Consider the following 72,089-nt stretch of genomic DNA (forward strand, 5'->3'; position numbering starts at 1 on the left):
CGTATGAACATGAGTGGCAATCTCAAAATTGTGAAAGACTCTCTACAAGGAGAAACCAAAAACTCAGAGTTTTACCCGCAGGCCGAGAGTTGTAATAGAGGAGATTGTGACCTGGAAAGCAGAATGGGAGGCAACCTTAACAGGAATGAACCGTCAGGTTGTGAGCACTGGAAGAGTGAAAGAAAGGTGTGGAGAAGGCTCCACCGACACGGTTTCACAGATTATATGGAGAAGCTCCATGGTAGTAGAAACTCTGTTTCTCATTGGTTTGCAAAAAGCTGGAGCAATAACAGGGCTACCCTGTTTGGGGAAATCTGGCACATTGATGAAAGTTTGATCTTGGAGGTAACGGGACTCAAGATGGAGGGGACCAAATTCTATAGGGATAGAAAGTACGCCACTGAGGCCTTCAAAAATTTCCCTAAGACGGAGGATGAGAAGGGCAACCTGGCGAAGAAGGACAATATATCATACTTCACCCCCCAACAGGTAAAACCTTTCTGGCAAAAAATTCTTAGGGCTTTAATGGAATATCTAACTATGGATGGTAGGTTTACAAAAATTTACAATTATCACTTTGCCATCCTAAACCACTTCCGCCATGGGGCGAAAATATCTTTGCCCTTTTATTTAGCCTCTTCTCTTAACGAGAGCTTGGCCGACCATATTAAAAAACCCAGTTCCTACCCTCTAGCGCACTAGGGCCTCATTCTGCTAATTTATGAATATATGAAGGATAAGACTAGGGCTACCGAGGATGACCCTTTAATCCTCAATGCTCAGATTTTTGAGAAATGCATAGAATCTGATTCGACTGGGGAGACCAACACCCCTACCCATTAAAAAAGGAAGGTTGATATTGTGCAGGAAGAAAAGGATGTGCTTTGTGAGCAAGAAGAGGGAAATAATAAGGAAGAAATTTTTGAAATGGAGATTAACAAGGAGGAGAATTATGGGGAAGGAGAGGAAAGGGGCAATTCTGAGAATTGTCAACCTAATCTTGAAGGCTCGGAAACTGAGAAAGAGGCTCTGAAGCCTAAGGAAGCTGAAAACCCTAATGCGGAGGAGATAGAATAGAGCAAGGATTCTACGAACACCATTCTGGATACCGCCCGCAATTGCACCCTTGAATTCTTCAATTTTCAGAAGTGGGTGGTGGAAAACATTACCAACATGCAGGGTAAACAAAGGGAGTTGGAAGTTAAGATCAACAACCTAATCAACATGTTCGACTCTGGGAAGCAGCACAAGGAGATGGAGAATAGTGAAGCGGAGGAAGAAATGGAAATGGAAGACTAGCTGGAGAAAGACTTGATAAAAGGCGACTTGAAACATCTGGAGGACGTCATCAAAATACTAAAGGAATAGGTGGAGGAGGATAAGGACAATGTCAATGCTCGGATGGCTAGAAATGAGAAAGCCTTGAAAAGCCTTATGGACCATAGCCTCCAGGTTCTAAAAGTCTCCTCCCAGAACATGAACGCGCTAGTGAATCATCTGGAAAAGAAAAACCAGGAGAAGAACCTGGTTGTTATTGAAGATGCTCCTACTTCCAGCCTAAGCCACCAGACCCCTAGGCGCAGAACCAGGCAGACTGCGGCGAAGAAGGATATGAAGATGAAAGAAAGTCAGACTGCTCAGGAAAATACCGACTTGAGGGAAGCAGTCAAAGCAATGATTCTTTTGGTGCAGGATGTAGAAGAAACAATGAAGAATTTCTAATTTTATGCTTTTGTTGGGCTTGGGGCCAATTTCTTATTGGCCTCTTGCTGTCCTTTCCTTTGTTGCTGGTCTTTTTGCTGGTTTTTTGCCGCTGTTGTATTTTGTTTCTATCCTAAATATCTTTCATATGTAACTGGGTTTCGGGTCCCTTAAAACTTGTTTTTAATTAATCAAAAACAAAGGGGGAACACTATACACGACTTAGAGACCCATTACTTAAGTGAATAAAGTAGTGCAGAAATAGAAGCTAGAGGGTTTTTTATCAGACATTTGAGCGATTAAAAACTAAACCCTTAACCCTTAAAAACCTAGAACAAATTTGAAGCAATTAAAAGCTTACCTGACCCAAAATTTTTAAAACTTAGCCAATCATGGGAAAAGAAAACCCATTTCTTAAACAATGATAGCAGGGGTATTTGAACAAAATATTCAATGAACACCAATTCTAATAGAGTAAATATTTGAATGATACCTTATCAAATATACTAAAAAGAGATCAAGGTAATTCAAATATTTGATTGACTATTATCCCACTAGTTTCATGAAAAAGATCAAGTACATGCTTACAAATGGATGCAACAGATATTACAATAAAAAAGTACTAAATGAATAAGTATTTAAATGTTCAACATATGATTCAAAATGTTCTAACGCACAATTCAAAAAAATATGAAATTGGTATTCTTGTCAAGAAAGAATAAATATTACACAAATACGAGTTCTCTTTCTTGCTTTAATTCAATATATACATAAAAAACTACACAAATTTGCATTCCTAAACTAAACAAAAGTAAAGATATTACTTTTTCTCAATCCATATTAGTTCTTGTTATTGATTCTAGATTAGATTGTGTGTTTATTTGCATCAATGTTTCGAATCACACTCTTTTTAAACCTAATAGATGTGCAACTATCTTATTCTTTCTGTTAAATGAGCTATTCTATCATCTTGATGATGGATCACATAGTGTGATCTAAAGAATTGATGCAAATTATCACAAGTAGTCTAATCTTAAAGCAATAATAAGAACTAAACAAAAGTACCTATATTCAACACACAATTCAAAAAAAAAAAACTTGGTAAGGGTATTCTTGTCAAGAAAGAATAAAAAGCACACAAATATGATGTTTGTAATTTTTAATTACTATATTCAACACACAATTGAAAAAAATAAATGAACTTGGTAATGGTATTGTTGTCAAGAAAAAATAAAAAACCACACAAATATGATGTTGTAATCTTTATTAGTTTGTAATTCTCTTTCTTTATTCAATTCAATATATAATAAGAAAATCACACAAATATGGATTCCTAAACCAAATAAAATTACCTATATTCAACACACAATTCAAAAAAAAAAATGAACTTGACATTTTTTTTTGAACTTGGTATTAATGTTAAGAAAGAATAAATACCACAAAAAATATATATTTCTATCAAACAAAATCTAATAATCAAGACGAAAAAAAAAGAACTTGGTATTATTATCAAACAAAACAAAAACTACATTCATAAACCAAACACAAATATTTCTTATAGAAGACACATTTGTGAGAAGGACAACCATAAATGAAAATTTAAGACCTTGCATTGTAAGCTCATATGACCTTGATATAAATGCATGTTTTACTTTACCGGATAGTTGTCCTCTCGGGATTATTGCTATGGAATTAAAATGAATATGATATTTGGGGTTGACCCCATAGTGCAATGGTAGTTGCAAGGGCACTGTTGATACTGCTTCCTTGGTTTGAATCCCTTTCGAACCAACTTGGTGGTGTAAAGATGAAGATGAAGGACAAAGGTTGGAGGATAGATGACGGTTAACGATAGATGGAGACATCTTGAAAACAATAAGAGAAGTGGTGTGTGCTCTTAACGATTTTGTCAGATTTGGAAGTGCCAGATTATAGTTAACAATGGATGAACACAACTTGGAGATGACATGAGAAGTTGTGTGTGCTTCAACGGTTATTGCCTAATTGTAGAGTGTCAGTGTGATTAGAAGTCTTGTATGCGACTACGGACAAAGGAGGACGACACAATGGAGGAAGGAAATGTGATGGAGGCATAGAAGTCATGGCTAGGGTGGAAGTGGTTGAAGGGAGAGGACGATGTGTATAAAAGATGAGTGGAGGAGGTGATTATGTGGAGAGTAGGATGGTGACTGCTAAAAGTTAGTTGGGGGAGGTGTTATTGCCTTGACTCATTCTTGGGGATGGGTCCCTCGCTATGATCCCACTAGTTCATAGCTCCAGTCAAAATCGTTCATCGATCATAAAAAAAGAAGAAAGGAATATGATCCCCTAGAATATTAGAAATTCATCATTTTTGTAAGTTGATACACTATGCTCAACATATCATATCAAATTATTAAATTGTAATTTATATTTATAGCTTCTATTACTTTTTACTCTAAATTTTACTTTGATACATGTTTATTGCAACTTGCTGACACAACCATGAACATTCCTATTTGATTCATGCACCTTTCTTGTTTTTAAGACCTTTTACTTGCATTTTTGTTTTTTTACTTTCCATCATTTAAGATGATGGAAAGAAATGCAAGTGTTTGAATGACACCTCATTTATGCTGATGAAAAAACATAGACCTTTCCTTTAAGTTTCAAAATGCCTTAATTGCTATGACTTTCCTTCCATTTTTATATTTAACCCTAGTCTTAATTATGGGATATTCTTTCCCTCCTCCCACCACATTAAGGATTGAACAGACCCAATATGTTGTTGGACGCTTGATGTGGGTGTAGGAAATACTTTTTTGTATAAAGACTATCATGTGCAAGGCACTATTTGCCTTAGTTTCAAAATGAGCCCCCATGACTTTCTCTTGCTTTGGGATGTGGTCAAGTGTGGTTGTGACGAATGTTAGTAATGAAGGGTGTGTTGGCATTTTTGATGATTAATGCTATGATTGTCATTGATGGACACACACTTGATTTGAGATCACTTTTTGTATGTATAAGTTAAAGCTCAACTGGTATTTGTTCCAACCGGTATGATGTATTATAGTCTTTAGACTATCGATGTTTTGCAGAAAGTGTTTACCGATTTGAAGCGGTATGAAGACCCCAAGCAGTTCGAGGATCTCAAGCAGTACGAAGGAACGAAGCGACACAACTCATATTTCCCAATCTTCATTTTGTCAAACCGGCAACTGATATTTTGCTTAAATCGGTATTTTGTATGAACCGATAATACTCTGTGATGAGTTACCAACTGGCATTTTGTGATGAGTTACCATCCACTGATTGTTTGGCAGTGCTGACACTTTGGCGGTGCTTTTTGTGTCGTGTTACAGAATATGTCTAGATGCATTGAACCTAGGAAATTGTATTGTAATCCTATTGGACCGACATGAAATCAGATTCCTATATAAGGACATCATGTCTAGGGTTTTAAGTTGTTGCTAGGGTTTAAGGTGGTTGATGAGTTTTTGTAAGAGAGAACACATAAGACAAGTTCAAGTCTGTGGAAGATAGATAGAGTGTGAATGTGTTGAAGACTGAAGCAATGATGGAATGCATTAGGAATGAGCTATCAAGGATCTAACCAAGCAATCTGTGCTATTTGCTAGATCACTCACTTGTTGATTACTCACATCTTCGACAAGTCTGAAGCCCTTAACCGGGTAGGCCCAAAAGCCTTTTGTAAATCCTCTAACAAGGTGGTTCACATCTGTGGATCTAAAATCCTCTAGCAAGGTAGTCTTTAATCGGACTTATCTCCTAACAGAGTTTGAGATTCCTAACAAGATCTGTTCTGGTAAAGAACATTGTATGACCTTAACCAGTCTGGTTCCTATTCTGCAGATAGTTACTTGTGAGTTCCATCTCATCGTGGTTCTTCCCATTCAGGTTTCCACATCAAAATCTCTTGTGTTATGGTGTTTGTGCTTCTATGGGTGAATGCATTATTTGCTATTTGGTTTGCATGTGTGCTAACTGGTTTGTTTGCTAAATTGTTTTACCGGTTTACTGGTAGTCTAGTAAAGTGTTTAAGTATAGTGATTTTTGGCATACTAATTCAACCCCCCTCTTAGTATTCATCAGGGTGCTCACTATTTTTGTTTCCAAGTTTCACCATGGCACTCGAAAGCATTTATTTAAAAAGCCAAAACTATGGAATTCTTAGGTTGCATATTATGAAGGCATAAGTACGTTGCTTAGTGGCATTATTAAATAGTTTAATGGCTCAACATATTGTGAGGGAATTTTAAAACATTTTGGTTGAGCACCAAATGAATTTACCCTCATTTTTATTCACCCTAATTTGTCATAAATGCAAGGGATCTCACTCAATTATTCTAATTATCTCCTCAGTGAGATCTTCATTCTAGACATTCATTTATGACAAAATACATATAAACCATTGATTTCATGTTGCTACAATATAAACCATTGATTCCATGTTGCTACAATTCCATTTTTAAGGTTAGCAACCAATATGAATAAGGTTTGGATAGTGCAAATATAGAGGCAAATAAAGAAGAGAACTTAGAACTAGTTTGAAGGGAAAATACTGGTCTACAATGTAGTTACAAGGAAATAGAGATTATATATTGTTGCATGTGAGTATAAGATCACGATGATTAAATAATACTTCTAATTGACAATGGAAATGTTAATTTTTTTCTAAGAAACTTCAAAATAAAAAATTGAATAATTTGAAAAATATGTAGGAATAAAATTTGTAGAAAGTTGAAAATAGTTTCTGAGCTACCATTTAAAAAAAAATAGAAAATTATTTAGTGAAAATTGAAAATTTCAATAAAGTACTACTAAAACATTTGGAAAAACAAAAAAGTTGGTGTCATTCTGACCAATCTAAGTATGAGTAAAAAAAAACAACAAATCTTTAAATATAAGTAGATAATGCACGTTTGGATGTGACACATATTTATAAATAACAAATTAGTTATGATTTTTTTACAATGGCTTTTTTAAAATATTAAAATAAAGTTTTTTGACCAAATTTAATTTGGCAAAAAAAATAAGTTCAAATTTATTTATTTAAACTTGTTGCTAGTGAAGTGAGAGTGACATATCTTTCACATTTGAAGAAGATGAAACAATTTGAAAGTTATTGATGTTTTTCAATCTGTTTGTCAATTACAACTTTAGACATACTATATGTAGAAAATTACTAATAATTACCTATTAAATTTGTAATCAAATATATCTTATATTTTTATAATGTTGATATTTTATTGAATAAATCCTTTCTATTTCATCAAATTCAGATTAATAGGTCATCAACGCAAAGGGTGAAGTCATGAACAAAAGATGAAGCCTTTGAACAAATTGAAACAATTGAGAAGTTGGGCTTAACATTCCCAAGCCTAAGCCCAATGTATTCTTGAGACAAAAAAGGAGGGAAGAACTTTTTCCCCAAAATAGTGGATATCTATTTCTAGATAACAAATATTTGTTACCTAGAAGTGCATTTTTGTGCTTTAATAAATGGATATTCATTTTAGAGAAATGGATATGTATTACATAAAAGCCCAAGGAAATTTTAAGAACTACAAAACTAATATCCATTTTGTTATAAAAATATCCATTAGTAATAGATATCCATCTGGTTTCGTAATACCAAAACAAAAATCACCTTTTCATTTGACTCATACAAAAATTCAAATATCCATTTCAAAATTTTAGGCAAGTAAAGATTTTTTTTTTTTGTCTATTGCCACCATTTAACTCATCTGATCTGGACTAACCCTTACTATAGAAATTTTATAATGCATACTTTTTATTCAGTTTATTTCTCCGTTGGTGTATGAGATTTAAAAAAAAAAAGCCATCACTTTTGTGATATTTTCTTCAACCCACTTTTTGTTGTGACTTGTTGGTTAATAGATTTGTCACCTAACTCTATATTTTCATGCCCACGAAGATGACAAATGTAACCACAGTTGAACCAGCCTAACAAACTATTTACTAATTGATTCTCTGCTTATTTTACAAGGTGGAAGTTACCTTCTAATGATTTTCAATGAATAAATAAATAACTCATATGCTTTTAACTAGAAAGCAAATAAGGAAAAGCTTTTAACCAAAAAGCTTTGCAAAGGCATTCACAACAATAACTACTATTTTTGGGAAATTTTCAGATTCTCAAATAAAGTTACTACGAAACACCTCACTTATAATATTTCATAGTAACTGAAATTTCAAACCATCCATCACTTCAATATAAATTCACCGACATCCATTTCAAGAATAGAAAAGCATTCACACACCATAATTCAAAGATTGCGAATATATTAAAGCCACCAATAGTTCTTCTATATTAAAAATAGAAAATACAAGATGCATAAAAGTTTTTTCTCTTATGAGAAAAACAAAATTTGCCCAAAAGATCTCTTGAAGTTAACTAACCTGCTTATTTATAACTACTAACCCTCTGTCTATTTGATTTTCAAGAAATATTCACTAAAGATAACAGTCTTGAACATCACCGTTTCAAGACAAAAATTCCATAGAGTAACATAAAAAATATAAACTGCTTCATAACATATAATGCTATAAGGTCACCAGGCTTAGGCTCTATCATCAGGTATCGGGTTTTTCTCTACTATCCGTCTATCAATCTCATTTGCCTTCTCTTCTTCTTCAATCAATGTTAATAAGATATCTTCAAATTCTTTCCAATAAAAAATAGTAACTCGGAAAAAGTCAGACATGTTCAAAAGAATATGTCCCTGCACTGGCTCAACATCTGGTTGCGCCACGAGACCTTTCCTAGCTTGGAGCACCATCTCACTGAAGATAATTATTTGGGTTTCTTCCTGCTACTAGCTCATCTTGCAAATGTTGTTCGTGGTTTTCAGCTTGTTTTGCAATCTTATCTAATATGGTGACGACTTTCCTATATTCACTGAAATCAGTTCGTGCTTTCCATGCAAAAGATCGTAACTGTCGGACTATATCCTCCTACTCTTTCTCTGGCCGATTCAAATCTGGGTTATGAAACGACAATTCACCGTCATGAGGCAAGACCATTCTGATACTTGTAAAAATAACGACAATTTGTTTTAGCTATCTTTAATGTTTTCTGCAAAAATGACAACATAATGTATGTTGCCACCCTTTTTCTCATCCTAATTGCTTAACTACCATTAATGACGGTACTTTATAAATCTTCCCTTGATTTGTTCCTTGAAAACAATGCATGACGTGGCAATCGACGAGGCCAAAGGAGAGACGACAAGAAGCCATTATTCTTATTGATCTAACAGTCTCATTTAATTCCGTCGACACCCAAGCAATACCTATCTGTACCATCACTCGTGCTGCCACCCCAAGGTACTGAAACAACTTGAAATTACCTCACCAAATATCCTTACTTGGAATCAATGACGATCTTTAAAATATCAAGGGAGCTGAACATCCACCACAACATGAGGAATGTTGGAAAGTCGGGAGATCGAGCAAGTTCACAACCATCAAACTCCTTTCGAAAGAAATTGTAAGTCCGACTTCCTAAGGGTGTCGACTTTATGTAGACCTCCCTAAGTTGGTTGGAGGATCGGGTGGTATTAAAAGCTAAGAATCCCATGACAGAAATTAGGAAATTTAGGAAGGCCGTGCCAAGAACGAATGAGATAAATAGTGGAGGGAAGCGGCTTATCAAAAGTTCAAAATTTTTATAGGTAACATGACTCTAAGCATCACTTGATTAATATGACAAAATTTTAAACTTGTTACAAATTCTTGTAATAGATCATCGCATGTTTGCATATGAATTTGTTCATCCCATTGGTGGATAAGTATGTGAATTTGGTAACATTGTATTTTTGATGTATTTAGATGCTAGATCAATTTGTGATTGTTATTATCTCTTTTCATTTTCCCTTGTCAGTTGTGACTTTATAGCCCCTTTAAATGACACTAGTCTAACTTGTATGTGTTCCAATGATACAAAATCAATCAAATCAAAGAATAAACTAGTATTTTTAAAATACTTTTAGTTCCATTGAAACTCACATTTCCACAAAAAAATATGCTATAAACTCTTATGAATTGTTTGAGCATTAGCTTACCCTGTGGATTATATGTCTTTTTGTATCATGTATTCATTAAATTGGTGTTCAAATTAACTATAGAAGTATTTAAAGCAACAAATTATTGTTGGTTTGATGATAATATTTGGGATCAAGACAATAGATTGAGTTTAGCTATCACCATTTTTAGTTGTTCATTTTGTTTACTTAAACCTTTGGAAATGCCCTCTCAAGTCTAAGTTGAGCTCAAAGAGGAGATAAAATGATTTCTTATCATATATACCTTCAACCCTTGATATCCTATGGATGAGCAACTTTCACCTTAAGATGACAACCCTATCCTTGAAATTGAAAGATTTATTTTAGGAAGTGAAGCAGTGATTTTGGGACCTAACAATGTGTCCCACTCTTGGGCCAAAAGAAATATATATATTAAGCTCATTGTAAATGGAATTCTTAATGTGTATATTTGTGTCATTTAAACAACCTTTGATGTACCATTTTTCTTATTAGTTAAAATTTACCACATCAGAATACATATTATTGGGTTAGATAATGTCATAAGTATATTTAAATTATATGCAAATATCCTTCAATTTTATCTTTCTAAAACTATATTTATTATATGTTTTATAAAATTTAATGATATTTTTCCAATATATATAATTTTTTATAGAAAATATTGGCATATACTCAAGACATTGGAATAAGCAAGTGATGGTATTTCAAAAAAAATAGTATTGCGCTCCACTTCAATGTCATTATTTCAATATTTTTTTAATAACAATGTATATATAAAAAGTTACAAGTTATAGTCACTTAATATGTTTGAATTATAAATATTGTCAATTATAAAATTAACTTAATTAATATTCAATAAATTAATAAAATATGAAAGTATTAGATGTCAATCTTAAGGATTTATGTTTACTACATTATCAAAAAAATTTATGGTTGGATTCATTATATTTTTCAGTTAGTAAGCTAAATTATAAAAATTATAAATTAGAATAAAAACTTTATCAAAAAGTAATCAAATAGAACAAATATATATGATATACAAAGAAAGTGTCTCTATTTATGCTAGATTTGGATGCTATAATATTGTAAATCCTAAGGGATTCAACCACTAAAACCGTAGACCTACAAAGAAATCCAACATAACATCAATGAAGAACCATAAACATGTAAACAACAAATTAAACTAGATTATACCATTCACATGCTCCATGGGTTTGATCTCCATTGTACTCCTATCTCCATGGATCTTGCTTGATATTATTGCTCTCATATTTTATGTGTGCAATAAGAGCTCAATAGAGAATGGATTTGGTTGTAGTATGCAATTTGACAAAGTTTGGGTATTCTTGCACATGATTGATTAAAAAGAGAGAGGAAGGAGCCTCTTTTATAGAGAACACCCTAAAAATAGAGGGCTAAGATTAAGAGATGCAAGAATAATGGTGGGCTAGGATTGAAAGTTAGGTATAGGAAATAGTAAAATATTAGAGAGGTGGTTTTAAGGTGGATTAAGAGATGAATGACACTTGTCATGGGAGGAGAAAGCTAATGAATTAATTAAATAAATAAAGATTTATTTAATTAATAGAAGAGGTGAGGCCAATTAAATAAATAAAATACTTATTTAATTTAAGGAAAGGATAATTTAAATAAATTAAAATATTTATTTAAATGGGGAAAGACTTAGAAAAGGCTTGATGAATTAATTAAATAAATAAAATATTTATTTAATTAGGCTAGGACAATTTTAGATGTCTACATTTTGTCCCTCTTTGAGACAATGCAATTTATCATGTTGTTTCAAAGAAAATTAATTCACTGATATGACAGGCTGCCTCTAGTAAGGATGATTGTATGCCCCCTCAAGGGATTGGGTGATTTTTTTGCAAAAATTAAGATAATCTCTTGATAAGGAAAAAAGATCTGATAGGCTAAGTAGGAGGATATGTGGGTGAAAAAAGCAAAGGACGAGGCAAAAGGAAAGCTTCAGGGATCACGAGGACAATATGAGGTCACCAAGGGAAATTAGGGTTACCACACTTATGAAAAGGACCACCTCATTTTCATCCATCACTTTCATTGACCAAGGCGCAATGTGAAGGAGAGAGACAAGCAAACTAGTAGAGTTATGGCAAAGCGATTTCATAGATTTGAGCAAGTGTGGATGTATGAGCGACTAGAGGAGTACAAAGAGATGGTAAGTACATTCTTGCATTTTTGATTTCATGCATTTATGGCATCATTAATAGAGTCAAAAGCTCGGTTGCAAAAATGCGGCAGTAGGTAATTTGCCGAAAATGCATATATGTTAGCTTTTAGCAAGTCTATGTTAGGTCTTAGTGCATTTTTGTTGATCACATTTATGCACTATAAAACTACATCTATGTCAAGTAAAAGTGTATATATGTTAAAAACACGTATATGGTCCATAAAAGTGCGTATGTGTCAAGAAGCAATGCGTATGCGTTAAAACTATGTATATGTCATTTCAAACTACATTTATGAATTTGAAGCGCATATATGGTCAAACTAGGGGCAAAATAGTTAGTTAATGTGATAAACAAAGGCGACTAAAAGGATATGTAGTCGGATTGATAGAATCTGACAAATACCCTAGTAGATAGGCTATGCAACAACTGATGAAAATGCTAAAGTTGATGAAGTCAGTAGGTAGGATAAAGCTGGAAAAAATTGATATGATAGAAGTTGATAAAGCTTGACACTGATGCAATTACGTTTGTGATTGCAAGCTGATTTGGCACCCTTAGATTCACGAGAGAGATTCTCTCATACACAAAGGTTGAGGCAAAAACCATAAAAGTGTGTATGTGTCAAGAAGCAATGCGCATGTGTTAAAACTATGTATATGTCATGCCAAACTGCATTTATGAATTTTTAGTGCATATATGGTCAAACTAGGGGAAAAACAATCAGTTAATGTGAAAAATAAAGGTGACCAAAAGGATATGTAGTCTGATTGATAGAATCCGACACATGCCTTGGTAGATAGGCTATGCAACAACTAATGAAGATTCTAAAGTTGATGAATTCAACAGGTAGGCTAAAGCTAGAAAAATTTGATACGATAGAAGTTGATAAAGAATGACACTGATAAAATTGTGTTTGTGATGCAGATTGATTTGGCACCATTAGATTCATATTATGGCATGCTACCTTCAAGCTAGACATTAAGGCTAATCTTGGATTACATTCTTCATTGGCTAAGAGAAGGTATATAGCGAGCATTGAACTTTCCATCTGTTGACATGAGAGATGTCAGTCACACTTGAGGATACGTACCAAAATCTACAAATTTTGATCCATGGAGAGCTGGTGGTCTATTGCAAATAGGGTGGAGATGTGGATGCTCTGCACATGGTCTTTAAGTATGAGGACTTGGAGATCTGGGGTAGCCACATTAGTTGGGATGAGATGTATGAGTGTTGAGTATCAAGAGCATTCATCATAGGAGGGGTGATCAACAATTATATCTTCCTAGACAAGAATATTCATGGGGTGCCTATCTAATAGGGTAGAGTGTTGGAGATGATGATGACCTAGGGGACATAGTTTGCATGAGGACCTTGCCTTTTATCTCATTTGTACCATGATTTATACTAGTTTGTCTATTTAGGTAGGTATGGATTACCGACAAGAGTGACACTTCTATAGATGTGGGCATCTGAGCATGTTTTAGTCACTAGGCCAATATGTTATAGAGGATACAACACATACTAGCCATATATATACATATATAGTATGATTATTGCCCACCCACAACTAGGGAAACTGGTGTATTGGTACTATGTGATTGACGATTAGCCTTAGTCATCTAGAGGCCCTACTTGGATTGTGAGGTTTGGGAGGAGGATGATACAAAGCTTCCCTATTGCTACTAGACTCACTGTTTGATAGGGAGGACAACATTCATCATTGAGTGTCACTTGCCAAATGGGGTTTGTAGGTAGTTTGGTAGAGTTTAGGGTTAGCCAATTAGATCAATAGAGTTCACTAGGATATGACGAGAGATACCATGGTGGGTGCCATGCTTATCATATGAGGCGTGACAGAGTTTCAGGTCTTAGTGTCAATGTTGTGGGACCTTAGATGCGACACAACAAATGTTGATATGAATGTGAAGTACAAGGCTTGGTTTAGAGTCCATCGATTTCAAATGATGATAGGGGTAGGAGAGCCAGTGTCATGAATTGAGGATAATATCGATGGAGAAGGCTACCCCAAAGGAGGAGGAGAACAAGATGAGGGAGAGGAGATGGAGCCGAGGGGGATGATGAGGGGGATGTCAAGAGAGGGGGTGACCACTTACGCCACTTGAGAGAGAGGTGGTTATGGAAGATTGAGGCATAGGTATATATTTAGGTATAGGCAGAGGCATAGCCACAAGATCAACCAGAAGGACCCTCATAGGTCTAGACACAAGATATATAGGGATGGGGTTTGGAGGAGCAGGGATGGGGAGGATAGGATCCCATCAAGCATGGATAGGTATGTGGATGGGAGGAGCTAAATGAAGTGGGGATCTTGAGATATCGAATACAAATTTTAGATGGGTCCAAACAGAGGCTGCATAGATAGTAGGCTTGAGAGAGTAAGTTTGGACTATGACCGTAGAGCGAGATAGCACCATTGAATGCTATGGTAGAATTGAGGGGGATATAGAGTAGGCTAGGGCCATAGGAAGGGATATGTATCATCAAGCATGGATTACATATTTAGAGCCACACAAGAGATCACCTATTGGTGATGATCTTATGAGGAGGCAGTGCCAACTAGCGAGTGTACATTTTTGTGATGATGTCCCAGAGAAAGAGTAGGGGTAGGAGGTAGAGATTAGAGAGTGGGGGTTTCATGGGACATCCTAAGGCACGGAGTATTATAGGATTAGGAGGGGCCAAACCATCTGGTGGTCAAAGGGTGTCTAGACCATTAGGGTTTGAGGCTACTAGCTCATCATAGCCATGATCTATTTTACATCAATTTAATTTTTGTATGATGATGTAGACACTTGAGGGTGATTTTGTAGCCATTATGATTTTGGACATCATTCTATTATGACACTTTATTTTTATGATATATATGAGATGAGACCTATTCATTGGGATGACTATATGCATGTGTTGCTATGTGATGTTTTATGATGATCTATATGATGTGATGAGTTTACTATGCTTGTGATGATTATGTGATGCAGTTTATTTATGATGTTTATGTAATGATGTTATTATTTCTATATTCTTCATGATGAGATGCATTGGACTATGATGATTCTATGTAATGTTATGTGATGATGCATAGCTTATTTTATGATTTTTGTGTGATGTCATTATGATGTTATGTGATGAATGTATGTACCTATTATGACTATTATTATGTGTAATACCCTAAAAATGGTCATCTAAACCATGAGCCCCTAATCTCGACAACATCACCAAGGCCCTAACCAAAGGCAATTAAATAAATCTTGAGCACAAAATTAATTCTTTAATCATCAAATGTCACATGGCAAAATCAATCACTCAATATTAATTAAATATTTATTTAATTAATTAAATCATTCCAAGTAAATCATTTTAAACAATTATCTTATTTATTTTAATTAAATATATTTTACATATTTAATTAAATAAATCAATTTGCCATTAAATCATCAAAAAGAAGAATTTAATTAAATAAATCAATTGAGTACAAATCTTCAAAAATGGAAATAAATCAGAAAAAGGAATTAATTGACCAAGAAAGAATTAAAAATTTGAGAAAAGAAATCAATTGGAGATAATCTTGAAAAACAAATTAAAAATTGATAAATAATCCTAGAGAAAGAAATTAAAACAATTAAATATTAAAATTGAATGAAATAGAGAATAAATCAGTTTTTTCTTGATTTTATCTTAATTTTAGTTCAATTTCCTTTAAAACTGAGAAAAGCATCCAATCACATCAATTCACCTAGATTGTGCTTCCTCTTGGAAAATCTTGACCGCTCATCATCATTTGATTTCAACTGTTGGTTTCTTTTTGAATTTTCTATAAATTCAGGCTCTCATCTCTTAAAAAAAAGATCCTGGAGGCTGGAGAATATATTGTTATTATACTTTTTTTGCTCTAGGTTAATTGAGAATATTGCATGCATATTTAGATCATTTAGCTTAATATTGCAAATATCTTGTTAGATTAATATTGCATCCATCTAGCTAATATCACACTCATATAGATTAAATCCTTCGTCTTGGTGTTGTCTAGTCACTGGTATTGCTAAATAATCTGAGAGCAATCTTATACTCGCATCTTTTAGAAGGCAATGGGTCGATTTGTTATGGTTTTCATATTCACGCTTATATCTATCTAACCATGCATGTAATGACTTGATTGAAGTGTTGTGCTTACAGATACAGGTCCACTTTTCACACACACATTTCTGGTGCCCACTATGGGGCGGAAAATTACTTTTTCGGCCTCAAAATCATTTTTTTTATCCTGTAGGTTTCGTCCGTACAGTCTCTGCAAAATATCATACAAGCAGTTTCACTGCATCATACGACATTATATTGACGCCTGCAGTTTATCGTACGAAACAAGATTATATCCTTTAAATTGTCGTACGAATCAGAATATGGACTCGTATGACATACTGATTCTATTATATTCTATCATTCTATATTGATTTATGACTCATACGACATACTGCTTGTGCTATCTTCTGTCATTTTGTATTGATTTCTAACCCATACAATAAAAGTGTTCTGTTGTTCCATTTTATGACGATTGTTGTACGATTCTGTTTTATGATAGATTAATAAAAAATAGATTACTTTTCAGGGTTTTTCTTGAATTAAATTTTGATTATGCTAACGCTGACCCTGAATTGTCTTCTGTCTGCCTGCGATTTTCACAGCCTAACCAATTTCTTGCAGGATGCTTGTCAAAGAATTTATCAATCAAACATATGTCTGTCAAAGAATAAAAACAACATGACTACTGATGCATTGTTTTTGTAGGTTGCCTAAAGAGAAAATCGACCAAATATTGTGTATTATTTAAATTCATTTTTAGGCACTTAAATTGCTATCTGGTTAAAGAACAAATCTATCTTTTGTGTTTTTCAGAAAAATCTAAGAGGTAGGAGAGTATGCTCTTGTCTTTTATAGACAATCAGAAATCTAGACCCTCGAAGCTTTTTCCAAGTTTTGAGATTTGTGTACCTTTAGCGGGCTTGTCACAGTGGGAAAAAGTAATCACCCTGTGAGAACGACCCAAGTGAGTATAGTTGGACCTAAGCATTCCAACTCACTATAATAAATAGGTCTTTGGTGATTAAAGTCTCAGAGGATGGGATTATTTGAGTTTTCTCTTTGAGATCTCTCATATCGAGCTTTTTGTAGGGCCTCACAGTCTCAATCACGTTTACGTGACTACAACTTGTTTCGGTACCTTGTCGGGCTATAGGCCTCAATCATGCTTGTGTGAATTCAAGGGGTAATTTCAAATGAAATTCCTGACTAAGAACTAGAAATTAGAAGCTACCCGATTCACCTCTGAAAGGTTGATAATCTTTGTGCAAGAGAGATAGTAACTCTCCCAAGACACTTGCCATATCGTGCCCCCATTAGCATTTGGAGTCGACTAATACGGTGTTGAGAATCCATTGCACGAGACTCAACGGTCGTATTCTGATTAGCTATTGAGTGTGTACCTAAGTTAGCAAGAAAAGGTTTTCTTCTCTAAGCCAACTTCCATAGGGTTAGTGTGCTGTGATTGAATTATTATATATCTTGCGTGTTTTCTATGTTTTCATCCCTCAAACTAAAACTGGAATATTAAAACTGGAGAAAACAAATCAACAAACTCAGTGATCAAAAATCTATCCATGTCATGATCTAGTCCATCCTGGTAAAAAATCAGTCCATCTCAGAACTGGTCATACTCAGTTGTCATACCTAGCCATTGAAAAACTCAAAATTTTTGTCTCTGTCCTTTTAACAGTCGTATGAGCCTGTTCATTTATTGTCCTGCACCATATTCTGTGTCGTATGAGTCTGCTGATTTGTCACACGAAGATAATCCTCTATCATATGAGATCCAAAAGTTTGTCGTTCTAAGTTAAATCCTGTGTCGTATGAGATAGAACTACACAGAATCATTTGTCATTCGAGACCTACCCATTTGTCGTACGGTACTAGGCAGCAACTCGTATGAAACAAAACTGTTGTCATCCTAGAGCTATTATACTGTCGTACGGTCTCATAAATTCTGTCGTACGAGTCTCTGATTTCACCAGTCCAGAATAGTCAAACCTGTCCAAAACAGTCTACAACAAGCCTAAAACTGGTTATCATCTTTTTGAGCATAAACAACCTTGATAGTGTACCCCTGCCATTGTGTTGCACGATTTTGTCGATCATCTCTGAGCTAGTTCAAACAACATCTTATCAAACCTAAGTTAACTTAGATAACGTCTTACATAGGATAGATCATTCCTGAAACCAGACCAGATCTTAGTTACTTCACTCAATCACTACGTTAAACGAACTACTAGCTAACATTTGATCTTGACTTCTGCAACACATCTAGCTCTTGGTCTTGTCGGTTACAAATGCCTGTTCAAACCAGAAATTCTCGTAGCAAAAGGGACAAAGAAAACGAAATGCCCTTTGTGTCAAAAGACAATCCATTCTTTGTGGAAGACCCCTTTTACAATAAACTGTCCTCGCCATAGATACCAGTTTATGACATACCAACATTTAGCTCCTGGTCCTGTCGGTTGTAAATGCCTGTTCAAACCAAAAGCTCTTCTAATTTTTTTGACAAAAGTAAGAATCTCATGGATACCTTAGCTCCAATTCCCATGGCTACCTTTGCTCAAATATTTCAAGATATCAAGAAAGAAATTTATGACATGGAAATCCAACAAAATAAATCAATGACTCCATTTGAAAAACAAATGCATGATATCAAGAGTGAGAAACTTCAAGGAATGCTAAAATAATTATATGATTTGACAATCAAATACCAACAAATAATTGACAATCAAAGACCAAATCTCAAACAAGCTCACAAGACACCTTCACCAAGACATAAAGACATTTCCTCCAAATATTCCCTAGATAGACAGTTTACACCTTTGGGGCAATCTATTGAGTCAGCTTTGGAAGAGCTTCTTAAGAACAATCTTATCATATTACCTAAAAAGACCACATGGGGATTGGAATTTTTGAGTAAGTATTGTGCATATCATAGACAAAATGAACATAAGACTTTGCATTGCATAGAATTAAAACATAAGATTCAAGATCTCATTGATAATGGTGTCATTGAAATTGAAGATCCTAATGACTCACCTAAAGAAAAAGAAGGAACTATTTCTAAGCATGATCAAAATCGTGAACCTATGTCTAGCAAGGCTCCATATGTAACCTCCATCCCTTCCATGATGAATCCATCTCCTAAAACTTCTTAGCAACAATCCATACCATCTCCTTCAAACAATGAAACTTCTCATGTTGACCCTCAAGGGCTATCTCTTATGGAAATCCAAGTTAATGCCAATATTGATACAAGTTCCTCTAAAGATTTAAAAATCCCAGATCTTATGCCATCATGCACTCCAATTCCAAATGTACCCACTCTAGAGAGTCCCACTCAAAATGCTTCCCCATCATGCCAAAATATGAAGACCTTCCAAGAATCCCCTAGGCCTATGAAAAATCCTAATCCTTCCGTAGAAGTGACTCCATGTCAAGAGGATAATCTGAAAAATGAAGAAACAAGTCCTATCATAAATCAAGATCAAGACACCAAAACTCTCCAATCCCATCCAGTGATTGAAAAAGATCCTACCTCCCTAAAATCCCATGATGATCCCCTTATACCTTTTCATTTCTTCCAAGATCACCCCCTTCCATCTCAAGACAAAACCATCCTTCCATATCCCATTCCTAATCCACTTCCTAAGCAAGATCATGATGCCTCTTCCACCTTTTCAAATGATCCTATTCAAAATGAAGAGTCAAACACCCTTCCTGCTCTATCCAATGGTCCTCTTCCATGTCAAGATCAAAGTATCCCTTCATCTCCTTCTCATATTCCTCCATGTTCACCTCAAAAGTCCATCATTCCCATAAAGCCTTCTCACAATCCTATCATTCCTTGCAAGACACCTGCACCTCAAAATGAACTTGCCTCTAGCATCAAAAGTAAGAAGAAACCATTTGTTAAAAAGATCTTTCAAAGCATGCATTATCAAAGAAAAGGGTTAGACATTCATGAAAAGGGTATATTAGAACCCCCTTCTATAAAAGAAAATCTTGATTATATTGGCTACATTTCTCACTCTCAAGATGTTGGTATCTCTCATAAATCCTACATTTCTCCAGTTAAATCCAAATATACGCTTTCTCCTTCGCCTCTTCCATCTATTCTAGGTCCCTATATCCCTCCATCCCTTATGCGGGATCAACAAAGGCACACATCTTCGAGTACCTTCCATCCATCTAAAATACCTCCATATAATTCCTATCCATTCTTTTCCTTCTCCAAGCAATTTGGATGCCAAGCATAAAAGTCATAAATCATGCAATCCACAGGTATTCAAGGATCAACATGTCCCATCTAATCAACATGTCGAAACAAAGAAAAATATGATCCAAAAAGAAAAAGAAAAATACAAAATGCCACAAAGGCCCACAAAGAAAGAAGAAAAGTCAAAAGTTATATGGGTTCCTTAGGCACTTGTACAAGCAATGCACTCTAAGGAACTACAAAAGCATGAAAAATAAAAAACCATGTGGATCCCTAAGCGGCTGCTTGAAGCACAACATTCTAAAGAAAAATTTAAATTGGCATCCAAAATTGTTGTTCCTCCATCCAAACCTTCCAAGTCTATTCCTCCATCACCTCCTTCATCAATTTTGGGTTCTTATGCCCCAAAATTTTTAACCTTTCCTCCATCCAAATCTCAAAATATGAGATTCACTTCTCCTCCATATGTCCACCACCCCTCAAGGCGTGTGCCAATGTTGATCTTCCCAACATTTCCATCTATCCATACACAATTCTTCCAACATGCCATCCATTATCCAACACCTCTTTTCCACCCTTCCATCCCTCTTATCCAACCCTTTTCATAAATCCTTGCCCTAGTTTCATTTCATTATCTTGCCAACATCTTTGAGCATACCTTCATAGCCATGGTCTATTACAACTCATATTCTAAGGGTACCATCCAAAGTAGCGAGACATTGGGGTCCTTCTTCCATCCCCTACCATGCCTCCATTATCTTTCAAAAAAATAAAAAATAAAAATAAAAATAAAATAAAATCAGAGAAAAAAGTAAAGAGAAATAAATTCATCCTTGTGTGAAAACCACTTCATGTGGCACCTTGGGCAAGTACCATGATGAAAACCTGGCAAACAGACGTCATGTGTAATCCATTATCCTTTTGCACTTTACACTGGGGGCAATTTTCATCCATTTACATCCATCTATTATCCTTCACCCTCCATTATCCCTCATTCGCTCTATCTACGTTCATATCCCTTTTCCACATTTGATCTTGACAAGGTTAAGGATATTTGTAGGCTTCATGTGGCCTATCTATTACACTTGATCTAGACCCTTTAGCTCCTATCCATTGCTCACTTACATCTTTCATTACCACCTTTGATTTTGATTATCCTATTTGTCTCCTATCCAGATCTTGATCAACACTATGGACAAAATGCAAAAACATGTTTTCCACAAACCTCTTGACATGGCCACTTATTTGGAACATATGGCTTTGTTACACTATATCCTTGATTCTTTTTACTATATCCTTGATTTACATCGCTAAAATCCTTGGTTTACATCTCTAAAATCCTTAGTTTACATTGCTATATCTAGACCCTGTGCTTGGATTAACGTTCTGAGATAGTCCTTGAAAGCGTCCACCATCATTTGCTTATCCATTCATGTACTCAAAATCCCTTTTACCTTGCTAGACACTAGGGGCAAAGATTAAAAAATCCTAAAAATCCTAAAAAGTCGTGAACAAACTCCTAAAAATCATAAAATGTCCTGAACAAAATCCTAAAAATCAGAAAATGTCCTGAAGAAATTCAAAAAAAAAAAAAAAAGAAAAAAAAAAAGAAAAAGAAAAAAAAAAGGAAAAGGAGAGAAAATGCCCTGGTGAAAACCTGGTAAACAGGCACCTTGGTAAAAAAAAATAAAAATATGCATCTCTGCCAAGCAGGTGAAAACCTGGCAAACAGGCGCCTCTTGTACTCAAGCGCTCCATCTATCAACACAACGTTGGCATTCCCACTTTCATACATTCTTTGATTTCATTTGTAAATAACTTTCAGTCACTTTTGTGACATCTTGGTTCGTTAGAACCCTCATGGCTTGAAACTGATCAATGTCCTAGTCTTAGGTAATCAACAGAGCACATTACATGTCCTAAGCAGTATCAATCAAGTCAACCTTACGTGAGTGAAACCTGGTCGTCCACTCTGAGTCAGTTACTTGTCTCTTGACTACTGAAGAGTTTTATCATTGAGTAAACAAGCAAAACAACATAATGGAAAACAATCACTAAACAGTTTGAGCTATGAATGAAAATTTTCTTTGTGTGCTGTCTTTTGTATTGGTTTTCGATTATTATCCCTCTGAGTAACTCGAGGAAGTCTATCTTGACTAAGAGGAGCAAGGATTGGGGGCATAATATCTTCTTTGTTTTCTGCTTGAAGGAATGATCCCAATGATCTGGAAACATCTAAATTAGCTGGGTGTCTGTGATAAGAGCCTTCACATCAAGGTGAAATCGCCTCACATACCTCGACTTCACTTATTTGAATGCTACAGGGAGGTTCCCATCATTTCTTTGTTTGTTTTGAGGGAATTTCTTTATTGTGCAATTCGGGTCCATGCGTATTCTATCCAAGGATATGAACAAAAAAAGGGTCATTGCGGACAAGATAACTAATATTGCACATGAACAACAAGGAACTTTAATCTGCCTGCTATAATTGTAAAATGCTCAATGATGACAATTAAGCTTTTTAAAATTCAGTGAGTAGGTTTAGGTTGCATTTTGCATATCATCTTGCATTTCATTCTTGCATCTTGTGAATTTAGAGTGATTTTAGCATAATAACAATAATCTCTGTATCTTCTAAATGAGAGTTGGAGCTTCATCATTTCTTCGCTAAGTAGTCTCTTTTCATCATTTCTCCGATCGAGTACTTGTGTTTTGAGATGTTAGCTGCATACATGAGCATCTTATATAGATTCATACATTCATTATCACTTATTTGCATTCATCTTATTGCACAGAAAAATGAAAAATTTTCAATACTCATTACTCATTTCTCATACTCATTCATTTATGTGCATATGAAAAGAAAGAAAAATAGACATCCATATTCCATTTGCATTACATACATTCATGTTGAAAAGAAATGCATACATATAGAATAGAGCATATAAAAGACATCTCATAAGCGAATCAACACAAGTACGGTGAAGTCAAATCGGATCTCGTATATATATATATATATATATATATATATATATATATATATATATATATGTCAAGTATAAGAGTACAAAATGATGTCGAATGACATATACAAACTCCCATCGGAGCAAGAATCATATAGGCTACAAAAAATATCCGAGCTACAAAAAGAAATAATCTAGCTCGCACCCTCTCCCTCATCGCCTGGTGGAGGAGGAGGAGTCTAATGCCCAGGATCCTGTCGAGGTGCCTGAGCTCCCTTTGACTGTGCCATATACTGTGAGTAGGGTATCACCTGCTGAGCAACAGGAACTGTGACACTATATGCAACCATGTAATAAGCTGCCCTACTACTCTGGTGGAGGACCTCCTGTCGTAGGGGCTCTATCTCTACTCTCATCTCTGCTCTCAGGGCTGCGATCTGGCGATCACACTCGGTCCTCACCTCAGCAAGCTGGCGATCCCGCTCAGCCCTCACCTCAGCCAGCTGCCGGTCCTGATCCACCAATTGAGTCTGAGCCACTATCAACTGTGACTGTAGCTCTGCAAGACGTGCCCTTATCGACCATCCAGCGTCTGTCCCCTTCTCTCTTGTAGGATCCTCACCTCCACCTCCACCTCCACCTCCACCTCCACCTCCACCTCCACCTCCAACTCCACCTTGCTCATCCCTCCGCCACCGAACCTATCTCAGAGCTGCTTGCTCCTCCTCAGTCCCATCTAATCTCACACCCATTCACCCTAGGGATCCGCCCTCACCCCGCTGCTTTCCACCCTCAGCTGGCACCCTGCTGCTGCTAGCACCAGGATCACCACCTGTCCGCCTCAGAGCCTCGACTCTCTATCCTTACCTGTGGCTCTGTCCCTGTCCCTGTGCTGGTGTAGGGGCATCATCCTCAACATCCTCAATACGAGGAGCCTACTCACTCGGATCTGTGAATCGTGGGAATGGATGCTGCTGAAAATAATCTCTATACTGGGGCAATACCCCCGCATCCGCTATGTCATCCATGTAATCCCACCTCAGGTGGTGTAAACCAGTCAGCTCCTGCATCACCAATGCATAAGACAACCGCAAAGACCATCCCTGTCTTTCCTCATCTACATACCGCGCATAAGCTGTGTACTCCTATGAGATCCCCTGAGGCCGACCATACTGCCTCATCACTCAAGAAATGATGAATCACTCCACAATGGTCTATGACTTCTCGATCAGTGGGCATGTAACAAATAGGTCCCTACGGACTAGCTGCCAATCATCCCATGGCTCCAAGCCTTTGTACGGTCTCCATACAATGGCTATGAAGTCATCGAGCTACTGTCTCCAAAAATTTGTCTTTCCCAGATGGGGCTGTGTAATATATCTGACATACCTATATATGATCGGCTGCCCAAGCTATCTACTGTCATCTACTATGGGCTGACAAATGGGAAGGTGCTCCCAAGCCCACACCTGCAAAATATATACACCAGCGGCCATGCTCCACCCATCTCTATACATGATCTCATGCATCTCTCGATACATGTGGACTAATAAACACAAACCCTAGCTAAGTCTCTATCAATCTCTCTAACATCCGACCCCATCCGCACTGGAAGCCCTGCTGCCCTCTGTCTGGCATCAGAAAACAACTTATAAACCCTGCTAGAACACATGCTAGAGGAAACTCCTCGCTGTACCTGCTCATAAGTATGTCCCAACTCATGGAATGAGTCAAAATGTCAGGATCACCGAAGACATGCCTCACTGCCTGTAATCCTAGAAGGTGCCCTAAATCATAATCCACCTTATCCCCAACAAAAGGGATACGGAGGATCCTATATACATCCTTAGGAGTGATACTCAACTCCCCCACCGGTAGATGAAACATGTTATGCTCCGAATGAAAACACTCTACCAATGCCGTGAGCATCAAGTGATTCACACGGATATCAAGTAATCTCAACAGATGAGTCAAGTCACACAAGACAATATGAGCCTGCTCAACTTCAGATAAATGTCACACTAATGCCATAGTAGGAGGATAAACACATTTGAACAACACAGGAGGTAATCGAACCTACAAAAACCCAACAACGAAGCATCAGAAAACATTCCAAATGAGCCTACAAGAGAAGCAAAACATCACACAAATCCAACTAAGTCAAATACAAAATCAAAATTTCACGTTTACACCATCAAAAATGCTCACTGTCTCTCAAACGACAAAACACAGATAAGCAGCATCTTGTATGAGCCAGGATTAGCTCTCGCACGACAAAACAACCTCAAATGACAAACTTTTAGACCGCGCATGACAAAATGGTCTTTTTATAGACCTGTTGTACGACACACGGGTGTCCCTAGAATGACAAATCTAATGGGTTCAAACGACAAAATAAATTTTACCAGTTAGTCGTACGAGATAGGATCCTATCTCGCATGATAAACCGTGACGCCCAACCCCAAACATGCAAAAAACTTGCAAAATGAACAAAAAAATTCAAAATTGAAAACGTAAATAGGCTTAAGATCAATCACTTACCGCTGGCTCGTAGTTTCGGGGTCGATTATGTCTTCTCTAGCGCTTGAATCGATGCTGACGAGTAGGGACCACCATTTTCTTCGCAGAAGGCTTTTGAATTGTCAAACTTGGAGGGTTAAAATGAATTGAAAATGACACTTGTGTCCCATATATAGCCAAAAACTTAATTTTTCAACTTGCTCCGATGGACACAAAAATTGTACCCTTAGCTAATTTGACCGTTCTGATTCCATTTTCGGGATCGAAATTGAAATTCGAGATCATTTTGCCAGTCAATTTCAAAATTTGGACCACTTAGTGCTTTTTATCAAATGCTCATTCTTTCTTCAACTTTGCGCTCAATTTCTCGTTAATCAATGCTGCATCTGAATTTAATTTCTACAAATCAACTTTGCACTCAATTTCTTGCAAAAAATTTCAATTTTTTTTTTCCTCTGAATCAATTTGTGCTCAAATCATTATCATCGCTCAAAATTGCCTATCATCATGTACCCTCACTATCTTTCAATTTCTCTACCGAGGGGCATGCTCGTGACCTTATGACCTCACATCATCAAATGTCGAGAAATTTTTTAAATCTTCATCAAAAGTCGACCAAAAAAAATCTTTTTCAACTAAAGAAAACCAATCAAATAAGACCTCATCGCTAGGGGCATCTCAACTTCATCGCTTCATATCAAGTTGAGATTTCTCAATCATCTGAATCAAATCAATCTCTAGGGGCATATCAGTTTCTTCGCTTCATATCAAGCTGATATTTGTCTTCGTCTGAATCAATCTCTTAATGGTAATCAGTTTCATCGCTTTTCATCAAGTCGATTATTCGTTTAAACTCAATCAAGGGTTTAAAGAGTTTCTTTGATCACATTCAATCTAAGCATGTGTTCAATATTCGTTGCTTTGGATCAAGTTGGACAGTTTATCTTTGCTCATCGTATCTTGATCAATCAAGTTCAAGATTGATTTTTTATCATCACTCACTGTGTCTAGTTCAATCAAGTTCTAGATTAGTAAGATCCGCTTCTTGATCAATCAAGTTCAAGTTCGGTATCTTTTGTTTTTTATCATTCCTAGTTCAATCAAGTTTGGGATCGGTATCGCTTTAATCAGTCTTCATTCAGCTTCGTCGCTTCGAATCAAGCTAAACACCTCGCTTTTCATCTAGTTCATGATCAATCAAGTTCAGAACTGGTATCTCCTAGACATCAAATTTTCTTTGAACCAACGTGCTGCTCGCACATTAATTCAAAGAGGGGCAAATGTAATAACCTAAAAATGGTCATCTAAACCATGAGCCCCTAATCTCGACAACATCACCAAGGTCCTAACCAAAGGCAATTAAATAAATCTTGAGCACACAATTAATTCTTTAATCATCAAATGTCACATGGCAAAATCAATCACTCAATATTAATTAAATATTTATTTAAATAATTAAATCATTCCAAGTAAATCATTTTAAACAATTATCTTATTTATTTTAATTAAATATCTTTTGCATATTTAACTAAATAAATCAATTTGCCATTAAATCATCAAAAAGAGGAATTTAATTAAATAAATCAATTGAGCACAAATCTTCAAAAATGGAAATAAATCAGAAAAAGGAATTAATTGACCAAGAAAGAATTAAAAATTTGAGAAAAGAAATCAATTGGAGATAATCTTGAAAAATAAATTAAAAATTGATAAATAATCTCAGAGAAAGAAATTAAAACAATTAAATATTAAAATTGAATGAAATAGAGAATAAATTAGTTTTTTCTTGATTTTATCTTAATTTTAGTTCAATTTCCTTTAAAATTGAGAAAAGCATCCAATCACATCAATTCACTTGGATTGTGCTTCCTCTTGGAAAATCTTGACCATTCATCATCATTTGATCTCAGTCGTTGGTTTCTTTCTGAATTTTCTATAAATTCAGGCTCTCATCTCTCAAAAAAAAGATCCTGGAGGCTGGAGAATATATTGTTATTATACTTTTTTTGCTCTAGATTCATTGAGAATATTGCATATTAATTATTTCATATTGATTAAATCATTTAGCTTAATATGGGAAAAATCATGTTAGATTAATCTTGCCTCCATCTAGCTAATATCATGCTCATATAGATTAAATCCTTCATCTTGGTGTAGTCTAGTCACTGGTATTGTTAATAATCTGAGAGCAATATTATACTCGCATCATTTAGAAGGCAATGGGTCGATTTGTTATGGTTTTATTATTCATTGATTATATCTGTCTAACCATGCATGTAATGACTTGATTGAAGTGTTGTGCTTATAGATACAGGTCCACTTTTCACACACACATTATGTACTAAACTATGTGGATGCAAGATGCAAGACTATGTCATATTTTCATGAGACACTTTATGATATCCATGACTAAAATGTGGTGGTGCAAGATGGACACTAATTGTAATGCATGTTTTTATTATTTTTGGTGTTGACTTGGTCAACACCTCATTCGAGATTCATGACATGTGATTTCTCTCACCTCTTGTGGATCCTTGTCTCTGGCCGCTCTCCCATTCATTGATAGATTGAGATTTTGGCATAACGGAAACGATGATTCCAACAATTGGTATCAGAGCGTTGGGTTATGAGTTCGAATCCCATGAGGCCTCCTTCATTTTGTCGATGCAGAACCCTCAGTCATGCTGAGGGGGAGATTTTTGAATTGCTCAGCACCTCCTTCAGGATTCATGACATGTGTTTCCTCCTTCCTCCCATGGATCCTTGTCTCTAGTTGCTCTCCCATTCGTTGATATCTCAATATTTTGGTGTAACGACAATGGTGATTCCAACATTTGGTGTGTCATTATACCCAATTAGATGATGTTTAGCTACATGGGATGAAGGATGCAAAAGAATAATATAGAAGAAGGTAGAAGATATGGGGGTGAATTAGCTTCTTGTGTTATTATCATCATTGAGCATATTATGGATAATGTTTGTGACCATTTAGATATGGGTTAGACCTAGATAATTAGTGTATCCTTTGCATGGAGATAAGACAGTTGCAAACAAGGAATTCCCTTGTTCATAGTATACCCATGGTGTCCTTAGTGACCTTGCATCACTATATCCTCAGGCACCCATAATGTTACTAAGAAACAATCGACAAGCAACGATCAGGTGACCATGCCCCATCCCATCCACTCTAGTCCATAGACATCCTTGAGAAGCATAGGAAACATGATACCCAAAAAGATCAAATTAAAGAAAACCAAAGACTTAACACTTACAAACATTGAAATCCTCATGTTAAGATGCTTCTTGACATGAATGTTTAAAGTTTTTGATTTGGTCATAATATTGTCTCCCAATAAAGGATAGATAACACAAAGGTCTCCTAAATCTGCTAGAATCTCATTTTGCCAAAAGATTGACTTGGTTAAAGCTCAAAACTATTCATGTCTCATCTAAAACTAACTCACCCCACGAAACTAATACTTTGTTTTGAAGAAGGAAACTTTATTATGGATCGACGATGAAAATTAACCTTTATTGTGGATTGTGCATGAAAAGAAGGTAGATAAGAATAAGCAATACTCCTCACAACATGCAGTGCGAAGGATCCACTTCCATCACTAGGTCAAGGATATGCCCCCAATTAAAGATAAGACTTGATTATTATGGGCGAATCAAAAAGTTACAAAATTTTATTATGGATGGCGAAATGACCTCAGGTAGATCAATGACAAGCCATGATGGGAATGGACAATTTATTATGAAATGATAGGATGTGAGTGTGTGCAAAGCGAAAGGAATAATGCAAAGTCCTGATTTGGATGCTATAATATTGTAAATCCTAAGAGATTCAACCATAAAACCCTAGAACTACAAATAAATCCAACATAACATCAATGAATAACCATAAATATATAAACAATTGTTTCAGTTATGAGTATCTCTATTGTCATTAATGTCAAACTTGTGTGTATGAAATATTGGTGATGTTATGATACAAAGTTATTTGTAGATGTATGTTGTGCTGAACAAATGATTTTGGATATTGATTTAAGATGTTTCTAGAAGTTTCTAATGTTCCCTACTTGGTCCAGAAATTATGCTATTATCATTGATGACTGCTCTAGTGAGCTATGTTATGGTCCAGATATGCTTCAGATGATCATGTTGCCTACAGTTTAACTTTAGATTTCCATATTGTTTGGATAAATATTTATGGACAACATTGTTGTTCTAATATTACTATTAGGAGTGTGTGGAGGATTGCATTGCTTTCCTCATCTTTAAATTGTTGTAGATCATATGTTACTATTCTTAAGGTGTTGTACTTGTTTTGTGGTGGACCACTTATTCTATTTTTGGGTCCGGGTTAAGATATTTTGGTTTTAGCAGATCAATTTGTATATGAGCTTATGCATATTGGTCTAAGTGGTTGCATGCAAAGTTTTTTGATGATGATTGAAAGATGTGTTGACTTGGTGTAAAACATCACATATCTTCTTTACCTTCCAGATGATATATTTTTGGCTGATTCTATGTACTTGTTACACTTTTCCTTTGGCCGACCTAGTAGAGATTATTGTGGATCTGACTGATATATAATGAATAGAACAATTGTGTTTATCATGTAATGGTATGATGTAATATTTTATGATGATTGCAGTGTGAATATAATGTGTAGCAGTGGTCCGAACATTGTACAAAGTAGAAAGATGAGTATAAAACTATGAAATGTTATCCACATTTTGATAGATGCTATTTTATATATAGTTTAGTCTATTAGTATTATATTTAGATAGTTGTTTTGTATCTTGTCTTGAGGAAGTGATATTTAGTTGTGCAAGTTCATATTTTTGTATCTTGCCTAAGGTTGTGTTCCTTAGTCTACAAGTCTGGAGCAATGAGATTTTTGTTAGGAAACATTATTCATTATAAATAGTTAACATATATTGTTAGTTAGATTCTCATCGTGGTTTTTCCTAGTTTGGGTTTTCCATGTCAAAAAATTGGTGTTCTTGTGTGGATGCTTTTGATGATTCAGTTTCTTACTTTTATGAATAAGTGTTTAAATGAATGTTACATTCAAATAAATTAGTGAGATCAAGTCTTTGTATATGTCGATCCAACCCCCCCTCAGCTTTCGATGGTGTTCAAAAATTGGTATTAGAGCTTTGGTTCTTGAAGAGACAACTTAACTGCTGGGCTAGATCTTGGATTTTGAACACTATGTTTGAAGAAAAATTTAATGACATGAATTATATGGATTAGAATGATTGGAATGATGTGGATGGTATTGTTGACATGCAAGGTGAATTTATATCTGCATTGGCAGACCTGGATGACAATAGAGAGAAACATAAAAAGGTGGTTGAGAAGATTTCTTTTCTAAGAAGTCTGCTTGAAAGGAAAGAAGGTCGTTGATGAATTTGAAACAAAGCTTGATGAGAAGACTAGATAATGTGCTATAATTGAAAAATAAATTACCAAACTTAAGGAGGAATTGAAAATTGCAAAGCATCATATTGATAATGGATTGAATCTCAAAGGTGGCAATGAAGTGTTGGATGTTATACTTAATTCTCAAAAAAAAGTAAAGACAAAAGTGGACTTAGCTTTGAGGAAGGTGAATTTTAAAAAAAATATAAAGGAAAAGACAAGATTGATGATAATTTGAAAAACCCTAGCAAAGATTAAAAAAAATTTCATTCCATACTAAAGCTTAAAAAATTCAAAGAATGTCCGGAGACCTCCTCTTGCTCCTACTAGGGATTCATCCTTTAATGGTAGCTATTTTTCATGCAATGGATTTGGACCTAGATCTGGTGAATGTAGAAATTAGATCAAAAATCAATCTTTTAATGAAAATTGTCATCACTATAATAAGTTTGGTCACAAAGCAAGTAAGTGTAGAAGTAGGTTGAATTGGAATAGAAATAGAAATTCAAATACTAGCAGAGGTATTAAATGTTTTGGTGGATACTATTAAATGTGCAAAGCCTATGGGCATAGAACTGTTAATTATAAAAAAAATGGAGATTTTGAAATGATAAAATGAATGGCAGTGAACCTCAAAGAGGTCTGGTATGCTACAGTTGTAACAAAATGGGACACATTGCAAGACATTACAAAAATAGAACTAAGAAACCTAAAGATCTAGAAAATAAAATCAATATCAATTAGGAGAAGGAGAAGATAAAGATGAAATAATTAAAGAAATCAGATAAGACTAAAGAGAAGATTGAGTATGGATCCACACCTTTTGTGGGTGCAAAGCCTTCTTCGGGTAACTAGCTTAGACATTTGTGTCTAAGGGGAAGAGCTTAACACATATCTTTTGTCCCCTCTTGGTGTGGTGTTAAGATGTTCTCAACATGACAAATATTTCAAAGACATTTTCAATGGCTTCTAAGCAAGTTATGTGGTCCAAAAAAATTTCGGTGATTTTGGGTATACAGTGTATCAGGTTTTTGAAAAAACCCTAGATGACCATTACATATTTCTTATTTAGAATTCATTTGTACAAATGCGATCTAAGATCTACAGAGTATGAAGAGGAGTAAAGGAGATCAATCAAAGGTATTACTCTTGTTTTTGATAGTTTCTAATGGAAAATTCTAAGATTATCAGTGTTCATAGTGAAGCAAGACCTAGTGCTGAGATTCAACCATTTGTTTTGACAATGAGTGACCCTGTTGGTGCATTTTCTATTGTTCATAACAAGGTGATTTGTAAAGAAGATATTTTCAGCTACATTCATGTTTCTTTGGAAGAATATAATCACAAGAAGCTTACATAGCTATGGGAATTTAATACAAGGTGTATTACAAGAACCAGGAATGTTCGTCTTCTTCCATGATGGTATATGTGGCCTATTAGATGGTGAAAGAAAATGTTGACTATGATCTGTGTGAATTATTGAGGTGACATTTGTTGGACAACCTCAGGTTGACAAAGACTCGGATGTACCCCTTTCAATATGGATAACTTATTGTGTGCTTGGTATTTTATTTTCTCAATGCATTGCCTAGATTAAATAATGTAATATGGAGAAGAGATGTTTCTATTAGTGCTCAAATTTAAGAATATTTGGAAAGTTTGGATGATTGTGATGCTACCTGTCACAAGTTCTTTATGGATATCTAGAAAGAGATGGTTGTGAGGAACCAAATTCCTTCAAGAGTTGTTGAATGGTACAAGGAAGATATTACTTTCTTAGTTGACAAGGACAATTGTTTTATTGAAGCTGTTATCCCAAGGACTTCATGGGTGGCCAAGCTTCCCTATCAAATGTCAGAAGATGAATGCATGAGTATTAGGGAAATAATTCTTAAAATGCAAAAAGATTGGAATGAAGAAATATTTAAAAAATAAGATGAGATAATGGGAAGAAGTGTTGGAAAGAAATCAAGCAAAAGTGAGAATGCTCCAAAAGGAAAGAAAACAAGAAAATCATTTGCAAAAGATTCTTCTTCTACATCGAAGGTACTAAAATCCAAACAAGTGAGAAAAGAGTGTGCAAAAGAAATAATTATAGAAAGTGATGAATAACTAGAGAAGGTTAGTGTGCAGAAAAGTGTTGCAGGAAGAAAGAAATTGATTTCTTCCTTTGTTTCTTTTTGAGGGAAGTTATTTTGATGAAGAAAAAGTCTTGAGTTACTTGGGAGATTGGATGGCCTAAAAAGTGTTGGTGATTTGTACCTTATTGTTCAATCTTATGATCAAGAAACCATTGAAAAGAATCTTGTAACGTACTTGCTCTGGAACAATCTTGTACCTACTAATGTTGTAGATGCTCTTCAAGATTTGCTAATAGAATTGTTAATCAAGGGTATGGCTATTGTTAGTAATGATGACAATGATCCTAGTGAACCTTGTATAAAAGGAAATGTGATAGAGAAGATGAGAGAAAAGTGCCTAAGGGCACATCATGATCTTAAGCTTAATTTGATTAGTTTCAGGCATGAAGATGATGGATAATGTTGCTAGATTGTATACACTATATTGCTTAAGGTGGCTTGTGGCTACAAAGAAATTTAAAGATGAGATATACTCTATTGAGTCTCAGATTATTAAGTTAGCCCAATGTTTAAATATTTAGAAGGATGCAAATGGTACAATGAGATTTAAGGTTTGAGATATTCATTCTTAGTTGTCACTCTGACAAAAGTAGAGAGAGGAATCTATGAAGTTGTTTTGTGGAACAAGGATACCATGAAATTAAGATTGTCTACTTTTCTCAGACTATTGGTTGATGTTGAAAAATTGGAACAAAGTGTGCTTAATGTTGATGCCTTTGATGTAAAAGTAAACTTGTGCATTGATTGTGAGTGTCAGAGTAGAATTTTGACCACTACTATCCATTCATGGAATTCTTCCTCTGTGGGTTTGAGGAAACAATTCAAGAATATTTGGCTTGGAAATGTTTGATAGATATTTATTTTTCTTTTGTATTCTGGAGATTTTTGTTAGGGGGAGTTGCTTGTTGGAATTGTTGTCATTGATGTCAACAAGAGTTGCAAGGACATCAAGAGGTTGCAGAGAAGCATGTATCAGGTGTGAATAATACAAAGACAGGAGAAGTGCATAACACACAGGAGAAGTGCATAACACATAGGTTATGCAGAGGTTATGCAATCATGCATAAGTGAGTTGGAGATTGAAAATAGTGAAAATCTATTATCTGGCAGTCTTTTGGCATGACTATATTTCAGTCTCAACGACATCTTTGCATTTCAATGTGACTCTTTCTATCACTATAATTGCATTCGGGATATGTCGTCCCTTAAGCTATACCAAAATGTCTTCCCCTCCATCCCACATCGTTGAAAGTCCACTTGACAAAGGAATGCGGGGTAAGAAAATAAAGGAGCTTGGGGCTTCCTACTATCCCACACTAGTAAGAAGACCAAAGTGAAGCCAACATGTGATAAGAAAATGATGGAAGGATAGAGGTTCCTTGTTATCTCACATCATCAAAACGTGAGAAGCAATGGTCGTGCAAAGTAACAAAAGGAGAAGGGAGAGATGTCCTCCACTATCCCACATCGAAGGAGACGTAGGAGAAATAATGTTGCGAGATAATAATATGAAAGAAGAATTATGAATCCCGCTATATCGCACCATTCAAGCTGGATATGCGATGGCCATGCGGGATAAGATAGTGAAGGAAGAGAAGGATCCCTCTATCCCACAACAAGTATGACCAAAACAAAATGCACACGTAAGGTAAGTAAGACCATGTATAATGAAGTCTCTTGTTATTCCACGACCACAGAGATAGGAAAGATGCTGACGTGGGGGGTAAGGAGAATGAAGAAGACTAAGGGCCCTGCTATCCCACAACTGTAAATGTCGGTAACAACAATGAAGGGAAATTGAGAGGGGTGTGAATCAATTTTCACTGGATTAAACAATTTAAGAGCAATCTTAGATTTTATCAATTTCAACAAAAAAGAAAAATAAAAACAATAACAACAACACACATAACACTAAGTTTTTTGATGTGGAAAACCAGGTCAAGAGAAAAAACACTATGAGAACCTACCCACAATGATATGATACTCTGCAGTAGTATGTGTAAATATTACAATGGGGAATGCACATGCATTCAGGCACACTGCCTAGAGGCAATTGCTCAAAATACAATGAAGCAAAAGGATACAACCCTCAAGGAAGGTTCACTGCCTTACAATAATGTTCATACTACAATCTGGATTACATGAACTACAAAGATAGAATCTTCTAATGCTTGATGACGGTTCCAGTAAAGCTCATTTGTCTACCCCACAATACTCCTTGATCAACAAACCACACTAAAAGATGAATTCACTTGTTCACACATACACCACTCTCTGATAATGTAGACCCAACACCCATCCCAAATTACATGAATATAACACCTATTTATACAAATCATCAACCTTAACTACAAGGTCAACCAAAACCTCAACACCTAATTACAAAATTACAACACATGATACATAAATCAACCACCAGACCAATAAAATTCCATAGAAAAAATAGCATGGGCCCAAATCAACTCCTTGAACATGCACCACCACCAGAAATCTCACCAAGATCAACCACAACACGTTACACCACCGAAAATACCACATAACACAAAGAATATCACCAGACCCAGAAGATCTTCAATAACACATACAATGATCAATGCAGACCACCAAAACAAATATGACATGATTAGGAAACACCAACAAGTACATTAAAACCATCCACAATAGCTGCACCAACACCACTTAATCAAATCTTCATCGATCAACATGCTAACACTCAAGAACATTGAACATCAACAACTCAGACATGAAAGATAACTTGTGGAGCATCAAATCATGAACCATCTAAAATGAAGATACAAACAAACATTCCAAACATTCCCCCAAATCCGTAACACAAGATATAACCATACTGGAGCACAACAGATCAAATACTAGAACAATGCAACACTGAATATTGAAAACCAATCTCCATACCAGAATCCTCAAATTGATCGAATCACCACATAGAATCATGGAATCAATAAATAATGAAGTATCTCTAGTTACTTCAACATAGCAAATAGATAAGCCAACCAGATTAAGTCACTGCAAATACTGGATCACAAAACAACTCTTTGCAATATAAAAAAATAGGAATATGTTGACATCAATGACAATAACATATCCTAGCAGCAACAATATTCAACAATCTACCCCTTTGGAATTGATGACAACATATGGATATGAAAAACAATCAATGTAAAGGAATAAATCAACAAACTCCAACAATCTCCCCCTAAGATCATGCATACAAAGATCCAAACATAAGGCGGTTTTCACATGCTTCTCTTCCCCTTTGAGAGCAATGCCAAAGACAAAATACAAATCATGCATCTCTCCCTCTAAGAAGGAAAATCTCCCCCTTATGATAAAATCACAAATCTAAACAACACACTAACTACCCCAAATGAGAAGCAACACCAATTCATCAACCCGAATATGAAGATAAAACTATGAAGTCCACCAGATTGATGGATCTGAATGCATCTAGTTATCATAAGGAGGGGCAGAGACCCCTAACTTGTCTCTCAAATAGACAAATGTACCTACAGACAAAGGATTAATAAAAATATCTTCAATCTGATCCTTTGTAGATACATACTCCAATTTGACTTCTTCATCACTGACCTTCTCCCTCAAGAAATGATACTTAATTGGTATGTGCTTTGTTTTAGAATACAGTACCAGATTCTTGGACATATTAATAGCACTTGAATTGTCAGAGTATATAAGAGTAGGCTTATCATACACAACCCTAATGTCCTTCAAAATATGCTGCATCCAAACTACTTGAGTATAGTTGTTGGCAACAACAATGTATTTAGCTTCAACAATAGATAGAGATATAGAATCTTGTTTCTTATCCGCCCATGAGATCAACTTATTCCCCAAAAAGAAAGCTCCACCGGTAGTGCTCTTCTGGTCATATACATCACCTACCCAATAAGCATCAATATAAGCACATAACATGAAATCATCATTCTTTGGATACCACAACCTATAATCAACAGTCCCCTTTAAGTATCAGAAAATCCTCTTCACAATAGTAATATGACTCTCTTTAGGATCTGGTTGAAATCTGGCACAAAGACAAATGACATGCATAATGTCTGGTCTAGTCCGAGTCAGGTACAACAATCCACCAACCATAGATCTATACAAAGTCTGATTAACTTTCAGAGATTCATCTTGCGTAAACAACTTGCATCCAGTCACTATAGGAGTTCCAATAGGTTTAGAATCATCTAAGTTAAATTTCTTCAATAGTTCCTTCACATACTTAGATTGAGAAATAAAAATACCTTTACCAGTCTGTGTAATTTGCAATCCTAAGAAGAATTTCATCTCACCTATCATAGACATCTCAAATTCCTTTTGCATATCACCAACAAACTTCATACTCAAATCATTATCTCCTCGAAAAATAATGTCATCCACAAACACTTCAAAAAGAAAAATGTTATCATTATCAACCTTAAAGTATAAATTACTATCAACACCACCTTTACAAAATCCCAACTTCATGAAATACTTGTCTAATCTAGCATACTAGGCTGTAAGGGCTTGCTTCAGTCCGTACAGTTCTTTATTCAATCTGCATACCATGTCTCCTTCATTTGATAATAAAAATCCTTTCGGTTGTGTTGTTCACCAAAAGTGATAACCCAAGAACACCTGCAAATCTTTCTATGAAATGGCCAATTTTAGTCTACAAAACACATCAGGGCTTGGACAACATAACATAGGACCCTAATTGATCCTCCTGCACTTCAGGTTTTGCTAGACCTAGGGGGGGACACCGTTTTGATGCACTAAATACAACAATTACAGACACATAACTGCATCAACACTAAGCAGATAGATCATTTCACAAGCTCAACATGTTAGGAAACATTACAGATTGGCTAGATCTGTACAAACAATAGGATGAAACAGAGCTTAGAAAGAATGGAACACAAACACCCCTAAACATGAAGGGAAATTAGATTTATCTTTTTAAATGTATATCTGAAACCATCCCCAAACCTGCAAGACCAGTGCCTTGTTCATTGGGCAATAGAGTCACACACAAGACTACAAATATGAATCATAGATGCAAGTTTGTTTTTCCTTACAACATATCCCTGCACTAATACCTTGTACTAATGCATTACTCAATCCATTCATAAAATTATTAGATCTGGGACACATTCCATTGTTTATGACTAATTATAGAGTTTAAACTCTTCATTGAAGAATGCCTACAAACAATCATACAATCTCCTTGAGATGACAAATTATAAGCCTCCTTGAGGATTCAATTCATAAAAATTAAATGCATACACAGAGACAATATCATGGGAAATTACTCATGACTGACACAAGTAAAACCTGCAACTAAAACCACATTCACAGCACTGCCCTGCAATCTCTATACCCTGAAACAAACCAAAAGCAATTACAAATTTGGGTCATGAAATTCAGAAAGTGGAAGCCATCAAATCTAGAGCATTTTCTAAATTTCTGGAACCCTTACAACTGAGAAGAATTGGGAATAAAAGGGAGAGGGAACCAAATCAAATCTGCAACTGAATTGCCAAGTGTCTCCTCTCTAACTGAATTTTGTTCCCATGGAAACTGCTTCCAAAATATCCCACATTTGTCAAAATTAACCTCATGATCGGATTCTTCACTCCGAGAGCTTTCCGAAAACATATAACACTTCATACTTTGGCCAAAAATTGAGCCCTGGGCGAATTAATTCCCATTTGTGCTCAGTCATTTAAATTTTTCAAAATTTAATATAGTTTGAACTATATCATTTACTGATTTTAATTTTAATTTTTTGCCTCCATTTGGTCCTGACGCTTTTGCCATGTGGTGGGATCTGATTGGCTGATGGGGTCCATTGGGTGCCACTTGGGACAACACCTCATCACTGCCACGTCATCTGCTTTGTCACTGCCACTTGGCCACCACGTGTACACCACCTCAGCACCACGTCATCGCCACTAGACTGCCACCTATGCGCCAACTGTGTGCCACATCACCACCACCTCATTGGGACCCACCTGCTGGACCGCTGACTGTACCCGCCACCTGTGCACCACCTGGCTTTCACAACTTCGTAGGGTTTATCCGGCGTGCATCTTCGTTTCACGAAACCGCGCGGGCCGTCGATCTTGATCCAACATGCTCGACATTTACCCTTTTTGCAACTTTGCAGGGCTTAACTTCCGTGCATCTCGCCTTCGCGAAACTGCGTGCACCATTTATCCATCTCGAACTTGCTCACCAGTTAAGCCAACCTTTCTTTGCAAAATTTTGTCTGTTTGCTTCGAGAAGTGTGCCTACGTGGGGTCCACCTAGTCGTTGCTCAGTCACCTCCTCCATCACCTCGGGATCCATGTTCGTGCGTGGGCCCACCTTGGGCGCCCATAGGCACCATTCGTCAAAAGCCTTTATGGCTTAGACATATTACTACTATGTGGATTTGGTTATAAACATTTAAAAAAACCACTTCCCAGCCAATGTGGGATATTATGTTTTGCCTGTAGCTGCAATTTTAAGCTTTCTCTGAGTGCTTTCATGGCGATTTCCAGATTTGATCAAAAGTGTTGATCTCCAAACACCATGTTAGGGAGGGAAAATGCTGGCGAAGTCACGGACATTGGCTTTACACTTGCCAAATGCACTTGCTACATGTTAAAAATGGCCTCCAAACAGCCACACAGAGGGGGTTTCTATTACATTTTGCATTATTGGTTTTGATTGCTGCTATTGTCTCATGCCATTTGTATTTGTTTTAAAATTTAAATGGCTTCCTTTTAAAAAACCACCACGCAGAGGATGATTCATGTTTTTATTTGCCCTTGCTATTGGAGGTTTCATTATGCTCCCCAAAACCATGCAGGAGGAGCTGCTAATGCACTTGGTTAATGCTTTATATTGTCTGCTGTTAATGTTATGTGAGAGGGGGGAGGACTTGATGTTTTCATTGCCTTTCACAACACTACACTTCATCCTCAACGTAGCCCCAGAAAACATCATTTATTGGCTGCTAAGTTTGATTTAATGGCTGTCAATTGCATTGCTGAAAGTTCAATTACCTCCACACTCCACACACAGCAGGGAGGAGGCATAAGGCGTGGAGATGCTGCTGAAGGAGGGAAGCAGACCCTAACACCATTCCACGCAAAAGGGAGGTTTATGGCTTTTAGCAGCCAATTGCATTTGCTTATGTTTTTTAATGTAGCTTCTAAACAGCCACGTGAGCATGCTTTGGCTGCCATTACACTTGCTGCAGTTAAAATTAATAACCATTGCCCATGTCTCTCCTGCTACTGTCATTTGCCCAAACTTCAATGTCTTTGCTCAGCCACAGCCACGTGAAGGAGAATTGGCTGGGCATTTGCTTGGAAATTTCTGAGTTTTAAATTCAAAGAGGCTGCTGGTTAAACATCACATGGAGTGAGGGGGAATTACACCAATTCCATTTGTTGTTTACATTTTCTTTGAATGTTAGAAAAAATTTATTCATTGCCACACACTTGCCAATATGAATGTTATTGAAGTTTAAAAAAAAACTTTACCATACTCCACTCCACGGCTGCCAAGTGCATTTGCATCAAAACATGCCAGCTCTATTTAATTTGAAAACCTTTCAATTTTCCACATACCAATTTGCATTTGGTATTGGAGTTTCTCCTCTCTCTCACTGTCCAACTGGCGAATTCAAATCGATCCAATATGGATACACATATATTGCCAGGAGAAAAGAACAATTCACCATTAAAATTAAAGCACAGGCATGAGCCAGGTCGAGCCCCAAAGTGGGTCCGACTAAAAAAAAATTTCGTTTTCAAGCTACTGGCCTCTGGAATATCTTCATGGACCTCAAACATACCTCTGAGAATGATCGACATCGTTTTCGGATCATTAATTCGCATTTTACAACCTTCAGGCAATTATGCCACAATTTTCGCATTTAATCGTGAAGACGTAATTTTCAAACCTGTCAAAACACCTTTTTGGAGCTCGCCATCTGACAGGCGTGTACTCTGATATACAAGGATGACTTCTACCAAACGGTTTCTCAAGACGAGTCTCGAGCGAAGAGATATTAATTTTCGAAAATGGCCAACTGGCTTTGTCGACACTGCGGACCTGATGAAGTCAATGTCCTGGCAACACATGATGCGTTTCTCAAAAATATCAAACGACCTCCATAGGCCCTCAAATTTGAAACATAGGTACCTTGAAGTACATATTAAATCTTCAAATCCTCAGTTTGATCACTATACTGACAAGATACAAATGGTGCACTCACAAAAATGGCTACATTAACTGATCTAACACTGGAAGTGCGGATAACTGAAAATGATGGCTAAATGAACCCTTTTGAAAACCGATCAAACGGATTGATAAAGGCTTGAAATTTTAAACGTAGCTCATCATTTATACCAACATTAGTCCAAAACAAACATTCTGACATGATGCTTATTGAGACAACTTTTACACTTATGTGAAACAGGGCTCCGACTAGCTGTCGAAACAGGGACTTGCCAAAACATACAAACTGCAAACGGATTTGGTTTCAAAAACTGAGCAAATGGATTCATCAAGACTTGAAATTTTGCCAGCTAACTCACATTTATGTATAGAATTGAATCTAATTTGAATTTATCCATGACGATCAACAGGGCAAAAGATATAATCGCTCAAAGTAGGCTACTCAATAAAATCTGCATTTATGTCTAAAATGCATTTTTAGATCACCCCTCAAAATGGGTACCTTGTAAAATTCTCCAAACTAAATTCTGAAAGTTGCACATCACTGAATAGGCCAAATGAAAGGTATGGGACATGAATCCAGAGCCTTACCCTCTGAAAATCAACTAGCTCCATTTTACTCCCTTGCTAACTAGGCCATTCAAACTGACTTATTTAGGTGCCTTTCTGACATGTAGAGCAAAAATTTGAAGTGGGCCTCAAAACTTTGACTCAATTTTAATTAGTCCCAATAGGTTGCTCAATGTAGACTTCCTCTTCAAGATCACCATTCAAAAAGGATGACTTGACATCCATCTAATATACATTGAAATTCTTGTAAGAAGCATATACAAGCAACAATCTAACAACTTCAATTCTAGCTACCAGAGAAAAATTCTCCTCATAATCAGTACCTTCCATCTAAGAGAATCTTTTACATACCAATCTTTCTTTGTTTCTTACTACTTTACCGACTTCATTCAGTTTATTCTGAAACACCCATTTAGTACCAATCACATTCTTATCTTTAGGTCTCGGAGCAAGCTCCCATGTGTTATTCTTCTCAATCTAATTCAACTCTTCCTCCATAGCTTTTATCTAGTTCTCATCCTTACATGCTTCAACAACATCTTTAGGTTCAATCATGGAAATCAGGCATATCTCTTCAACAACAATCCTTCTCCTAGTCACCACACCTTTGTTTTTATCACCAATAATCTTATTTTCTAAGTGATTCAATTTCACATACCTTATAGTCTTCTAATTATATAGATTCTTGGGTTCTTGAACTTCTTCACCGACAATAGCAATATCTGGATTAACTGTCTCTACTGTAGCATTTTGCTTTAAGATCTCAGTCTGCACAGGCTTAGAAATAATATATTGATCATCAATCTTATATCCACATGCTTTGATCTGCTTCCCATGACATTCATCAACCTTCACATTTACACGTTCTACTATCTTCTTCAAACTCATATTGTAACACCGATAGGCCTTGCTCTTAGTAGAATATCCCAAGAAGATTCTTTCATCACATCTTGCATCAAACTTCTCTATATCCTCATCTCTTTTGACATAACATTTGCTTCCAAAAACTCTGAAATATCTAACTGTAGGATATAACCAAACCATAACTCATAAGGAGTCTTATCATAATCACATTCTATATACACCCGGTTGAATGTGTAAACAACAGTGCTAACATCTTCTCTCCAGAAGGTTTGCACAACATTTTTTTCAAAATAGCTATGTTCTACCTTTCAACAACTCCATTTTGCTGATGGGTTCTAGGAGAAGATAATTGTCTTCTAATTCCATTCCTCTCACAAAATGAATCAAAGTCACTAGATATGAATTCTCCTCCTCTGTCAGATCTCAGATACTTCATCTTCAACCTTGTCTCAGTCTACACCTTAGCTTTGAATATCTTGAATTTCTCTAGTGCTTCTGATTTTTCTCGTAGAAATGTAACCCAGATCATTCTAGAGTAGCTATCAATCAACACCATGAAATACCTGTCACCCTGCATGCTTATCACTCTTGTAGGACCACACAAGTCAGTATGCACAATATCTAACAATCCATTAGATGCATACAACTTACTCTTAAATGTAGTTCTTGTTCGCTTTCCCAGCTAACATTCTTTACATATCGGATTAGAAGGCTTCACAATCTTAGGCAAATCTCTAACAACTTGAGTATAAATTATCCTCATTATGCAGTCAAAATTAACATGACACATCCTTCTATGTCATAACCAACTTTCATCAATCTGAGCAATCAAACAACTTTTCTCACCAGAATTCAAGCGAAAGATGTTACCTTTAGTCTTAGTCCTTGATGCAATCTCTATAATAGAGGCATTCAGAATCTTGCATTTACCGCTCTTGAAATGAAAATCACATCCCTTGTCAACCATCTATCCAACACTCAAAAGTTTATGCTTCAAACCTTCAACATATAGGAAATCATCAGTATTATTCTTACCATCAAAAGAGATAGAACCTCTACCATGAATCACACAAGTTTTATCATCTCCAAATCTCACTATACCACCATCATACCATTTCATATTCACACATTTGCTTGTATCACCTATCATACGATGTGAACAACTACTATCAACTACCTATTCATCTTTCTCTTCAATCTCAGCGGCCAAAGTTTTCTACTCAACAATGCAGCTTGTAGTATTCACTGGTACCATATCATCTTCCTTGATGGAAATAAATACAAATTCATCTTCTGAATTCCCATTCTTAGATTCCTCATCTGTCACACCTTCATCAACAACATAATAACATCTCTTCTAATTTTTGTACTTTCGGTTAGGCTTATAGAGATTATCATACTTATCATTCTTCTCATATCTATCATGCTTATCAAATCTATCACGCCTTTCATCCCTATCATACCTAGGCATTCTTTTAGGAGACCTAGAAACAAAATTTTCTATCTTATTACAAGAGAAACATTTCAAAGGTAACTTTCAATCATACTTAAAATCTCTCTTGGGAAATCTCCAAGACATAAGTGCTTCAAGTTCATCCAACTCTTTGTCTTGTTCTTCCATCTCTCTCATTTCTCTTTCATATTTTGAAACCCTAGATTTACTCTCTCCCGAATCATACTTCAGCCTCTTAGATATAGAGGCTTTAAATGTAGTCTCAGACTTACCATTTGATTCACCAAATTCACTCAACTCAAAAGCAGCAAGCTTACCTACCAACATGTCTCTTGTCATAGTAGTCACACTTTGGATCTCATCAATAGAAGACAATTTAGCTTTGTAAGCAGAAGACAGGGATCTCAACACCTTAGCGACAATCTCATCTTCTTCAAGAGTTCCACCAGGACATCCGATGTTCATAACAAGTGTATTCACTTTAGCCATAAAAGATGTTTTTTTCTCATCTTCTCTCATCTTCAATGTCTCATACTTTCCTTTCAAACTCTACAACTTAGCAACTTTAACTTGTGCATCTCCTTCATACAAGGTCTCTAACTTTTTCCAGATCTCATGTGTAGTATGAAGTCCCATCATATTAGTCATCTCTGAATAAGTCAAAGCACTCAACAATGCTTCCTTAGCCCTTATGCTATGTTCAACATCCTTGATTTTAACAACAGTAACCAGACCATTCTGAGGAACATTGTAGACATTCTTTGTAATCTTCCAATAATGTTCTCTGATACATTTCAAAGGAACTTCCATATGATCCTTCCATACAGTATAATTATTTCCATCAAATCTAGGACTCTCTTACTTGAACACATAGGTTTCCATCGTAGATCTCCTCAAATGATCAAGCTTCTTCTGGAGGATGTAGCTTTGATACCAATTGTTGGGAACAACAAGAAAACTGAGAGGGGGGTGACTCAGTTTTCACCGGATTATCCAATTTAAGCACAATCTCAGATCTGCTCAACTCTAGAAAAAAACAAAAATAAAAAGAGTAATAGCAACACACATAATACTAAGATTTTTGATGTAGAAAACCTGATCAAGGGAAAAACCACGGTGGGAACCTACCCACAATGAGATGATACTTTGTAGTAGTATGTGTAAATATTACAATGGGGAATGCACATGCATTTAGGCACACTGCCTAGAGCTTACTGGTCAAAATACAATGAACTAGAAAGCTACAACCCTCAGGGAAGGTTCACTACCTTACAATAATGTTCGGACTATAATCCAGATTACATGAAATGCAAAGATAGCATCTGCTAATGCCCGATGACGGTTTTGGTTAAGCTCGTTTGTCTTCTCTACAACACTCTCTTCTCAACATACCCACTGGAAGATGATTTCACTTGTTCGCACATACACCACTCTCTGATAATGCAGACTCAACACCCATCCCAAATTACATGAATATAACACCTATTTATACAGATCATCAAGCTTGACTACAACCCTCAACACCTAATTACAAAATTAAACCACACGATACATAAATAAACCACCAAACTAATATAATTCCATAGACAACATATCATGGACCCAAATCAACTCCTCAAATGCTCACCACCACCAGAAATATCACCAAGATCAACCGCAACACGTTACACCACTGAAAATAATTGCATAGCATGAAGAATATCACCGACTCATAAGATATTCAATAACATGAACAATGATCAATGCAGTTCACCAAAACAAATAGAACATGATTAGGAAACACCAACAAGTACATTAAAACCATCCACAATAGCTGCAACAACACCACTTAATCAAATATTTATTGATCAACATACTAACACTCAAGAACACTGAACAACAAAAACTCAGACATGAAAGATAACTTGCGGAGCATTAGATTACGAACCATCTGAAATGAAGATACACACAAACATCCAAAACATTCTCCCAAATCTGCAACACAAGATATAACCATACGAGAGCACAACTGATCAAACAGCAGAACACTGCAACTGAATTTTAAAAACCAATATCCATACTGAAATCCTCAACTTGATCAAATCACCACATAGCATCATGGAATCAATAAAGAATGCAGTATCTCTAGTTGATTCGACATAGAAAATAGATAAATGAACCAGATCAATTCACTACAAAAACCGGATCACAAAACAACTCTTTTCAATATCAAAACACATGAATATGTTGACATCAATGACAACAACCTATCCTAGAAGAAACAATATCCAATAGTAAAAACTGTAGATAAGGAATCCTGCAGGATAAGAAGAACAATGGTAGGAGGTGATTCCCGCTATCTCGCAGCTGGGAAGCATAGTAAAAAAGGAGTTTGCGAGGCATCAAGAAGTAGGATGGTTGATACATCCTGGCAGCCTACATGAGTAAAATAGACTTGAAGATGACCTTGCGGGATAACACAAGGTTAAGGAGACACGTCCCCCGCTATCCCATAACACCATTGACCAGAGGATGGAACCCTTGCGGTGCAAGACAAATTGAAAATGGTGCATCCTGCCAGCCCACACGGGTAAAAGGGGTTTGTGAGTGATGATGTAGGCTAACACAGAGAAATAAGTTAGTGGCTCCTGCCATCTTGCAGACATATCTGTGATGCACATAATACGAAAGTTAGTCATAGAATGGATTTCGATGGTTTGTGCAACTCGATAGTCCACATGACAGGTTGACTATGGTCGACCAATGATGACCAAGCAAATTGAACATGAAATGTGAAGAATGTGACACATAATTTGCATGCTGGTAAAGATGATAATCAATGTGGCAGGTGACCAAGATTTGATTGACTGATTTGAACGTCATTTTGATGAGACGGTACTCGTTGGGTGCACGCAAGAGAATGAGAATCTGACTCATCTATTGCCAGAGTTTGTTGTCGACTACCAACTAAAGATTTTTTTAATGCAAGTAGATGTGATCGAATCAAGCAAGACAAGAGGATAGAGAATGCATTAATGGGGATTGTGTTGTAGGCTATTTGTGTGGCTAGAGGAAGAATACCAGATCTCTTCGAGCAGGGTAAGATTACTAAACTTAGTAATATAAGTACATAGAATGATCTAAAGATAGAAAGGATGCATTTAATATAGGTAGAAAATCTGGGAACATATTTAGGACAAAGAATAAAATCTCCTACAGTAGAAATCTCCAAGACAACATAACTAAATAAAATATTTGGATTTCAACTTTGGAGGGAAAATCTTAGGTGTACAAAGAAAATCTAATTGTATAGAAAATATAATGAGATTTGACAATGGTAGGTGTGGTTGTCGAAACATAGGTAGAGTTAGAAATAAAATTTTCATTGAGTCTACTGTGAGAAGAATGAAGGTTGATTTGTTGCCAAGTGTAAGCAATGGAAGCTATAGAAGCAAAAAGTGAGAGAATAGAGAAAAGAGAACATTCAACGAGGTGAAGCAGAGGAAGAGAGAAGAAGACAATGAGATAGAGGAAGAAGATAAATCTGAGGAAGAACATCAGCGGGCAGAAAAGATCCTTTCTCAAGGTGTAAGAATTTGTAAGTGTTACAAAACTCATTTGTTTCTAGGCTATTACTATTTTTGAAAATCTCTATTTTATGTTAATTCTTTGAGTGGGTGCTCAGAGCAAGGGTGGGTGCTCCTTGAGTAGGTGCTCAAAATTAGGGGTTGGTTCTCCTTGATTTTGTTCTCTTTGGGTTGGTGCCCTAAACATATTGTAAACATTGATTTTATTGTGAGGTTGGATTGGAGCAGTAGACTCTAGTCGCTATTCTCATCGAGGTTTTTCCCACATTAGGTCTTCCTCATAAATCTACTATTGTGGTTTGGCTTGTGTGTGTGTGTGTGTTCTTAATTATTTTTCAGTCTTAAAATTTGCACACATAGATTAAAAGTTTTTGTAAGACACTGATTCACCCCCCTCTTAGTGTCCATTTGTGTTCTTTAATTGGTATCAGAGCCCTAGGTTCCCTTATAGTAAAAGCTTTCTCCAGCTTGGGTAGATCCTTCTTAGTGAAGACAATGTCTAGGAATGAATACTCTTCTTCTAAAGAACCTATGTTTGATGGCACAAACTATGCCTTCTAGAGTAGAAGAATGAAAAATTATTTGTCCTCCTTAGGTTTTGATGTCTAGATGTCAGTAAAAACTAGTTATACCATTCCTCAAGAACCCCCTATAGATCCTGATGCTAAAAGAGAATATGGGAATAATGTTAGAGACAAGAATTCAATCCTTAGAGGGTTGTCTGATATAGATTTTATCAAAGTGATGCACTAAGCAACTACAAAAGATACTTGGGACAAGCTGCAAAAAATCTATGAAGGCGATATCAAAGTAAGGGAGGCCAAACTGCAAACTCTCAGAGGTTAGTTTGAAGGATTAAAAATCAAGGAAGAAGAGAAAATAACCGAATACGTTCAAAGAGTAGATGGAATTATAAATACTATAAGAAAACTCGGAGAGGAAGTCAAAGATGAAGTCATTGTCAAAAAGGTACTCAAATCTCTCAATCCAAAGTATGACACCAAAGTCTCAGCCATTGAAGAAGCTAAAAACTTGACCACCTTATCTATGGATGAACTATTTGGATCTCTGTCAACTTATGAGATGAGAGAAATAAGTGGAGAACCATCAAAAAGAGAGGAAACATTCAACATAACCAAGAAAGGAAAAGAAGAATCTGCTCATGAAGAAGAAAATGACTTTGATGTTGTTGTGGCTAACTTTGTTAGAAAATGAAAAAAGGGATTAGGAAAGTACAAAGGTAAGCTTTCCTTCAAATGCTTCAACTATGGCAAAATAGGACATTTTGCTTCTAAGTGCCCCTATGGTGAGAAAGATAGAGATGAGAAGCAAAATAAAAGAGATTTTGGTAAGGATAAAATGAAGAAAACCTTCAAGCCAAGGAGAAGAATCTTTAAGAAGAAAAACAATCTCTACACCTTTGAAGATGATTCCACAAATGAAGAGAGTGTATCTGATGAGGATTGTAGTGAAGAAGAAAGAGAAGTTAATCTCTTTATGGCACAAGGGGAACTAGATGATGAGCATGCCACTAGTGATGAAGAAGAAGAAGTTGAAGCTGAGGTAGATATTGAAGGTGAACTTGTGAGTTCTCTAGAAGAACTTATAAAGGTGATAAATAAATACAAAAAATATAGGTTTCGCTGTTGAAGAACAAGAGATACTAAACAAATCTCTTTAGGAGTCAAAGACAACAATTAATGACTTGAGAATTCAATTGGAAGAAGCAAAAAGGATGTATGAAGTAACAAAATCAGATTTATAGAAGAAAGAAAAGGAGTATAAAAAATAGGATGAAGATATTATAAAATTAAGGAAGGAGTTTGAAAAGAATAAAGATGAACTTAACATGATAATTAAGTATAAGGGAAACACCAATGCACTAGACAAAATGTTGAGCAAACAAAAGCACTCTAAAGACACATAGGGTAGTCGATTTGATGCCGATCAATGCTCTAATGGTGAAGACTTATCCAGGAAAGAAATACACTTCACATCATCAAGTGAAAATGGAAACAAACAAACTTTTATAGTCAGCAAACCCATTGAGAGGAAGACATATGCGGCTATTGAAAGGAGTCAGTCAAAGAACAAACAGGCTGATCCAAAGGGAAAAGCTAAGATGGATGATGGAGGCTTCACAAGAGTCTAAGATACAAGGAAGAGCTCAATAAGACCAAGCTATGTTTCTTCAAGGAGACCAATGAGAAACAACTTCAACAATGAGTGGTATGTACATCAATTCCATGGCTACTATTATAAATGCAATACTTATGGTCATAAAATTATAGAATGTATACTTATGCGTAGGTCCCCTTCTATTTATGAAAGTAAAAATCCTTTTACTTCTCTTAGAGATGTAAATGTTCTTTTTTATTATTGCAATGGTGTTGGTCATAGGATTCATGAATTTAGGAGAAATGTATCTCAATCCTACAATAGATTTTCAAATTCATCATTCAATGTGAATGTAAAATGCTATCATTGTCAAAACTTGGGACAAATTATGAAATATTGTAAGCTTAGGATAGCTAAGGGAAAGAAGACAATGTCAACATATGAACCAAATTTAAAACTAGAACAGAATGGGAAAATAGAAAAGAAAGAGACCAAACAAGTTTGGGTAGAGAAAGATAAAAACAAAGGTGAGTCAAGTTTGATTGTACAAACTGCCTTACATGTAGAAAGGAAAAAATTGTGGGTAGTAGATAGTGGCTGCTCCAATCACATGACTGGAGATAAGAAGAAATTTACTAAACTTGAAGATTGGAATGGTGGTTCAGTGAGGTTTGGAGACAATTCATCAATGAAAATCAAATGCAAATGTACACTAAACATTGATGGTAAGATGAAAGATAATGATGTTTATTATGTTGAAGTTCTGAAACATAATCTACTAAGTGTAAGTCAAATGTGTGACAAGGGATACAAATTTAGTTTTGACTCCAAAGGATGTGAGATCAAAAAGGAAAGGAATGGAAAACTTCTTGTTGAAGGCAAAAGGATAGATGGTAATGTATACAACCTTAAGGAGTGTTCTGAGTCTCAATGCATGATGGGGCAAGTTGATGAGAGCTAGTTGTGGCATAGGAGACTAACTCACATAAAATTTGATAACCTTGTCGAGGTAAGAAAGAAAGGATATGTTAGGCAAATTCCTTAGATTGTCAAACCCGCCAATACCATCTGTGAAGAGTGTCAAAGGGGTAAGCAATCAAAGGTCAGCGTTAAGACAAAAGAGTATTCAACTGCATGGCCTCTTGAGCTTGTGCATATTGATTTATGTGGGCCTACAAGGACAAGAGCCCTAAATGGAGAAAGATATTTCTTGTTTCTCATAGATGATTTCTCAAGGATGAAATGGTTCACCTTCGTGCAAGAAAAGTCATAAGCCTTTGAGAGATTCAAGGTCTTCAGGAAATTGGTTGAAAAGGAAAGTGGATACAAGTTGAAGTGTTTAAGATCTGACCATGGAGGAGAATTCACATCAAATGAAATTGAAGACTATTGTGAGAGACATGGAATAAGAAGACAATATTCTACCCCTAGGACACCACAACAAAATGGTGTTGTCGAAAGGAAAAATAAAACAGTTAAGGAAATAGAAAGAACAATGTTAAATGAAGAAAATCTGTTTGATGTTTATTGGAAAGAGGCAGTCCACACAATTGTATACACCTTAAATAGAGTACAACTAAGAGTGAATAGCAGAATGACACCTTATAAGTTATGGTATGATAAGAAACCCTCAATCAAGTACTTATAAGTGTTTGGTAGAAAATGTTTCATCAAAAGAGATGAGGATGGATTAGGCAACTTTGAATCAAGATGTGATGAAGGTATCTTCTTAGGATACTCCACTCACAACAAGGCCTACAAGTGTTTTAACAAAAGGTTGAAGAAAGTGGTTGAAAGTGTACATGTGAGAATTGATGAAGATCTACATAAAATTAAACCAACCATAGTAAATCAGATTGAGGAACCATGTGTTGAAGATGAAGAGCAATTTGAAAGTGAACAAGAAGAGGCTCCTAGTAAAGATCAAAATAGATATGTGCAAAAGAATCACCCTAAGGATAAGATTATAGGGAACAAGAATGATGGTGTGAAAACAAGAAGGAGAGCAAGGAATAATGAACAAGTAAATTTTTGCCTCATGACTGAGATGGAACCCAAGACATATGATGAGGCCAACAAGAGTGAAAAGTGGATAACTACCATGGAAGAAGAGCTATAGCATTTTGAGAAGAACTGAACATAGGAATTGGTTCCTAGATCTGCTGACAAAAATGTCATTGGAAATAAATGGTTTTATAGGAACAAGATTAATGAAGAAAGGAAAGTGATAAGGAACAAAGCAAGACTTGTGTGCAAGGGACATGTTCAAGTTGAAGTGATAGACTTTGAGGAGACATTTGCACCAGTTGCAAGACTTGAAGCTATAAGAATGTTCTTGGCATTGTCAACCTATGAAGGATACAAAGTATACCAAATGGATGTCAAATATGCATTCTTGAATGACAACCTTGAAGAATTGGTATACATAGAGAAACATGAAGGATTTCAGCTACATGAAGATGAGAACTTTGTTTGTAGATTGAAGAAATCATTATATGGGTTAAAACAAGCCCCTAGATCAATGTATTCCAGATTGGACAAGTACCTACATCAAAAAGGATTCAAAAAGGGGAATGCTGATAGAAAACTATACATCAAAATAGAAGGCAATCATATGAGTATAGTAGTAGGGTATGTATATGATATTATCTTTGGAGGCAACAAGGATTTATTGTGCAAGGAGTTTGTTGATCAAATGTAGTTCGAGTTTGAGATGTCCATGCTTGACGAGCTATCATATTTTCTCTGTTTGTAGATTTATCAGTTAGGTAATGGTGTATTTATATTAAAAACTAAGTATGCTAAAGACATGTTGAAGAAGTTTTAGATGGAGGATAGCAAATTGGTTGGTACCCCCATGGTGACTGGATGCAAGATAAGTAAAGATGATGAGTCACCTAGTGTATATATTTTTGGCTTGTAGTGTCAACCTTTGTCTTTGATGTCAAAGGTGGAGAAATATTGTTGATAGGAGAAATGTTATTGAGAAGTTTAATGTTTTTCCATCAATGACAAAGGGGGGGATTGTTGCACTTATGAGTATCTTTGTTTTCATTGATGTCGATCCTGTGCCAAATCTATGTGGATTAGATGTTGGTGATGTTATGCTATAGATTTATTTGCAGATGTATGTTGTGTTGACTAGATGATGTGGGATATTGATTTAAGTTATTTCCAAAAAAAATTAATGTTCTCTACTTGGTTCGTAAATTTTGTTATTACCATTTATGACCGCTCTGGTGAACCATGTTATGATCTAGATATGCCTTAGATGATCATCTTACCTATTGTAGAATTGTTTTGGTAGTTTGTTTGGAGATTTCCAGATTGTTTGGATAATTATTCATGGACAACATTGTTGTTATAATGTTGCTATTAAGAGTGTATAGAGGACTGCATTGCTTTCCTCATCTTGAAATTGTTGTAGATCAAATATTAATATTCTTAAGGTGTTGTACTTCTTTTGTGCTAGATCGCTTATTCTATTTTTGGGTCCGGGTTAAGAATTTTTGGTTTTAGTAGATTAGTGTGTATTCAATTACTCATATTGATCTAAGAAGTAGTGTGCAAAGTTTTTTGATGATGATTGGAAGGTGTGTCGACTTGTTGTAAACTCTCACATGTCTTCTTTACCTTGTAGATGATATATTTTGGGTCAATGCAATGTACACGTTACATTTTTCCTTTGGCCATCCTAGTAGAGATTATTGTGGATCCGATTGGTATATAATGAACATAATAGTTGTGTTTATCATTTAATAATTTGTTGTAATATAGTATGATGAATATAGTGTATATATGATGTGTAGAAATGGTTCGAAAGTTCTATAGAGTAGACAAATGAGTATAAAACTATGAACTATTATCTGTGTTTTGGTAGATTTTATTTTGTATACATTTTTGTTTATTATTATTGTATTTGGACAGTTGTTTTATATCTTTCCTTGGGGAAGTGATCTTTAGTTGTGCGAGATTTATTTTTGTATCTTGTCTAAGGTTGCATATGCCTTAGTCTGCAAGTGCGGAGCGGTGAGCTCTTTGGTAGGAAATCTTAATCATTATAAATAAACATATATTGTGAGTTAGATTCTCACTGTGGTTTTTCCCAATTTGCATTTTCCACTTAAAAATCTTGGTGTTCTTGGAGTGCTTGGATGAATGCCATTGTTTAAATAGATTGATGAGATCAAGTATTTTTATATGCTAATTCACCCCCTCCCCCATACCATTCACATGCTCCATGCATTTTTTGCATTGTCCTCTTATATCCATTGATCTTGCTTGATAAATGATCCAAGATTTTATGTGTGCACAAGAGTTCAATAGAGAATGGATGTGGTTGCAACATGAAATTTGGTAAAGTGTTGGCAACAACAATGAAGGAAAACAAAGAGAGGCGGGGGGGGGGGTGGGGGGGGGGGGGTGAATCGGTTTCACCGGATTAAACAATTTAAGCACAATATCAGATCTAAACAACTGTAGCAAGAATAAAGATAAACACAATAATAGCAACACACATAACACCAATACTTTTTATGTGGAAAACCCGATGAAGGGAAAAACCATGGTGGGAACCTACCCATAATGAGATGATACTCTACAGTAGTATGTGTAAATATTACAATGAGAAATGCACATGCATTTAGGCACACTTCCTAGAGCTCACTACTCAAAATACAATGAACCAAAAGGCTACAAACCTCAGGGAAGGTTCACTACCTTACAACAATATTTGGACTACAATCCAGTTAGGATGAACTGAAAGAATAACATCTGCTAATGCTAGATGATAATTCCGGTTAAGCATAATTGTCTGCTCTGCAACACTCTCTTCTCAATACACCACACAGAAAGATAAATTCACCTATTAACACATACACCACTCTCTGATAATATAGACTCAACACCCATATCCATATTACATGAATACAACACCTATTTATATAAATCATCAAACTTGACTACAAGGTTGGCCAAACCCTCAACACCTAATTACAACATTACACCACACGATACATAAATCAACCATCATACCAATACAATGTCATAGACAACATATAATGGACCCAAATCAGCTCCTCGAACATGCAACACAACCAGGAATCTCACCAATATCAACTGCAACATGTTCTACCACCGAAAATACCACATAACTTGAAGAATAGCACTAGATCCATAAGATCTTCAATAACGCACACAATGATCAATGAACACCACCAAAATAAATAGGACATGATTAAAAAACACCAACAAGCATGTTAGAAGCATCCATAATAGCTGCACCAACACCACTTAATCAAATCTTCCTCAATCAACATGCTAACACTCAAGAACACTTATCAACAACAACTCAAACAAGAAAGATATCTTGTGGAGCATCAACTCATGAACCATCTTAAATGAAGATACACATGAACATCCCAAACACTCTCCCAAATCCACAACAGAATCTCCATACTGGAATCCACAACTTTATCAAATCACCATATAGCATCATGAAATCAATAAAGAATGAAGTATCTTTAGTTAATTCAACATATCAAACAGATAAACTAACTAGATAAACTCACTGCAAACATCGGATCACCAAACAACTCACTGCAATACCAAAACACATGAATATGTTGACATCAATGACAACAACATATCCTAGCAACAACAATATCCAACAATCTCCCCCTTCGGCATTGATGGAAACATATGAATGTGAAAAAATTAACGCAAATGAATAAATCAACACGAACAAAGTCTAACAATCTCCCCCTAAGGTCATGCACACAAAGCTCCAAAGATAAGGTAGTTTTTCACATGCTTCTCTCCCCCTTTGACAACAATGCCAAATACAAATCATGCATCTATCCCTCTAAGAAGGACAATATCTCCCCCTTAGGATAAACTCACAAATTTGAACAACACACTAACTACCCCGACTGAGTAGCAACACCAACTCATTATCCTGGATAAGAAGATAATACTGTGAAGTCCACTAAATTGATGCATTTCAATGCATCTAGTTCTCATCAGGAGGGGCACAGACACCTAACTTGTCTCTCAAATGCACAAGCATATTTGTAGGCAAAGGCTTAGTAAAAATATCTGCAATCCGATCCTTTGTGGATGCATACTCCAATTTGACTTCTTCATCACTAACTTTCTCCCTCAAGAAATGATACTTAATTGATATATGCTTTGTTTTAGAATGCAATACTGAATTCTTTAAAATATTAATAGCACTTGAATTATCACAATATATAACAGTAGGATATGTTGGCATTTTGATAATGTTTTGTGCTTAGTTGTGATTGTCATTGATGGACACACACTTATTTGTTATATGAGTTATTCTCAACCGATACTATGTGATGTATTGTTCAAACCGATATTGTATGACATTTTATGCATAGTCTTTGATTGTTGAAGACTATCGGTGCTTGCAAAAGGAGCTTACCAGTCAAAGCGGTACAAGGACTTCAAGCGGTACGAGGAATTCAAGTGGTACGAGACCCCAAGCGACAGCCAATCTTTTTAAGATCGGAACACTACGTTCCATTTTACCAGTCTTTGTTTTGTTAACCAACAAACTTGTAAAGTGTGATGAGTTATCATCCATCGACATTGATGTGGTGATTCTGTGTCGTGTTACAAATTATGTCTAGATGCATTGTACCTAGGAAATTGTAGTCTAATATCATTGGATCGACATGAAATCAGATTCCTATATGAGGACATCATGTCTAGGGTTTTATGAGTATGAGTTGTTGCATAAGTAGATTAGGTTGTTGCAAGAAGGTATCTTGCGATAGAGATTGAACGTGTGAAGGACAAAAGACTGAAGTAATACTGCAATGCATTAACAGAGAGCTATCAAGGATCTAACTAAGTATTTTGTGCTACTTTGTAGATCACTTGTTGATTACTAATCTCTTCGAAAAGTCATAAACCCTTAACCGGGTAGGCTCAATCAAGCCTATTCAAAATCCTCTAATAAGGTGGTTCACAGTTGTGGATCTGAAATTCTTTAATAGGGTAGTCTTTTACAAAACTTATCTCCTAACAGGATCTGTTCTGGTGAAGAATATTGTAAGGCCTTAACCAGTCTGGTTGCTATTCTACAGATAGTAGACTTGTGAGTTTTACTCACCATGGTTTTTCCCATTTGGGTTTCCACATCAAAATATCTTGTGTTATTGTGGGTGAATGCTTTATTTTCTATTTGGCTTTTTTGGGTATTAACCGGTTTACTATTTAAAGGGCTATACCGGTCTGCAGTAAAATTGCTTAAGTGTTTGTTAAAGTTTTTGGATATACTAATTCACCCCCCCTCTTAGTATTCATCAATTGGTATCAGAGCCAACCTTTATTTAAGTCTAAACACTTGAAAGGAGATATGGGGGAATATTGCATAAGGGAACTCACTCACCATCTGGCTGAATCTGAGAGAGCCTATGATGAACTCAAGGTCAAGTGTAAAGCCTCTTTAGCCAAAAGAAGAGAACTTGCTAAGCAAATGCTGGAAATTACTGAAAATAGCTCTTCTGATGAAGTAGACATGGATGCCCTAGTCGAAGAAGTAAAGAAATTGAATGAGTCTAAAACTAACTTGAGGAGGGAGCTAGAAGGACTGACCATTAGGATGAGTTAAGAACTTGAAAACCAAAGAAAAGCTGAGGATCTAGTGAAGGACAAGGAGCACGAGATCTTTAAGTTGAAACAATAAATTGGTACCATTACCGCTTATTTGCAAGAGGGTAAGGAAGAGAAAGAAGAAATGCAAGCAAAAATCAATGCAACCATTTCTCAGAATGAAACCCAAATGAAGACCAATGAAGCTCTTTCCAAGGAACTTGCTGAGACGAAGGAGATACTTGCAAAGTTTAACCAGAGTGCTAAAAAGTTGGACCAAAAGTTGGAATCAATGAAGCCATCAAAGGATACCACTGGACTTGGTTTCTCTGCATGTGAGGAAGGTGAATCCTCTGGAACCAATATTGATGCACCAAAAGAGCAACTAGTATCTGAGAAAAGCAGCAAAAGCAAAGGTAAGACAAAGTTCAAACCTGTATGCTTTAATTGTCATAAGGAAGGACACACTGCTAGTGCATATAGGAGCAAGACTTATAATAATTTCCCTTACATGCAAAACAATGTGCATGACCATAATGCTAGAATTGGTAGATTTAATGGTCATTGTTATGCATGCAACAAGTTTGGGCATAGATCTTTTGAGTACAGATCGGTTGTGAATAAACCTAGAGGTTATGCACCAAGAACAAGAGGAGTTGTCCGAGAACCTCTTATGAACCAGAATTGAAACCGGTATAGAACCTATGACCACAGGTCAAATGGTTATGGAGTGAAAAATAGTTGGAGAGCAACCTATGTGATCTGTCATGGTAGCGATCACACTGTTGCAACATGTAGGAGAAAGAATGGAAAGGTGAACACTGGACCATGGAGAGGACCTGGTATGATATGCTATCATTGTAACAAATTGGGACATCTTGCCAGAGCATGCAGACTGAGACAAAATCCATCGGAAGACAAACCGGTTGACCTAGAAGGTAAAGGAAAGGTCAATGTTGAAACTGTTCAGGCCAATATGGATAAAATTTGGAAAAAGAAATCTGAAGAGAAGCCGCAAGATGTACTAGTTTCCTCACCCAGTGTGGAGACCCCTGAATCAACAAATTGAGCTTCAAAAATATTAAGGGGGAACATATAGGTAACAATGTTTTGGACCCCTAGAGTATGTCAGTAAAGTGATTTTATTGATATTGGTTACCTGTCGACCAACAGAAGAAATAAAGTGGTAAAAAGTAAAATTAGGATTTGTACCCTAATGGTGATGCATTTATTATGGTAGGTAGGAGCATGTGTAAAGGTGATTCTTGTAGTCATTTTTACTTACCTATTTTCGAAGAAGCATTTTTTTAACTTGAGTAGAGAAACAAAAGAGATCAATCTTACATTCGAAGAAATCCAGAAAGAAATCTTGTGCAAATCCCAACAGGCATTTCAAGTTATCCAGAGTGGAGGTTAGAGTGGTACAGAAATCTCTTGGAGAAGTGTGTTGTGCTTGACATTGGCAAACCCTAGTTCGGAGTGAAAAGGCAGAAGGTGAAATACAATTCCCTATCTCAAATTCCCATCGGAGTCATTGTTGAAGAGGATGTTTCTGGTTATATTGATTACAGACTGGAAGACCTAGGGTCTCTAGTGATTCACTCCTAGTTGAGTTTGTTCTGTGAAAAATATAAGAAGATAAAACCAGAATACAACGTGATCGAGAAGAAGAAATTCCACAATGCAGTATATTTTCTCGAGGAATTCATAGAAGATCATATAAGAATTATTATTAGTAGGGTTCATGGTGACAAGATGTATCTTGTACGAACCCATGATATCACACCGAAGGCAATCCATGTTGTGACCAGTTTCTGTAATATTGGAGAAGCCCCTGTTCTTCATAAGATCACAAAAACCAAAGTGACAAAGCTCACTAGTTCTATGAGCGACAAGAGGGCAATGACTATCAACACCATACTATCAACACCATTGAAGATGACTTGGTGAAGTATGCATGCATGGTGATCAGATATAGAGTATTGTATGCTAGCAGAATGAAATCCTGTTCCTACAGCTATGGTGCATGCCGCTTATTGAATGCTTAAGGAAGATGCAGAGTATGACTTATGTACCTGCATGCAAAAACAACTCATGGAAAATTTGAAATCCATCAAAGAGGACAAGGCACTTAGGTTCAAGTTCGGTCAACTACTTGTTGGGTTATTTTTCTACTTTCAAGGGTATTTTCTGGGAGTTGGTGATGTTCAATGGTCAAGTGACCTACTATTTACTAGACAAATCAAGGAGAGTCTGCAAGCAGTGGGATCTAGTTATCCAGAGACTCTGAACAAGTATTTTGATGAGTTCGGATTGAAGATGAACCATAGAACAAGGATATCAGGTGACCTGGTAAAGAAGTATGAAGATGATATCTATTTCAGGATCAAAGTGGATCATTACATAATGGAAGCAGTTGAGAAAAGAGAAGATGAATTTGAGCCTATGGGCTATGAAGTGGTGAACGATATACTCATTAGGTATGCCTCTACCCTACTTGCTTCGTTGCTTGATCCAAAGAGGAAGAGGACCGACACCTACTCTGAGAAATTTAATCCTCTTGGAGTACCAAAGTAGAAGAAGAGGAAAGTTGTGCCATCGACATCAACACTGGTTACATCTATTGTCAGTCCAAAAGTGACCAAGAGGTCACCGGCCAAGAAGAAACTAGAGGCTATTCCACCAAAGGTATTTGAGAGGAAGAGGAAAACCAAGAACGAAGAACAGGATTCATTAGACACTAAATTGGAAGATGAAATAAAGAAGGTGCGACAATCGAGTAAGAAGACCAAGCCAAATGGTAATGTACCTACAACCTCTCCACCGGTAAATATACACGTTCCTTCGTACAAGCCTATGACACATTATCAAAGGATTATAAAGAACATTAGAAGGAAAATTCTTGATGATCTAAAAGATTATTTTGATGATCTTAGCAATATTGAAAAGAAAGAGGTAGAGAAAGAACTCATTAAGTATTTATGTGATAATGATCGGTCTCCAATTGATACTAAACCCGTTGTTTCTAATTCTTTGCACAATTATTTGGATAATAAATGGTGCATTGTCATTGAAAAGGAGCAAACAATTAGAGAGCAATTTTTTGCTCAATATTTTCCAGATGCTTCCTATTCTGAATTGTTTGAGCTTCTTGATTGGTACAAAGGCATCTTTTTCATGAGAAAAAGAAGACTTCAGTTACTTGGAGGCAAAATCTTATAAGTAGAAAAAGACACCCATCTACAGGATAAAGTAGCCGTCAAAATGCAGAAGGTATCCAAAGCAAATCGACAGGCTGAGAAAGAGCTTGACCTATCAAAATCAAAACTGGATGAAACCTTCAACGATCAGGGAGAAAGAATAGAGATGTTGAAGATACTAAAACAGAGGTAGCTGAGAAGGAGGAAGTAGATAAGGAGAAAACCAATAAGGAGACAACTGAAAAGGAAAAAGTGGAGAAAGAGAAAGTGGAAAAAGAGAAAGTGGAGAAGGAGAAAGTGGAGAAGGAAAAAGTAGAGAAAGAGACAGTGGAAAAAGAAAAAGTGGAGAAGGAGAAAGTGGAGAAGGAAAAAGTAGAGAAAGAGAAAGTGGAAAATGAAAAATTGGGGAAGGAGAAAGAGAAGAAGGAGAAAGAGAAGAAGGAGAAAGAGGATAAATAAAAAGTGGAGAAGGAGAAATAAAAAATGGAGAAGGAGAAAGCAGAGAAGGAAAAAGCAGAGAAAGAGAAAGTGGAGAAGGAGAAAATGGAGAAGGAGAAAGCGGAAAAAGAGAAAGTGGAGAAGGAGAAATTGGAGAATGAGAAAGAGGAAAAAGAGAAGGCCGACAAGGAGGTTAAGGAGAAAGAAGAACAGGAGAAGGAGAGTCAAGAGGAGATCAAAGCAAAGGAAGGTGGACAGAATCCCAAGGTAACCAAAGATCAAGTTAGAGAAAAATAGGTTGATCCCACTGGTCACAGTGAATTGACTCTTGCCTGTCTCACCAAATCAGTAGATGAAAATGAGCTCCTGAGAAGTATTCAACTTGCTCAAGAAAGATTGGAGGAACTAAGAAGGAAGAAAGAAAAATATGTTATTCAACTTTCTGTTGACACTCTTTCAACCTTAGTCCTCGATACCGATCTTTCCGGTACCGATTCCTCACTAGCCTAGTTGAAGCTTCTATGCATAGTAGTGGGTGATCAAGTGCAATCATTGAAAGATGATGCCCAGGCTACTGCAGAGAAAAAACATGCAAAGGCAATAAAAGTTGCATTGGTGAAGCAATTTAATGAAGACAGATCCATGTTGATCCATCAGAGAGATGATATCAATTTAGCAATGGCTGAAGGACAAAAATTTTTGAGCAAAATCTGCCAACCCGATCTATTCTATAATGATGCTCTAAAGAAAAAGGGTCAACTTCAATTGGAGTTAAAGCAATATATAGAAAACTTCAAAGTGCCACATGATTCCTTCATAGTGTATGGGCAGACTATACAAACTAACCGGTAACAGATTGACATGATTGATTCAAAGATCTGCAAGCAGTCTCAAGATCTGTAGAAACTTCAGTTGCTTTTGCTACCTAAGATGCAAATTCTTCAGAAGTTCTTTCTGAACATGGACACCATTATTGTCACTCAGGAATTGAGCACTATTGATGCCATGGAGGAGTTAGCATTCTAGATGAAGACTCAGAGTGAAATTGCTGCCTCACTCCTAGATATGTGGTCTACAGACATGAAGGAATTTCTGAAAAACTTTAAATTCATTTTTGAAAAGTTTTACTCATTATTGTCATAAACATACTCTGTTTCCATGTTATGCAATATGATTTTGGCATGTTTGCATTACTTTGTCATTGTTGGCAAAGGGGGAGTGATATTGAATTGAAAATTTTATGGGGAGTGGTATGGAAGTAGTACATGCTTGTAATTTTGGCAAAGGGCATAGTGTATACTCTTAGGGGGAGTAATTTTGGTTATGGCATCATTTTTGTTTTGTAAACACTTAGATGTTGAATTTTCCTAAGTGTTTCCATAAATGCCAAAGGGGGACATTTTGATAATGTTTTGTGCTTAGTTGTGATTGTCATTGATAGACACACACTTATTTGTTATATGAGTTATTCTCAACTGGTACTATGTGATGTATTGTTCAAACTAGTATTGTATGCCATTGTATGCATAGTGTTTGTTTGTTGAAGACTATCGGTGTTTGCAGAAGGAGCTTACTAGTCAAAGAGGTACGAGGAATTCAAGTGGTAAAAGGACTTCAAGTGGTATGAGGACCTCGAGCGGCAACCGATCTTTTTAAGATCAGAACACTATGTTCCAATTTACTAGTCTTTGTTTTGTTAACCAGAAAACTTGTAAAATGTGATGAGTTATCATCCACCAACACCGATGTGGTGATTCTGTGTTGTGTTACAAATTGTGTCTAGATGCACTGTACCTAGGAAATTGTAGTCTAATCTCATTAGACCGACATGAAATCAGATTCCTATATGAGGACATCATGTATAGGGTTTTATGAGTATGAAGTGTTGCGTAAGTAGATTAGGTCATTGCAAGAAGGTATCTTGCGATAGAGATTGAACTTGCAAAGGATAGAAGACTAAAGTAATGCTACAATGCATTAACAAAGAGCTATCAAGGATCTAACTAAGCATTTTGTGCTACTTTGTAGATCACTTACTTGTTGAATACTAATCTCTTCGACAAATCAGAAACCCTTAATCGGGTAGGCTCAGTCAAGCCTATGCAAAATCCTCTAACAAGGTGGTTCATAGTTGTGGATCTGAAATCCTTTAATAGGGTAGTCTTTAATAGGACTTATCTCCTAACAGAGATCTAGATTCCTAACAGGGTCTATTCTGGTAAAGAACATTGTAAGGCCTTAACCGGTCTGGTTGCTATTTTGCATATAGTAGACTTGTGAGTTTTACTCATCATGGTTTTTCCCATTTGGGTTTCCACATCAAAATATCCCATGTTATGGTGATTGTGGTATTTCAGGGTGAATTCTTTATTTGCTATTTGTCTTGTTTGTGTATTAATTGGTTTATTGTTTAAAGGGCTATACCGGTCTGTAGTAAAATTGCTTAAGTGTTTGTTAAAGTTTTTGGGTATACTAATTCACCCCCCCTCTTAGTATTCATCAGGATCATCATACAAAAATCTAATGTCCTTTAACATATGCTTCATCTAAACTACCTGAGTATAGTTACTAGTAACAACAATGTATTCAACTTTAGCAGTAGATAGAGATATGACATCTTGTCTCTTGCTTGCCCATGAAACCAACTTCTTTCCCAAAAAGAAAGCTCCACTGGTAGTGCTCTTTCGGTCATCTATATCACCTACCCAGTCAAGATCAGTATAAGCACATAACATTAAATCATCATTCTTCGGATACCATAACCCATAATCAATAGCCCCTTCAAATATCTGAAAATCCTCTTCACAATAGTGACATGACTCTCTTTAGGATAAGATTGAAATTTGGCACAAAGACAAACAACATGCATAATGTCTGGTCTAGTCAGAGTCAGGTACAATAGTCCACCAACCATAGATTTGTACAATGTTTGATTATCTTTCAAAGATTCATCTTTCTTAGATAACTTGCATCCAGTCATCATTGGAGTTCCAACAGGTTTAGAATCATCTAACCAAAATTTCTTCAATAGTTCCTTCACATACTATATTGAGAAATGAAAATTCCTTTACCAGTTTATGTAATCTACAATCCTAAGAAGAATTTCATCTCACCTATCATAGACATCTCAAATTCCTTTTGCATATCATTAACAAACCTCATGCTCAAATCATCATCTCCTCCAAAAATAAGGTCTTCCATAAATACTTCAACAATCAAAATGTTATCATTATGAACCCTAAAGTATAAGTTATAGTTAGCAGTACCTTTACAAAATCCTAACTTCATCAAATACTTGTCTAATCTAGCATAGTAGGCTCTAGGGGCTTGCTTAAATCCATACAGTTCTTTCTTCAGTCTGCACACCATGTCTCCTTCATCTGATAATGAAAATCCTTCTAGTTACTCAATGTAGACTTCCTCTTCATATCACCATTCAAAAGGCTGACTTGACATCCTTCTGATATACCTTTAAATCCTTGTAAGCAGTATATGCAAGCAACAATCTAACAACTTCAATTCTTGCTACTGGAGAAAAAGTCTCCTCATAATGAATAGCTTCCATCTATGAGCATCCTTTACATACCAATCTTGTTTTGTTTCTTACCACTTCACCAACTTCATTCATTTTATTCTGGAACACTCAGTTTGTACCAATCACGTTCTTGTCTTTAGGTGTTGCAATAAGATCCCATGTGTTATTCTTCTCAATCTGATTCAACTCTTTCTCCATAGGTTTTATCTAGTTCTCATCCTTACATGCTTAAGCAACATCTTTAGGTTCAATCTTGGAAATCACGCATTTCTCTTCAACAATAATCCTTCTCTGAGTCATCACACCTTTTCTTTTGTCACCACTAATCTAATTCTCTAAATGATTCAATTTCACATACCTCAGAGTCTTAGGTTCTTGAACTTCTTCACCAGCAACAACAATCTCCAGATTAACTGTCTCTACTGCAACATTATGCTTTAGGATCTCAGTTTGTGCAAGCTTAAAAATAATATCCTGATCATCAATCTCATATCCACATGCTTTGGTCTACTTCCCATGACATTCATCAACCATCACATTTGCACTTTCCACTATCTTCTTCAACCTCTTATTAGAACATTGGTAGGCCTTTCTCTTAGTAGAATATCCAAAGAAGATTCCTTCATCACACCTTGCATCAAACTTCCTTATATCCTCATCTCTTTTGATATAACATTCGCTTCCAAAAACTCTAAAATATCTAACTGTAGGAATATGACAAAACCATAGCTCATAAGGAGTCTTACCGGAATCACCTTTTATATGCATCCGGTTGAATGTGTAAATATAAATGATAACAAATTCTCTCCAAAAGGTTTGCACAACATTTCCTTCAATCCACATAGTTCTAGCAGCATCCAAAATAGTTTTGTTCTTCCTTTCAACAACTCTATTCTTTTGAGGGGTTCTAGGAGAAGATAACTTTCTTGTAATTCCATTCTTCTCACAAAATGAATCAAACTCACCGGATGTGAATTTTCCTCCTCTGTCAGATCTCAGACACTTTAGCTTAAACCCTGTCTTAGCATTCACCTTATCTTTTAATATCTTTAATTTCTCCAGTGCTTTTGATTTCTCCCTTAGAAAGGTAACCCACATCATTCTAGAGTAGTCATCAATAAACAACAATAAATACCTATCACCCTGCATGCTTCTCACTCTTGTAGGATCACACATGTCAATATGCACAAGATCTAATAACCCATTAGATGTATACAACTTACTCTTAAATGAATTTCTTGTTTCTTTCCCAACCGACATTCTTTACATACCGGATTAGAAGGCTTCACAATCTTAGGCAAATCTCTAACAACTTTAGTAGAACTTATCCTTATCATGTAGTCAAAATTAACATGACACATCCTTCTATGCCACAACCAACTTTCATCAAATTAATAAATCAAACAATTTTTCTCACTGACATTCAAGTGAAAGATACTACCTTCTATTTTAGTCCCTGATGCAATCTCTATACCAGAGGCATTCAGAATATTTCATTTACCATTCTTGAATTGCAAATCATATCCATGATCAAGCATCTATCCAACACTCAAAATATTATACTTCAAACCTTCAACATATAAGACATCATCAATATTATTCTTACCATCAAAGGAAATAGAACCTCTACCACGAATCTCACAAGATTTATCATCACCAAATCTCACTATACCACTATCATACCTCTCCATATTCACAAATTTTCTTTTATCACCTGTCAAATGATGTGAACAACCATTGTCAATTACCCATTCATCTTTCTCTTCAATTTTAGTAGCCAAACTTTTCTCCTCAACAATGTATCTTGTAGTATTCACTAGTACCCTATCATCTTCCTTGATAGCAATAAATACAAATTCATCTTCTAAATTCCCATTCTCAGATTCCTCATCTGTCACACCTTCATCAATGGCATAATAACATCTCTTCTAATATATGTAATTCCAGTTAGGCTTATAGGGCTTATCATACTTATCATGCTTCTCATATCTATCATTCTTATCAAATCTATCATGCCTTTCATGCTTATCATACCTAGACAGTCTTTCAGGACACCTAGAAGCAAAATGTCCTATATTATTACAAGAGAAATATTTCAAAGGTAACTTTCCATCATACTTACCATCTCCCTTAGGTAATCTCTGAGCAATGAGTGCTTCAAGCTCATCCAAATCCTTTTCTTGTTCTTCCATCTCTCTCATTTCTCTTTCATATTTTGAAACCCTAGATGAACTCTCTCCCAGATCATACTTTAGCTTCTTGGATACAAAGGCTTTAAATGTAGTCTCAAATTTACCATGTGATTCTCCAAATTCTCTCACCTCAAATGCAGCTAGCTTACCAACCAACATGTCTCTTGTCATAGTAGTCACACTTCGGATCTCATCAATAACAACAACTTTAGCTTTGTAAGAAGGAGACAAGGATCTCAACACCTTAGAAACAATCTCATCTTCTTCAAGAGTTCCACCTGCACATCTGATGTTCATAACAAGTTCATTCACTTTATCCATAAAAGATGTTATGTTGTCATCTTCTCTCATCTTTAATGTCTCATACTTCCCTTTCAAACTCTGCAACTTAGCAACTTTAACTTGTGCTTCTCCTTCAAACAAGGTCTCTAACTTTTTCCAGATTTCATGTGCAGTCTGAAGTCCCATCACATTAGTCATCTGTGAATCAGTCAAGGCACTCAACAATTCTTCCTTAGCTCTTATGTTATGTTCAACATCCTTCATTTCAGTAATAGTAACTAGACCATTCTGAGGAACATTGTAGACATTCTTTGTAATCTTCCAATAATCTTCTCCAATACACTTCAAGTGAAGTTCCATTCGGTCCTTCCATATAGTATAATTATTTCCATCAAATCTAGGACTCTCCTTATTTAACACATAGGTTACCATCCCATATCTCCTCAAGCAGTCAAGCTTCTTCCGGAGGATCTATCTCTAATACCACTTATTGGAAACAACAATGAAGGAAAAATGAGAGAGAGGGCAGGCGGGCGGGCGGGGGGGGGGGGGGGGGGCGTGAATAAGATTTCACAAGATTAAATAGTTTAAGAACAATATCAGATCTAAATAACTACAACAAGAATAAAAATAAACACAATAACAATAACACACAAACACCAAGATTTCTGATGTCGAAAACCCGATCAAAGGAAAAACCATGGTGGGAACCTACCCACAATGAGATGATACTGTGCAGTAGTATGTGTAAATATTACAATGGAGAATACACATGCATTCAAGAACACTGCCTAGAGCTCACTACTCAAAATACAATGAACTAGAAGGCTACAACCCTCAGGGAAGGTTCACCACCTTACAACAATATTCAGACTACAATCTGATTAGGATGAACTGAAAGAATAGCATCTGCTAATGCTTGATGATAGTTCTGGTTAAGCATAATTGTCTACAACACTCTCTGCTCAATACACCACACTAAAAGATAAATTCACTTATTCGTACATACACCACTCTTTGATAATGCAGACTCAACACCCATACCCATATTACATGAATACAACAACTATATATTTATACAAATCATCAACCTTGACTACAAGGTTAGCCAAACCCTCAACACCTAATTACAAAATTATAGCACATGATACATAAATCAACCACCATACCAATACAACGTCATAGACAACATAATATGGACCCAAATCAAATTCTCTAACACACAACACCACTAGGAATCTTTCCATGATCAACCGCAACACGAAGAATATCAACGAACCCATAAGATCTTGAATAACATGCACAATGATCAATGTGGACCACCAAAAAAAATTGGACATGATTTGAAAATACCAACAAGCATGTTAGAACCATTCATAATAGCGGCACCAACACCACTTAATTGAATCTTCATCGATCAACACCTAACACTCAAGAACACTTATCAACAACAACTCGTATAAGAAAGATAACTTGTAGAGCATCAAATCACGAATAATTTGAAATGAAGATACGCATGAATATCCCAAACACTCTCCCAAATCTGCAACATAATATGTAATCATACTGGAGAACAATGGATTAAACACCAGAACATTGCAACATTGAACAATGAAATCTAATCTCCATACCGGAATCCACAACTTGATCAAATCACCACATAGTATCATGAATTCAATAAAGAATGAAGTATCTCTAGTTGATTCAACATATCGAATAGATAAACCAACCACATCAACTCACTACAAACACTAGATCACCAAACAACTCACTGCAACTCCAAAACATACGAATATGTTGACATCAATGACAACAACATATTCTAGTAGCAACAATATCCAACAAAATGGAGGGATAAGATTAAAAAGTGGAAGGATAAATGGCCAGTTTTTTGGCACATGTTGTCATTGATGTCAAACTTGATGTTAACAAGGTCAAGCAGTTGCAGGTGTAAAGCTCCGATGTTAATGGCTAATAAGATGAGGCGGGGGGGGTGAATCATACAAATTTAATCTTCAATATATTCAACATATTCAACCTCAGTAGCTTATACTTCAAAATACATAACCAAAACTATAAAACACTCAAACTCATGAACAGATAACATCACAACACATATAACACCAGATTTAACGTGGAAACCCAAATAGCGAAAAACCACTGTGGGATTTCAGACCCACAAAGAAATATACCCTTCTAGAGTATGCTCGGTTAAAAGCTAATCCTGTTAAACAATAACAAACACATTGCTAGATGTGACCCGGTTAAGGGATTTCCCTCAGACTTGTTAGAGTCTTGCACTTTGTTAGAAGTGACCTTGTCAAAGGATTTCAAACACTCATTTAGAATGTTACCTTGCTAGAGGGTTTACAAATAAGACTGCTAGGTTCACTCGGTTAAGAGATTTTCTGTCACTTACAAAATAAATAATAGTAATAAAATATATTTGCAACTTCACATCTGAAATGCTAAAGCAGATTCTATTTTCTTAAAACAATCTTGTCAAAAGACTTATCTAGTCCCTTGATGGGCTTACTGGGCTTCTCAATCTGTTCTTCAATCAGATCTTCAAGCTTCTGAGCTCGGTAAACATTCCTGTAGCATCACTGTGCATACATTTGCCCGCTTTTATTGTTTATCAACAATTCCTTATTTATAAACAATTTATGACCGCTTAATCTCCTTGATCACATTTCCTACGATCAATCTTAGCCATCCGATCATCAAACTTTACTAGGTTCAATGTATTCTTCGATCTGAAAATGTTTTACCTCACCTTGGAACTTGCATTCCTTCCTTGGAACTTGTGCTAGGTTATTGTAGTTCAATCTATAATGTAGATCTTCCTCCTGTATTTTCCATGTCGTCGATCCTCAACAAACTTCTTGCATGACAAACCAATCATTTGATCAACTCCAGCTCATCAGCATCCTTCATTAAATAATGCTTTTATTCATCAATGCGATCTATGAAAACTCGGTTGTTACTTGGTTAATACTGAACTTCACTCGGTAGACATTCTGCCTTCTTTAACCGATATCGATAACCTTAGGGTTTACCAACTAGGTTCTTCGCTCGGTGACATAGTATAGTATTAAACTTATAATCAACAACATATGTAGGATATCAAAACAATCAAAACAACATGATCTCATCATTGTCTAACTCGATAATAGTTGCCCATTGAATAACTTATTATTCCCCTTCATTATCACATTCTTTCTGTGTCACTTACCAACCTGTTAATACTAATCAAAACATACTTCTCAAGATATGGCAACATCATACTGAATCAGAAAATGAATTTCTTGACATCAATGACAAAATAATATTATAAAGACAGTAATCATCCTTCTTCAGTTATATCAACAATCTCCAACAACCTTCTCAATATCCTTATTGAAATGCCAACAATCTCCTTTCTATTGTAATGCCAACAATCTCTGCCTTTGGCATTGATGGCAAAACCAACAATTAAATGGTAATACCAACTTGATTTATTCCAACTGATTCAGATTCTAATTGCTGTTAGATTTCTCCTGTTATCCTTGAGCTGTTTAAATCTTCTCCTGACGTCTTCACCCCCTGTCATTAGTCTTCTGTTATTTTCTCCATTTAGTCTATCTTCTCCATTTAGTCTTCTCCCCCTTTAACAACAATGCCAAAAGGAAAAACTAATTCATGATTCCTGCCATTGTGAAGTAATTTCCTTGCTATGTTACACATTTATCATCTCAGTCTCGGTCAGAGCAACTTGTCTCCAATCACTATTTCCTGCACACCTTTAGAAAACCTCCTAAAGTGCGTAAATCAACATCAATCCACAAATAATATTCTATGGAGTCATCGAATTGATGCTTTCACCAAACTTTGTGAGTAAGTAGAAGATAGGGGTAGGACCCCTAGCTTGCTTCTGAGATACTCAAAAGTGTCCCTTGGCAGTGGCTTTGTAAAAATATCAGCTATTTGTTCCTTTGAACTGATATATTCCAGCACAATTTTCTTCTCTTGAACTTCTTTTCTGAGATAATGATACTTTATAGAGATATGCTTTGTCTTAGAGTGCATTACTGGATTCTTTGAAATGTTTATGATACTAGTATTATCACAAAATATATTTACTGGCTCGATAACTTTCTCATTTATACCTTCCAACAGTTGTTTGATCCATGCTATATTGGTACAATTCAATGCTACAACGACATATTCAGCTTTAGCCGTTGACTGTGAAATGCATCCTTGTTTCTTGCTAAGCCAACTTACTAGTCTTTCTCCAAAGAAGAAAGCTCCACCGCTTGTGCTTTTCCCGTCATCAATGTTTCCTGCCCAATCAACATCAGTATAAACTTTTAAATGAAAATCATTCCTCATTTCATATACTAAGCCATAATCTTCAGTGCCTCTCAGGTATTTGAAAATTCTCTTGATTGTTGTCATATGGGTTTCTTTGGGATCTGCAAAAAATCTTGCAACTATTCCTACTGCATGAGCTATATCTGGCATGCTGTGAACAACATATTGTAGCTTTCCAATCATAGATTGATAAAGTGTCCCATCAACAGATGCAGATTCATCATTCTTTGATAGTTTATAGTTAGTAGTCATAGGAGTACTTATAGGTTTAGAATCCTCCAT

Source organism: Cryptomeria japonica, chromosome 10 (genome assembly GCF_030272615.1).
Source record: "Cryptomeria japonica chromosome 10, Sugi_1.0, whole genome shotgun sequence".
Taxonomy (NCBI): domain Eukaryota; kingdom Viridiplantae; phylum Streptophyta; class Pinopsida; order Cupressales; family Cupressaceae; genus Cryptomeria; species Cryptomeria japonica.